Source organism: Telopea speciosissima, chromosome 3, assembly GCF_018873765.1.
Source record: "Telopea speciosissima isolate NSW1024214 ecotype Mountain lineage chromosome 3, Tspe_v1, whole genome shotgun sequence".
Taxonomy (NCBI): Eukaryota; Viridiplantae; Streptophyta; class Magnoliopsida; order Proteales; family Proteaceae; genus Telopea; species Telopea speciosissima.
The window spans coordinates 36,371,960-36,424,819 of NC_057918.1; the positions used below are offsets into that span (position 1 = coordinate 36,371,960).

Below are 52,860 nucleotides of genomic sequence, written 5' to 3' on the forward strand. Positions count from 1 at the left end.
ACGGCGGTGGTGGTGATGCTTGGGCAACAACAACAACCTTGCCAACCTCAATCTATCCAACCGGAATCGACCTCGACCTAGATCCAAACTCAGGCCCATTCCCTAGAAATAGATCAGAATAACTTCCTTATTCCAAGTTACAACACTTCTTGAACCCAAAGCGAGAAAGGAGACACTGACAGGGAAAGATTAAAAATTAAGATTAACAAAGCAAAAGCTATAATTTTCGAGGAGAATAGGGAACTTAATCAATGCTTCATTCTTATTTTGGGAACTTCAAATTTATTATCGGTCACAGGTGCTCTACACCATCCTTTCTATAAGTTTCTTCACTTGGATTACTTGGATTTTGCGATTCTCGTGTTGTGGATAGCTCTAGGGTTCTCTGTATTCTCAATCACTCCGTCTCTTCTCCCGCCACCACTAGAGCATCCTTCCTCTGCCACTTCACCGGCGGAGGCTTCCAATCCTTCACCCTCTAGTGATCGAACCACATCTGCAACTGCCTCTCCGTCAAGCCCAGTTTTACAGATAGCTTAGTTCGCATAGTATCCGACATCTCCACTGTTTAACCAATTCAAATAAAAAAACCACCGATTCTCATTAACCTAAACCATGCAAACTCTATGAAGAAAAAAAAAAAACTGAAAATAAAGAAATTAATGTTTTTTTACAAACCAGCATAAGTCTTCTCGAGAAGCTCCAACTGAGATATAGTCTTCCATTGAGTTGCCGGTCATATGAGGAAGAAATTGGTGTGAGAAGAAGATCAATTTGAGGGTTTTTAGCTTCCAAGGGGAAAATAGTAACTATACACGGGTCAAGGGTAGTTCAGGGTTTTAAAAAATTTAATCAACTGACTTCATAAGTGACCAGTGTAAAACTAACGGCAGAGACTAATCTGTAATATAGGGCTCTAAAGCAGGGGGTGTTCTGAGTGTTTTCGGATAAGATGGGGTGACTTGAGATTCGTTCCGTTTTCAGGAGGTGTTTCGTAATTTACCCAAAAAAAAACACAAACCCATTTGTTCACATCTTTACAAAAGACACCAATTTGAGTAAAATAAGAAATTCGTGAGAGAATATGAGTGGAGTTCTAAGTCCATGGATTTGTGGAAGGTGCCAGAATCATCTCCTGCAATGTTTGTGAAAAATTCCAAATATGAATGTTAGTCCATTCAACACTATACTTTAGCTTCAGTCTCAATAAAATTGTTTATCAAAATATTATCCAACTCAATATAAATGGCGTGTAGATTTCTCTCTAACTTATATGAAAGCCACTATAAGTAACGTGTAGATTTCTCTCCCTATTTTATATATTCGAAGCCAAAACTGATCACACACCTTTAGAGGGAGAGCCTGGAGAGGGGATTCATGCACGACACCCGCCCCATCCACGGTTTGGTCATTTCAACCCACGTTTGTCTCCATGGCCTATGTGCTTGCGTATAACCTTTGGCGTTTTTTTGGTTTTTAAAAGATAATTGATGGAGAGTCGTTTCTCCACACCCATGTGGAGAGGATTTCGATTCACTTTAAATATTCTAAAAGGGCACACTGACTCTTTATTGACTCATCCACGGATTCTTGCCGGAGTCATGGCTTTGCTTATTTATATGTTTTTTAGATTAAGGTCGGTAGATGGGTCGGCATGGGTTGGGCCTTTGGACATTTCTAATAAAATACTTAACCCCTAAATTCTACTGGCCCACCCTTCATAAACTTAATGGAAAATGTGTCATGTTGGTCTGAGATTCTTAGGTACCGTGTTGATGGAAGACATTATGGTTTATGTGTGGGCAGGGATGAGTGGTTACTGGGTGGAGTCTGGTTCAGGCATGATTTTAGTGCACGGTATCGAAATGGGTATCGATAACTTGTAAAATTGATACGATACCGATATATTATCGGTCTGGATTAGCTGCATCGGTCAAAATTACCTTTGAATCTCCTTAAAAAAATGAGCTTTCTGATCATTTTACACCTTGTCCGTACCGTGCTATTGATGCGGTATTAGTACAGTATCGATAACTAGCAAAACCAATACGTATCAGACGATATGATACCGATACTTAGAACCATGGGTTCAGGTTGGGGATTTACTTTTTGGGTCATTAGATTAGTAGATGTGAAACTGAACCCACTAAATGGTTAGGTATTACCTTTTACCCCCCCCCCCCCCCAACAAAAAAAAAGTTTAGGCATTGCAAACCATTGTCGAGAGTGTAGAATCGGGGATCGGAATCTGTTGTCATTGATTCCGATTGTGTTCTAAATCTGTTAGAATTGGGAAAAAAACCTTAGAGTTGACAACAAAACCCTAATAGTACTGGAACAGATCGAGAGGATTTGGGATCAATCACTCCTGTTATGGTCTTACTTATGATCACAATTCCTCAAACCCCTGCCTATGAGATGAAATGGAGGAAATGGAGGGTCAGATAAATGGAGATGATAAAGATCCGATGTCCCCACCTAGGGGTGCAAGTTTGGTCTTGTCGGCCCGAACTCGCACTAGCCCGCCCTGAGCCCGAACACAAAACCCTAATAGTACTGGAACAGATCGAGAGGATTTTGGGTCAATCACTCCTGTTATGGTCTTATTGATCTGATCACAATTCCTCAAACCCCTGCCTATGAGATGAAATGGAGGAAATGGAGGGTCAGATAAATGGAGACGATAAAGATCCGATGTCCCCACCTAGAGGTGCAAGTTTGGTCTTGTCGGCCCGAACTCACCCTAGCCCGCCCTGAGCCCGAACAGGGCCTGGGCTGAGATATTTGGCCCTGAGGGTGGGTTAGGGCAGGAAATTTCTGACCCTGAGTCAGGGTCGGGTTGGGTCAAGGTTGAGGCCTCGGGCTAGGCCCGGCCCGACCTTAATTTAAATTATGCTATAAAATATATATAGGAGAAAGTTTTCATACACAGTCGTATAAACCGTGTATGTTAGAGGGTGGGAGTTTCAAGGCATTAATTAATGGGTGGGGATTTATGGCTTTTCCAACTTTTTGAGAGAGACCATTTCACATACAGGGTTTACACGAACGTGTATGAAATTTTTCTCCATATATATATTATAAACTTTAAACGTCACCCACTTTTTGTTATATAATATATTATATATGATAACAATAAATGATATAATACATTTTATTACAATGCTATTTTACGTAAAATTGATAATTTTCTCTTTGGTCCATTCCAAGTTTTCAACCATGCATTTCCTTCTCCCTCCCCATTATCAAGGCCAATTAGAGTCAGCCCGGCCCGACCCTAAGGGTGGGTGGGTCAGGGTTGAATTTTTCTGGCCCTGACTTAGGATCTGATCGGGCTTGGGCTCAGTTAAGGGGACTTAGGGTTGGACTAGGATTCTATAAAGCCCAACCCAACCCGACCTTGTTGTAGCCCTACCGCCCCCTACCCCCACCTTCACCTTGCCACCACCCTCTCCCATAGAAATATAAAAAATTTATTCTCGAAAATTGAACTATCAAATGAATTACTTATTTTTGAAATAATTTAAAAGAAGGTAGCTTTTGATCCAAGAGTATAGCCTACGCTAGCATTTATTGGTCTATCTCTCTACCCCTCTAAACAAAGAGGCAAGTTTGTTTTTTCATATGGAGAGGAGTGAGATAGACTCATGGGAGTAGGCCACGCCTGGACAATAGAGATATTTTTTCTATTTTAAATTGATTCAATCAAGTGAATCAACACAAATTTTAATTTCTTAATAAAAAAACTATTTATTGACTTATTTCATGAAATCGATTCGAAATTGAAATAAAAAGCATAGTAAATCTGGCCTTAATGGTCAAACTGAATCCAGAATAAATTCAAAACAAATCAAATCTTCGCAAGTAGGATTCGAACCTACGACCACCTAGTTAACACTTGACCACTCTACTACCAACTGCCAAGGAAAAGCTGAAGATTAGATCTCACAAAATTCAATTCCCAGCATTAATTGGCAGATTAGTGGTCCCTAAATCTGCCAATTATCATGCTATAACCTCCTTTAATTAACTTCTTAATAGCATTATTTAATGGCTCGTCATGAGTCGTGACTCGTGATAGCGACATCTTTCTTTGTCCCCTCAGAACCTCGTATTTCGAAGGAAATTCTTCCGTTGGGGCATGAAACACGGAAAGACAATCTTCCGACCATTCCTCTCGCAAACCAATTTATAAAGAATCATAGTTCATCAAAAAAAAAAAAAACAAAAAAGAAAGAAAAGGATCATGGTGGTCCCACGTATATTGAAAGCAAAATCAACCGCCAAGATCACATATCGTCGCCCGGGAACGGTATTTTCGTAGACTACCTCAATTTCATACTTAAAAGGACGGTAACTTTGGCGTTTAGTCAATACTTATCGACGCCGAAGTTGCTCGATTTTTAACTGGATGAAAAGTGTATATAATCTGTGATGTGACCATTCTCGAATTTCTCGTTTTCAAGTAATCTTTGCATCGTTATCTTTTTAGAATTTAGGTAGGCGTCTCGACTCCCGAACTCGATCTTCGATAGAGGCCAGAGGGTTTCGTTTCATCAGTCTCTTCCGGTGGAGGCGAACATTTCTCATCAATTTGTTTTTAATCCATTAATCGGATTTGAAGTTCGTTTGGTTAATCCTTCTGAAAGCTTTGGGTCCTGCAGTGGGAGTTTGATCGGTTTTATTTTGAAGGTGAGTTATTGCATGTTCTAATCTCGATTCATATCGTTATTAAGGGGCTGGTATCGAATGATTCGATGTTTTAAAGTTTTAGATTTAGGTAAGAGATTGTTTATTTTGTTTGGCATTCTCAATAGTATTCAGGATTTTAACATTTGGGTCTTGAAGTGAATCTGACACGATATTTCTTAATAGTTAAGATTCCAACTATGATGATTTTTATCTTTTGATTTGAAGTAAGATTCTCTATCATTAATTTCTTTTCCTTCACACTTACCAACAAAAAAATTTCTTTTCCTTCACTCTTCCATTTTGGGAGGGATTCTGATGCTCTTATGGTAGATAGCTGGTTTAGTGGTCTGAAAGCCCTAGTTTGGTTCTACTCCGGCTGTGTAGTTATTTAGACTACTCTTTAGCAGTGAGTCTACCATTAATATTTTCTTTGCTGGTTGTCATCTTGGAATAGTTTTCTTGGACGCTTGGGAGTTCAGATACAAGACTAACAACTATCTGCATTCACTTGAAATTAGGCACTTTTTATCTGATATTTATAGAAATATTTAATGTTAATGTTGCACCAGAAAACAAAATCCGGGATGTGATCATAGATGTAGCATAGCTATTTTTGTTTTTTTTTTGTTCTCTTTATATATGGCATCTCCTAATAACTTCAGAGCTGGTATCTGAGATTCTCAAAACAGTTTCTGAACTGAAGTCACTTAGAAGTATGTGTTCTCTGCAGGTCAAAATCTCACCCACTTTTTCTTGTGTGTGATTAGAGATAGTGCCTTTGCTCGTTTGGAGATGTCTTGTGAAGACTTGTGCAGTTGAAAAGTCTCGCGAGGCACATACCTACTTCATTGTCCAAGGGGATTACATCTTTCTGTTTGTTGAAGCAATGACAATATGTGATTGAATAATATATAAAACATGATTACATATGAGCAAGATCCTGATGTTGTTCGGTGGGGTCTCCATTTTCTTGATGGTGATCCCTTTTCATATTCTGGGTATTGTGGAACTCTTACCCAACATGATACTGGCTACTATGATGAACAGTATGTCAGAGAAGATCATTATGCCGTAGAACGTAGCAATGTAGAGAATGATGAAATTATTGCACATGCTCTTCAGGAAGAATTATCACAACTTGCAGTTGCTGAAGCCTCTGGATCTTCCAGTGTTGGGGAAGATCATTTGCAAGCTTCCATTCTTGCGCAAGATTGGCTTGGTCCATCTATGGGAAATTATCATTCGGGTACTACGAAATTTTAAGAGCCATTTTGGTTTTTGCTTAGTTTGGTAGAGATTTTTTTTAATCAGTTTTTCTACATCATGTAGGACATGAGAGTGGACAGGAAGAGAATAATTTGGTGGAACCCTCTAGTTCATGTTCTAGCCCTGAACAGAAGTCATACAGTGGGGATGACTGGTATTACTCACTAGAGCTAACAGATGAATCTGTGCTTGATGGAGAAGTTGGAAAGAGGTTGAATCAGATGGTTCCAGTTCCTGTAAGTGCCGTTTATTTTGAGTTCGATTCATGTCTCGCAGAATTCTAAATTATCCTTGGAAAGTTATCCTCTGAAACTGATTCAGCACCGGCCTTCTGGGTTGCCTCCACCCCATTAAATTGGCTCAAAATCCTGCATTTGCAGTTTTTATGTATTTTATTTTCTCCCGACAAGTTTTACTTCTAGGTGCCAAATTATTCTTTGTTGATTAATTTAGAATGAGGTTCCAATCATTTTTATTTTTAGTGATGAGATGACAATGTTATTTAAAAGGCACTCCTTGCATTTATGGTGATAAAACATATTAGGAGCTTTCATTATGTCTTATATATGGCGATTTTCTAGTAAGCACTTGAATACCATGCAATCTTATATCAGACCTTCATAACTCTTTTTTTTTCCCAAATCTCGACAATAGTAATATGCATTGTTACATCTGTAGGATTAATTGTTGTTCTTGGTGCCGCATAGCTATTGTCAGCCTCTGCTTTGGTAGGAATTGTGAGGTACTTTTATCTAGCAAGAATTGGGGGATCAAATTCCCTTATGTCATTAAAGGATGTAAAGGAAGAGGGGGGGGGGGTGGTCTCTCTTTTGTAGTTGCTCCCCCCCCCCCCCCCACTAGAAAAAAAACCTTTGGTGTCATTAATTGGTGAGGAATAGTACATCCATTTTGCTGCACTGAACAAGTGTTTAGAAATTCTGTTGCTTGTCCATCACGAATAGGTATTAAATGTTTCTCCTAGAGGGGAATCTGGATTACTGATTGGTGAAGGAATAATGGTACATCCATACTTTTGCACCAAATTAGCATTTAGAAATTTTGCTACTTGTCGTTTTGAATTGGTAGTTGATGTTATCTCATTCTTAGATTTGGAGATTCCTTCTGACTGTTTAATCTTGACATGTGTATATAATCATTTTAATTTCATCTGTGTTCCTGATTGTAAATCAACTTCTAATTCTTAAGAATTATCATTGGTTTTTTTGCAGCATGTTCCTAGAATTAATGGAGAAATCCCATCTATTGACGAAGCTACTTCAGATCATCAAAGGCTACTAGACAGGTTTTTCCTTTTATTACTATGATTCATGCTGTTCATGAAATGCTTGTATTACCAAGAAGTGTGGCCTATTTAGGGAGCAGCTTTTGTTTTTTGGTTTCTAATGGATTGTTAGCTCAATGTCCTTGATAATGTATCAGACGGTTTCAGTTCTGGTCTAATTGGGGGATTCTAAAAGGATTGCCTCCTAAAAGATGTATTTTTTGGCAACGAAAATTTAACGATAAAACTAGCAAAAATAGAATTTCATATCTAAGTACAAATATTTTTATTAAAGAAACTACTCAATGTAAAGAAAATACTTATTTGAAACTTAGAAGTTAGAGCACGAGCTCTTCCTTTAAAAAAAAAAGGCAACTGGAACTTTTTCAGATGATTTATATGGTTGGTTAGCAATTTAAAAATTTATCGGAAATACAGAAGTATGCATTCTGTGGTTTCTTGGGATACATGTTGATAAATGTTGATTTGCCAATCTATAATGGTGTTGGAAATCTTTATTGCGAATGATTTGGTTGGATTCTCTTATGGAAGTTATTCTGATCATGGTTATTAGCTGGCTCCAAGCTAGTTCTGAGGTATCTGTATCTCATACGGAAGGCTAGCCATTTGTGTTATTCGTCGAGATCTTCAGTTTCATTGTGCCTACATTGCATGCTTAAGTTTCAATCAATTCCTGTCAATATCCATGCCAGGAAATTAAGAACATAAATCCAGTAGCTCAAATCCAGTAGCTCAAACAAGATATCCGAATAGGAACACCGAGCTATAGAACGTACTAGAGGGATTACTAGACATATAATGCAAGATTGCTTGCAGATAGGAGACATTTGTCGAATCCCCATGAATGAATGCCGTGAGTTCTCCCCATGTTTGTCCTTCCGGAATGGGAGTATCCCAGTTGAGCAGTCTCTCTGAAGACCCTTCCCCCAAATTTTCTCCAGGTCCGGAGAAAGATGAGAAATAAATTCTTTAACTCCTAACAATATTCTTCAAGGGGCCTTTCTAAAGTTCTGGCCTCTGAGGACCGAGGCTGAATAAAAGAGAGCACCCTCGAATAAAGGGAGTGCAAGAATTGTTCATTTTATTTTCTACATCCATAGCCAGACCTATAATCTATTCATCTGCTAATTCTATAGCTTATAAGCTTACTAGGTGAGGGGTAAATTGAAATTTTTTGCATTTGGAGCCATACCTGTTTGGTTAGTCCCTTGAAGGGGTTTTCTTCTTGGTCTTGGATTCAGCCTTTTGCCGTTCATGTTGTTGAAAATTATCATTTGTGCATTTTTTTTGAAATAAAATTCTGTTATTATCTCCCCCCCCCCCTCAAAAAAAAAAAAAGAGTTCGCATGCCATTTGAGGTAGAAGATCTCAGATAAGATTCTGTTTTACAGATGGAAAGTCTTGAAAATAGAAGGCTAGAAATTTCTCCGCACATATGTTCTACCCTAAAAATTCTACCAATAAGATATTCATTGAACTTAAGAACACATTGCTAACCATATAGTATCCAAATTATTGAGAGTAGGGATCAAACTTCAGAGAACTAGTGTTTGGCTGAGCATGGTCATATCATTTTGGGATGAGGACTCAATATTTTAGGGGGAGATTCTGGTACAATCATTGAATGATTGACTGCAGGTTCGGGCCCCTTGTTTATAAAGGCTAAGGTCAACATTAGGACCATGTTTCAAAATTTCGCGATATATTGCCAAAATTTTGGTAATTTTGACACTACCGAGACGAGATGGGCTTCCAAAATGAAAAAAGTTCAAATTTCGGAAAATTTTGGTATATTTCAGTAAATTTCGTGGAAATTTCGTGAAATTTTGGTATACTTTGTTAAACAATGTGTATTTAACTGTTTATACATTAGGGTCTGACCGTATACTATCAATCAAGGGTGCAAACCTGAAACACCACTTTGAGTTCAATTTTTTTGCAATATGAAAGTTTAAATGTGTTTATTTAGCTTAAATAAGGGTGTACAGGAAGTATCAGGCGTTAATATGACCAAAAACCCACTGAGATGGAGTGCCGAAATATGGCTGAAAAAATACCATGTTTTAGCAAAATTTCGGTATATTTCGGAAATCTCGACCAGCCTGAAATGGCGAGACGAGACGAGATTTTAAACCTTGATTTGGACATAGCTGTTAACAAAGAGCTATTAAGAAAGTTGATATTATGCTTTGGGAGTAAGGAAATCTGCTCTTAACAAGGCTCGGCTGTTTAAATGGCTTTGGAGATAAGTGAGAAATCTTGGAGTATAATACGGTTAACCTCGAGACTTGCTGGTTGGGTTTGGGTTTGCCCAAACCTGAGTGGTCAGTTTATCCAAGGTTAGCATCTTGGACGCCCCCTTATACTCAACAATTGGCCCCTAAAAAGGTCGCAATAGGGTGAGTTGAACGTACGAGGGTTATAGGTGCCAAATATGGCTTGGTAAATGAATAGAGGAATCTTGAGGTTAAGAGGCTGGGTACGAGCCTATGGAAGGGTATTATTGTGGCCAACTTCTTTAACGAGCACATCAAAACCAGTTTGGGTGAGATGGAGATCTGACATTTTTTGAAATGATAGGTGGTGCCTCGTGCCTTTGAAGGTGGCCTTCCCTCTGTTTTTTGAAACTGCTGTGGACAAGACTTGTGGTGGCAGATTCTGTTCCCTCAACTATTTGAGCTATTGGAAATTTTGGCTCGAGTTAAAATCTGGTACACTCGCCTACATGTTACGTTTGACCATTTCAGTGTTCAAATTGCTGTATTTTGATTCAAAACTTCAGGGAAACCCTAACTAAGCATCTTTAAACATATTGGAACCTTTAGATTGTAAAAAACACACCTAAAATAGTAGTTTGCTTTTAGACCATAGGTTGCTAGGTCATTGTTCCGGATTTTGGCTGCATAATTCGTTTGACCATTTCGAGGAAAAAATTGTTTGACCATTTCAGTTGTCAAATGGCCATATTTTGGCCTGAAACTTTAGAAAAACCTTAATTAAGCATCTCTAAGCCTATTGGAATCTTTCGATTATAATAAAAACACACCCAAAATGGTAGTTTGGTTTTGGACCCTAGGTTGCTAGTGTACGCCGTACCTTGCTGTGTACTTTCTTTGGTATAGCCTATTCTACGCATAATTTAGTCCCAAGGTTCAAGATCTCGGGTGTCGACCAGCCAGAAACTGAGATATGGTCGAACTTGGTTCAAACCAGTGATATTTTCTAGCCAACTCGAGTTGGTGGTTTCGAGGCCCAAAAATGCTTTTTTTTTATCTGATTTTTTGTATACAGCCTATTTTTGACATTTGAAACACAATGCATGAACTATTTTCGCACAAAAAAAAACACTCAAAATGGTACTTGTGGTTTTTGACCCAAGTTTGATAGTGTATTGTTCTTGGACATTGGCTGGAAACTAGGACAAACACTATTGATAATGCTTTGTTTTGAAAGCTTTCCAACAAATCCAAGATTGCTTAAATCTTATTTATATTGAAGGAGTTATATTCCGGTCAAAGTTAGTTTGATGTGCGCAAATGCTTACCAAAATGGTTCTGAATGAAAATAAATTTTAAGACACCAAAACAAATGAATTTTTTACTGCACTTTTGGTTTTTAGCAATGTTTTACCATATTAAGATTTATGGAATTTATAGATTTAAGAAAAACCCCAGCCTTGGAAAGTTGAAAATTGCACCTATCGTCGAAAATCCAATTTTTGTTCTTGAAATGGGGGGGGGGGGTTGATTTTTTATCCTTAAGGAATTTTATTTTTTAATTATTTTTATTGGATTCAAACAGGGGGTATTTGCTTATTTATGAATAATATCTTAAGTAAATGAAATACCAACTATAAAAACATTTACTTAAGTGATATTAGGCATAAATACGTGTCTGTCCTGGTTTATGGCATAAATATGTCTGTACTGGTTTCGAGTCAGGTTTCCCCATGTTTCGAGGGGCATTAGTGTCGAAACTTGCGAAATTACCATCATCTCGAATTTTATTTTTTAACTATTTTTATTGGATTCAAATAGGAGGGTATTTGCTTATTTATGAATAATATCTTAAGTAAATGAAATACCAAATATAAAAACATTTACTTAAGTGATATTAGGCAGAAATACGTGTCTGTCCTGGTTTATGGCATAAATATGTCTGCACTGGTTTTGAGTCAGGAATCCCCATGTTTCGATGGGCATAAGTGTCGAAACTTGCGAAATTACCATGATCTCGACCGAAACCAGTCGAAACTTTGAACTTTTTAAAATAAATGCCGGTTTCGTCCTGGTTTTCCATGAAATCGAGATATCTTGGAAATCTTGGTCAGTTTCGACCGAGATCTTGTTCCATGTTTAGTTCTAGAAGAAACAACATTTAATTAAAACAACTAAAACATGCATTATAAATGAAGAAACCATTTAGTAGTATGCTTGTAAGTCAAGTACAATTGTTGACACCCCTATGAAACCGTTCTTCCAACTCTATGTTAGTGCCACATAAAGTTCTAGGGAGCCTCAAAACCTCTAGAAATTTTTTGTCACTGATGAAACCGCTCCTCCGACTGTATCACAACAAATAGCCATGTCATGTTATGCGGCTTATGCCTGAAGAAACGCCCAAATCTAAAAATCTTCGTTGTAATAGTTCCCAACACTTGTTCCATCAAGAAATGTAGGTCATTTGGTAAAAAACACCAAATATCTATATTTTTTTGGGACTTCCACCTTGTATTGTCGAAAACTCTTGAAACGCCAAAATGCGTTTTGGCCCATTTCGATTCTGTTTTGTATCATTTCGACTGAATCCGAAGCTTAACCGAAATGTCTATCGAAATTTCAATCAGAACTCTGCATACCTAGTGAGTTGCCTTGCATTTCATTTCAACTTAAGTCAAAACCGAAATAATTTGCGACATTTTGGCCGTTTTGACCAAAATCTTGAAGCGTGGCTAGTAGACGTCGTACCTTGTATATTTTTTCTTATATAGCCTATTCTACACCATTTAGTACTAGAACACTTAATATTCAATTAAAACAACTGAAATATGCATTCAGAACGGGAAAAAAAAACCATTTAATAGTCGCCAAGAACTGTAGGTGTTTTAGACAAAAAATTTCAATTCTAGGGTTTTTTGTACTTTTCTCCTCTGTCGAAAACCAGTGCGAAATTTCGACCCATTTCGATTGAAATTGTGCTTTTATAGGCACTGTTTTGTATATACCATTTCGATTGTATGTAGCATTTTGATCAAAACAATACTGAAACCAAAACTAGATTGAACTTCCAGGCAAAATACCGAAATTTCGGTCAAAATTTCGCATACGTAGTGAGTTGACCTATGTTTTGTTTCGACGCATATCAAGACTGAAATAATTCACAAGGTTTCGACGGTTTCGACCGAAATCTTGAACCATGCTCGAAGTGAAGTGATCCAGTGGCTCTAGAGTGGTTTGATTGATACGACTAGGTTTGGAAAACCAAGCCTAAACAGAACTGAACCAAATCTAGGTGTCTTTTGGACTTTTCTCCTCAGTTGAAAACCAACAAAATGTGTGAAATGTGGACCATAACACAAACCCGTCACACTTACCCAAGATCGAACACCTGACCTCCTGGCTTTGATACCATTTTACAACTGCTTATCCCAAAAGCTTGAGTTATTAAGTAAGGGCCACAATAATGTTTATCAACACACAACAATAATACTTAAATTTTAGTATTATTATATTAAAAATTTCTAAATAATTAAATAATGGACATAAATAATCTTAGCTAACCATATGTCTTGGTTAATAATAAATTTATTGAAGATTACGTGACAATGATTTGGTTGTTATAAAAAACGATTCACAGTATTTTTGGCTTTATGAACTTAATGATGGTGATAGTAATCATTTTGATACTTTGCTTCAATGATCACATCTTAACTTTATATTATGTGATAATTCTGACGTCAAACAAACTTTGAAGGGTTAACAGGGATTATAGGTTGATGTAACAGAAATGATTTTAATTATCTTTATTGCTTAGCAGAGAAAAACTGTAAATAGGTAAGGTTTATCTTATATTGTTATTCATATCTATACCTCTATCTGTATCTATGCTATCATGTAATTATATCAATAACTGCACCCTTATTTGAAATGGGAAAAAGTTTGAACTTCGTACGTGTTAAGATATGTAACACGATAGGGGGAGTCCCCCTATCGTGGTTGGTTTCCTTTATTGTTTTATGTCTTTAGTTAGTTTCCTAGTCTAAGTAAGTTTCCTGTTTAGGCTTTAGGCATAATTTGGTAAGAGTTATATTCCTTTTGTAATTCTGTTTTGGTTTTAATATAAATATATGTTGGCGGGTACGGTAAAACATACATTCTATCACACAGCCCTTTTCCCCCATAGATCTCTCTTCTCCCTTAAATCTCTTTTTATCTTCTCTCTTTTCTTTGCCAAGCGCTGGGAAAGAAACCAGTACCTGATTCTCTCTGTAATAGCTGTTTTGAGAGTTGTTTAGGGTTTTTGGTTTGAAGAAAGAAACCCTAGTTCATAGGAAAAGAAGAACTAGGGTTTCGCATACTGAGTTGCTGATTTGCTACATTCGATTGATGAAGACAACTGGTACTGATGCTTTGTTTCGTAAATTATTGCTGATCGAAGGAACTGTTGCGAGGTTTGAGGGTTCTCCTTGATTGTCTGCTGCCTCTGTTTGAGAGTTGTGGCCCGCTGGACTCTCGTTGTTCACCATACGGTTGCGGATTTGTGGTCTCGCTCCCTCTGATTTGCTTCCTGATTTTGCTGATGTTGAATCGATTTGCTAAAGGGTTTTTGTTGGGTCTGAGAAGAAGACCTGCCGCACCACCATACTTACTGGTTGGCTTTATTTGATTCCCATTTTCTAGCGGAGTCTACACAACCACTATCATCTGCTACTGCCATCATATATTGCTGCTGCTGTATTTTGACTGTGACATGGTTCATCGATTGCTGGTGTTGAATAACTGTTGATGTTTGCTATCATCTGCAACCATTCTTTATAATTCTACTGGTTGCTACATGCATGGTTTGAAGTATCGACCGATACGATATGATGCAGACCGATACGTATCGGTATCGGTCGATATTGATACGATACATACCAATACGTCTCCTTTTTTTTTTTTTTAAATGAACTATCTTGAATTGTATCGAAATGTATCGACCGATACGGGCCGATATGGTATGACCGATATGTATCGATACCATCGATATGTCCAGTAAAGGGTTCAGTGGGTGGTTTAATACGTATCGGCCGATACGGCTCGATACATACCGATACATCGCCGATACATACCGATACATACTGATACACACCGATACATACCGATATGTACCGATACCATCGATACATTCCATAAAAAAGTCATTTTCACTCACAGACTCTATACAATTCCCAATCTAACGAAAAAATGAAGGAAAACTCTCAACCAAGAGTCTAAAATCTTACATTTAACGTTGGTTTTTTACACTTTTAAACCTAAAAACGAATCAAGGAGTGCTACAACATCATCCTTTGCATCATCCAATACTCTTCTTGGCTATAGACGATTACAACATGTGAGAAACTTATTTTATAACAACTTCAATTTAATGCACTTGTTTGGTTATACATTATACACCATTTTAGGTTTTATGCATGACACTTATTATATATTGCTTATTTATATTGTTTTTTGTTCCAAAAGTGTATTTCCATGTGTATCTTGACCATTTATATGCATATTTATATTGTTCGATACGTATCTCCGAAACGATGCAATACGATATGATACGTCTCTTAAAATCACTCGACCAATACGATACCCAATACCGATACTTTAAACCTTGGCTACATGGTTCTGCAACTGTCTTCTGACTGCTGGCCACTATTGCTGATGTTACTAGTTATCGATTTGCTGCCTCTGTTTCATGAGGACGAAGACTTCCTCTTCATCGTGGCCATTTACTGCTATCTATTTGATGCTGCCACTTCCATGGTTCTTCTTGAGAGTCGATGGGTTGAAGATACAATTCCTATTCTGGTTTCTCAGTTGCTGGTTACGTGACTGTGAGGAAGACAGTCGTGATTCCTATTCGAAGGTTACCGTCTTGATTTCCGTCGGATTTTCTCCTCTTGATCGAAGGATTGAAGAAGGTTTACCCCTTGGTTTCCATTTGTTTCTGCTGGCTCAAAGCCGCAACTGTCAAGAGGTAGCAGACAGTCAGGACTCTTAATTTTGGGATCAATTTCTATGAGTTTCATATTTATCTTTTCCCATATTATCCCTATCCTTGCCTTTTATCCCCATGTCCCTTACCTCAAGTTTGCTTCCAAGTATACCCATGGTCAATAATTATTAAGCCCCTTTCATAATCTTAGCTCTTTGTCTTACCTGGTAACCCTTGAAAAATCTGGTGTATTACAATGTTGCCATGGGTTCTTAAACTTGAGCCAATTTGTTGATTTGGTGAGCCCATATGTGATCCAAAATGGGTTTTGGAACCCGGAATTGCATTGTTTGGTATATTTTCTTGGGTGCTCCCATTAGCGTGGTCAGAATTTACCGAGTTTGTCCTATTATTGCTTTGGTGATCCCTAGTTCACATCAGTTGAGGATTTGCATTTTATATCTAGGATTTTCTTGGCTACTGTGAGGGGGGCGATTGGAAATTATTATTGGGATTTTTTTTGTTACTATGTGGGGGTGATTGAAGATTAATTTATTGGGATCTTATTTGCTGGTGCTCTTGCTTATGAGATTTGTTGCGATGCCCATCCTTTGAGATGCTGATCATTGGTCGTTATTTGTTCACATGTAATGCTACACGTGCGGGGAAGATTCAAGATGCTTACTGCAAGCAATTTTATCTGAGACTTTTTTACATGTTTGGGACTCAGGAGTGAGTCTGATTGTTGTTGGAGTGCCTTCCTCGAGATGGACTTTTGTATAGCCATTGGAGATGCACTTTTGTGGACTTTTGTGTAGCCACTGGAGCTGCACTTTTATGGACTTTTGTGTAGCCACTAGAGCTGCACTTTTATTGATTTTTATGTAGCCATTGGAATTGCACTTTTATTTGTGTTTGTTTGAGCAGGTTGCTACTTGCATTTTGTTGCCTTCATTGGGAAGGACGTTTGATGTAGCCATTGGGTGCTGCATTTTGTTGTCTTCCTTGGGAAGAGATTTTGGTGTTGGCGTGTTGCTGATTGGATTTGTTTGGGCTGCTATTGATGATGGATTTATGATAATTGATTGGAGTGCTGCTTTGAGCTCACTGGCATCTATGACTACTACATGTGTTCAAGACTGGTGCTGCCTTTCATATCTGTATTCGTTTGTTCAAGCTGGAGCTTTCCTTTGATATATATATACCACTCCAGCTTGAGGGGAAGTGTTAAGATATGTATGTTATATATCTTAACAGTACTGGATATGAAGAAGGCTTTTCAGCTCTCCAAACCAAAGGCACTCTCATAGAATTCCCTGTTTATATTGTAGGTGAAGCTCAAGTCAAATATATATTTTTTAACTTTGTGGGGATACTAAAGCGATTATTTTTCTTGTTGATCATGGAAAACCTTGGCATGTCCATCTTTGCCGTCTGTTCTCTCTTTATCGTCTGTAGTTTTAGAAATACTACATTTGATACTTTAGATATTTTTTATTTTTCAGATTGCAATTATATGATCTGGTTGAGCTTAAGGTTCAGGGAGATGGTAACTGTCAGGTAACTTGGCCTCTCATTCCCTAGATTTAGTACTATTGTTATCCCTTTTTTTTTTATGACTTAGCTTTGCATGGTGCTAACATTCCTAGGCATCTGTTAATTTCTGCAGTTTTCTAATGGGCTTTGACCTGGACTTCTTTGTCTTCCTATATAGTTTATCTGTGACTGGATATTTTAGAGTGGTCTATAATTTGATTTCATTTATCACATAGTGTGAGCCATTTGCATGTGTCAGATGTTGCTAAACCTTTTCGTCGCATTTTTTTGAGACTTCAACAATTGACCTTTTCCCATTTTTTGAGTTTTCAAGTTAGAAAACGTCTTGTTGGAACTAAAGCTACTTTCATATTGTGTGGCTGAAATGGTGTGCAGCTGAAGTCTACATGGTTTAGCTGCTGTGGCCCCAAAAACATGGCACTAGATAACATACGATGAATATTTTGATGAATTGAATTGGTTGATAAATAATGCCATAACTACATTATGGTATCAGTTTACAAATTCTAATTGTTAGGGTGCCATAGGTGCCAGGTACAGTCTATGATATGCCTTGTGAGCCATGAACTAGCAATTGGAAAAGTTCTTTGCTGTTCTTCAAATTAATCAGCGGAGGCCTTTACCTTATATTAGATTTTCTTTAGGATATAAACCTTCTATATAAGTTGTTTATATTGATCAAAGAAGGATGAAGGAAAGCCCCCTTCATGAGATAATTTTGTTGTTGCCCTTTCTTAAAATTGTAGTGATTTTCATCTCAGTTCATTTTAATTGTCAATGGCATACTGAGAACACGTGAACATTGACCATCGGCATGAACATCAAAATCAAGATTCAAAATTTCAACTGCTTTCGTCATTGACAACAGTGAGTGTGCCATTGGAAGTTCTGTGATACATGTCTAACCCTTCGTTTTCCTGCTGTAAAAACAAGTTGCTGCATTTTGTACTTTTCCTCCCCCCCCCCCTCCCACCCCAATTTTGTTTTCACTTGATAAGATTTTTTGAAAAAGCTAAAACTCCAAAACCTTGCAATGATTATGTGCTACACTGTCCAGCTTGGTACATTGGTTCTGACAGGTACGTTGGTTGCAGCACTTATTTGTCTGCTGAGTTCTAAATCTTTCCAATATCTTTTATTGTGCTAATTTGTGTGATTTCAATCATTGCTTAGATCTTCATCTTTTTTCTTCCTATTCTTTTTTCCCCTCGTGTCCTGGAAGACCATATTATATATACGAAAAATTAGGGTGTTTGAAGTAAAAGAAGCTTTAAGGAGGATAAAAGTAGGCAAGATATTAGGCCCAGATGAGGTCCCAATAGAAATGTCGAAGAGCGTAGGAATCTGGGGTTTATCTTGGCTAACCATGTTGTTTAATAAGATTATGAGCACAAAGAAATGCCAGATGAATGGAGGTAATATTCAGAGTAATCAAGGTTTAAAGTATCAGTATCAGGTACCACATCGGAAGGTTGATTTGAAGAGACGTATCTTATCGTATCGTATTGTATCGGGGATATGTATCGTATGCTACAGATACGCATGGAAATGGTCAAGATACACATGGAAATTCACTTTTGGAGGCAAAAGCAATTTAAATAAACAATATATAACATGTATAATGCATAAACACTAAAATGGAGAACAATGTATAATGAAACAAGAGACTTTCATTGATTTGAGTAGAAATCCTTGCAATGATCAAGTTTGATGTATCAACAAACTTAGTTTTATCTAAATTTATCGATTTATAGCAACAAAAAAAAGGATTAAAAACCATGATTTAAACACTAAGATTAAGTTTTTCTAAAACCTACCTTTTTCTGTGAAATCTCTTTTTTTTATGAAATCTTTAGCAATCTCTGATCTCAAAAACAAAATCATATTTTGATAGTCACATGGGTCTTTAATGGCCGTATCAACGTGTATCGGTTGGTATCGACCGTGGTGGTATGTATTGAGTTGTATCGGTCTGTATCAATCTGTATCGAGCCGTATCGGCCGATAGATACCGGCACGTATCGATATTCTCACAGAACATTTAATGTATAGTAAGTATCGGTACGTATTGGGTTGTATCGTATCGGTCCATATTGGCCGATACAATATGATACCAATCGAGACATACTAGTTTGATAAAAAAAAAGATACATATCGGTATTATCGTATCGGTATCGACCGATACCAATACGTATTGGTCCGTATCGTGTTGTATCGTCGATACTTTAAACCATGGTTGCAATAACTATAGAGACATAAAACTACTGAGTCATACTATGAAATTATGGGGGAGGGTTATTGAAACCCACTTGAGATAAGAAACTACTATTACAGAGTACCAATTTGGTTTTATGCCAAGAAGCAAAAACTGTTTACTTAGGAGACCAATAGAAAGATTTAGAGATTGCAAGAAGGATCTCCATATGATCTATATTGACCTAGAAAAAGCTTATGACAGAGTCCCTAGAGAGTTAATCTGGCAAGTACTAGAGAAGGGAGGTGTTTCAATTAAATATATGGACATAATTAAAGATATGTATGAGAGTGTGGTGACTAGTGTAAGAACTAGTGGGTGGTCGAGGTACTGAATTCCCAATTAGAATTTGGTTACATTAAGGATCAGCTTTTAAGCCCTTATTTGTTTGCGCTTATAATGGATGATTGAACCAGAGACATTTATGAGGTTCCTTGGTGCATGCTTTTTGTTGATACTATTTTAGTGGATGAGACAAAAGCATGGGAATACCACGTTGGAGTTATGGAGATCGACCTTGGAATCAAAAGTTTTTAAGACAAGTCAAATGAAGACGGAGTATATGGTGTGTAACTTTGATTACACTAGGACGGATAATGAGGTCGAAAATTGATGAGAGGGAGATTCCACAGAGTGATTATTTTAGGTATCTGGACTCAATCATAAATAAAGAAGATGATATAGAGGATCATGGTTCACAAAGAAGTAAAATAGGATGGGTGAAGTGGAGAGGTGCGTCCAGAGTGTTGTGTGATTGACGTATTCCTTCAAAACTAAGGAAAATTTTATTAGACAATCATACAACCGGCTATGATGTAGGGTGTGTAATGTTGGGCAGTTAAGAAGCACCATGTAGATAATCTAAAGTGGAGATGAGGATGTTAGATGGGTGTGTGGCAAATCTAGTAAGGATAAAGTAAGAAATGATCATATTAGAGTGATGCAAGAGCGCTTCCATGGGTTGGCTTGAACCCGTTTTGAGAACCCAGATTGAGAACCGGGTCCAATTGGTTTTTGGAGTCTAGTAGTATATTAGAGTTTACTTAATTATTTAGATTTATTTTACTGGATTTATCTTGTAGTCTTTTATTATTTTGATTAGGCTAACTGGTGGTAGAGTTCCATTATATTTCAGTCTTAGAGTTAGAAACTCAGAATAGGAATCTTTGATTTTTATTTATTTATACCATGTAACCATCGTAGATGGGCAGATCAGATTAGAGAATGAATTGAAAAAACATTGAGTTGCGTGTCAAGCCTGTGTGGCATGCGATCTCCCTTCCCCTCTCTCTCTTATCTTCTTCTCCTCGCGATAACCCCCCTCTGTGCAATCTCTCTCCCTCTTCTTCTTCTTCTTCTTCTTCTTCTACCCCTTTCTATCCTTGCGTTAACAACAACCCACAAAAGGCTTATGTCAATCCCTCTCTCCCATCTTCTTTTCAATCTCAGATCTGGGTCGAAGAAAACCTATCTATAAGCGATTCAAAGCCTTGAATCCCTTGCCCAAAACCCCTTCCTACTCGAGTTGCCTTGCTGCACCTGAACCTAGACTGCCAGATCTCACCTGCAGATATTTTATGTACTCAAGTATTTGATCTTCAGACATACTGTTTTCTGGAATCAAGAGGAGTATGAGGGACAATTCTTCCTCCAAAGTTTCAGATCCTTCGGATTTCTATAGTGTGAGTTTTCTCATCTGGTAAGAGATTGGGATTCCACTGTTTTGCTGCCTATCGAGAGGTTAGGGATGAATAACCTTCTTATTTGTAAGAAAGGACAGAGATCTTTCTACTTACATAAAAGCCCCTTCTTTCTTAACTTATTGTACCTTTATTCTACTCCTATTTTAAAATTCCAGAAAACTCCATCTCTTCAATTTCTGTCTGTGGTTTAGTCCCTTACTGATTACTTGCGTATAATGTGTTGAACTGCCTTTTAATAATGGAATTGCCACTATCTTCATTATTTGAATTTTGTAATATTTGGGTGGGCCCATAGAGAACCACTAGGGTAATTTGTGAGCCGGGTTCCGCATCATAGAGCTGATTTGGGAGTAGCTCCGATACATGATAAGCTACAAAAAAGTCATTTGAGGTGGCATGGCCATGTTCAACGGAGGCTTTTGGGTGCTCCAATACGGAGGAGTGATTTGATTCAGATTGAAGGAACTATAAGAGCCAAGTGCAAACCTAAAATGACCCTAGGAGAAGTGGTGAGGAAAGACGTGCATAGTTTAGGCCTTGTATCAAGTATGACCTCGAATAGAGCTGATTGGAGGGAAAGGATCCATGTAGCCGACCCTATTTAGTTGGGATAAGGCTGAGTTGTTGTAGTTGTAGTTGTCTTTACCCCCTCGTGAAACCTAGGCAAGGTTTGAGGTTTTGGTTTCGGTAACCGAGATTTTGGCGAAACTTGGTGTTTTGTTTTTGAAATTTCGAACTTGGGTTTTGGTGGCCGTATGACTTAATTAGGTCATGAAACTTGTAAGACAACCTATTTTAGGCCCTATAAACATAGCGGAACCCTTAGATTTTTTAAAATCACCCCTAAAAGTGGTAGGTAGACTTCAGAAGGTTGGTAGTTTACGCAGTATATATACACTAATATGGCCTATTCCACACCATCTTTAGTATTAGAATACATATAATTTAAGTAAAACAACTTAAATAAGAAATAGGAATTAGTAATGAAAAGATGTCAAATTATAAACCATTTTATAAATCATACATCTAACATTGTTTGTTACATAAAGTCAAATTTATTGGAGTCAACATCCAACAATACGAGCAATAAGTCACCCCAATGCTCATCCTATAGTCCTAAACTCCTAGTATTGAAACAGGTGCTGGGCCAGATCAAAAGCAGTAGAATGTTATTGAAGCGGAATCAAGTTTTCCTCCGACTGAATCACAAAAGCTGGTCATGTCGTAGTATGGTGGAAGAAACACTCGAAGTCGTCCATAGTTGTCTTATAAATGGAATCGTCAACGTACTTGAGGTACCCTAACCTAGAGTATATTTCCCTGAACCTTAAGGAACTCGATCGAGAGCCACTGCTACTGGATGGAGCGTGTGGAACTGGAACCGGCGCCAGTATTTATGGCTAAGAGGCCGGGAACCCGAAGATGCTATCCACAAAACCTAACCTAGTGCATGACTGACTTTAATACTCAAAGGCTAATGGTAATGATGATGAAGAGCTAACCTGCCCAAACTGACTTTACCTAGTGAAGTGACTATAGTCGGGACCGTTGCTCCCGGTGCCATATCCATGTGACAGTGCGCACTACTGCTTTCCATTCATACCACTCTCCTCCATTCGCATCCCTTCGAGAGTGTTTATCAAGCTCTTGACTGGAACATCAATGGATTCCATGCTATCATGCTCCTCCTCAGCTGGAGGTATGAATCAGTGACGTAAGCCCCTCGAGTAGCCTGCACGTATGAGGGCACATGTACCATGGTCCTCATCTTGTGTGGCATGAGTGTATAACCTGAGTCTCCCTTGTGAAGCACACCAGCTCTGGCACCGTGGTCCTCATCTTGTGGGCATAAGTATACTGAGTCTTGCCTACCCAAACACTTTACCAAGCATGTATGGGAGAGATTTGGTAAAAATATGAAGAAAATGGGACTTTTAGAGCTTTCAGGGCAAAACAGCATGAAACAGGCGAGAAAGTTCGAAATTTCGACCGAACTCGTCAAAACAGGGTATATATTAAGCATGGAATGTACCTATATTTCGGCAAAACCAAAAACACAAACAAAATATTGTATGTTTTCTATATCGCATTGGGTTTCGACTCGGAGACTTGTAAAACCGCGAGATCTCGGCGAGACCTCGTACTTTGAATCTAGGTACCTTTATGTCTGTTCTGTATGTTTGAAAATGCGTACTCTCCATATGAAACTTTATTGAGAAAATCCCGGTCCCCTGTGCTTTTCCTTTCTTTGAAATGCACTAGCTGTAACCTGTTATATATGGAGTGTATAAGAGATTTTTACTACGTACTCCAGTTTTGCTCATGTGGATATTATATGTATGTGGTTTGCTAGATTGCCTTATTTAATAGTGCTAGCATAATGATTTACCCTTGTCTTCATTGTGCTTAGCACAGTAGATCTTTACAGTCATGCCATTGTTTTATCTTTTGTTTTTTCATGATTACTTTAAAAAATATGAACTACACAGTTCTGTTCTTTTAATGCAAAGGCGACCTCGAACCAGGGAAACCAGCGAGAGATCGATTGCACCAGGATCAATACAATAAAAAGAACAAAAATTAAATAACTAAAACTCTTTTATTTCTATTTTCTCTTAACATATGAAGGAGAATATAAAAGGATAAGAAAAAGAAGAAGAAAGGGGTGTAGAAGGGGGGGGGGGGGTTAGGATCAGCTATCTCAACTAGGCTATCTCAGCCCATCATCCTCTGACCCAGGGCTTCTCACCCACGGTATCTCATCATAGCCGCATCTCACAGCTTCATCAATAGCTCTTTTCTCTTCAATCTCGGTCTCTTTTCTGTTCAGCCACATACATGTATTTATAATAAAACCTAAGACAACTTCTTGGAATAAAATAAAAATCCTAAAATTAGAAACTCGACTCTAACTAGGATTCCCAATTAGGATTAGAAGTCAAATAGGAAACTAAACAAGTGTCTAATAATAAAAATAACACCAAAAATCAACTCCCTAAGCCAGCAATCCATATCAGCCCCCAAATCACTGTTCACGTGAACAGTACCGCGAGGTAGCAGTAACCTTTTTCTTATGGTCTTCTTCATGCTTCGATCTACATCATCTTTCCTTTGTTTGATTGGTTTTGAATTAATAATTTGGTTCAGATTTCCCTTGGGTCTGTCCAGAAATCAACTTATGTTCTTTTTTAAAAAAGAAAAAAATTAATCTCTCTCATCGGTTCAAATGGTGATCACTGCACTTGAAAAAAATATTTGTACCACTTCAGTTCTAAATATCATCAAATCATCCAATTTTGTCTAGCAAGTTAGTTTTAGCTTGGTCCATTCATTTTTGTATTGCGGTTACTGCTGGATGTGGTCATGAAACTTTCTTTCTTTTTCTTTGGTCGTCATCCCTATCTTTAACTTAAGGAAGATATTAATCTCATTATTTTCATATTTTTCTTAGTTTCGTGCCTTATCAGATCAGTTCTATCGTACTCTGGAGCACCACGAGTTTGTGAGACGACAAATTGTTAATCAGGTTGGTTGTATTTGTTGTTATGTTTTCGCAATGTTCAGTTGTATTCATAATGAATATGGGTGATGTTTTTGTTATAAGTATTTCTCAGTTCAGAATTGGCATGATTTGGATTTTTCTGGATGTTGCCATTTTTTATATATCAGCTTAAGTCCCACCCAGAGATTTACGAGGGATACGTTCCTATGGAATATAGTGACTACTTGAAAAAAATGTCCAAGTAATACCCTATTCCTTACTCTTTGAATCTGTTTTTAAATCATTGTTGCTTTCAGCTGAGACTTAACCTTGTCTATGCTTTTTAATGTGGACAAAAATAGGACTGGTGAATGGGGCGATCATGTCACGTTACAGGCGGCTGCAGATTCAGTGTGTATAAGCAATTACCAGTCTTTAATTTCTTTGAATGCTGTACCCCTTCTTTTGATTGTGTGATTATGTTGAGAGATTCAATTCTGTCACATGGTCTATCCTGCAAGCAAATTCTGCAAATCAGGTTATAGTTCTAAAAAACTAGGAAGTTGTTCAGCGTTTCACCTATGGAGAACAGAAGATCCTAATATCTTCCTTGAGAGAGGAACTGTAAATAGTTGACCTGTACATAGTCTAAAGGCGCCACCGCCTAGGCGTCCAGGCGGATTTTTGGGCTCTAGGTGGTTGTCACCTTAGTGATATTGAATGCCTTGGCCCTTATTTATGCCAAATATCATTTAAGTTTGTTATGTCATTTACTTAAGATTTTATTCATAAATAAACAAATACTCCCTATTTGAATCCAATAAAAATATTTAAAAAATCAAATTCCAAAAGGATGAAAAGATAACCGCCTAGTTCAAGAACAAAAACTGGATTTTAAGCAATAGGTGAAATTTTCAATTGTCTAATGTTGGGGTTTTTCTCAAATCAAAAAATTCCATAAATCTTAATATGGTAAAACATTGCTAAAACCAAAAGAGCGGGAAAATATTCATTTGTTTTAATATCTAAAATAATATTTTCATTCAAAGCGATTTTGACAGCATTTCCGCACACAAAATAAGGTTTGACCGGAACATAACTCCTTCAATATAAATCAGATTTAAGTAATTTTTGATTTGTTGGAAAGCAGGGTTTGTGCTCTACCTAATACAAAAATTCTCATGTAAAAATAAAATCATTTGACCAGTCAAACTTCTTTGAGAACAAGAACATTCTCTAAATCGAGAGCAGTTTAATTACTTATAGATAAGATCATATTTTCTAAAAACAATATAAACCAAATGTGAGACTAGGTATACCATGACAATGACCAATTCCAATAACAATATAAACCAATTGTATGTTTTGATTGTTTCAAACTTTCAGTAGCTTTTTTCTTCAGTTCTACAGTCTTCTACTTCTATGTTGTTTTTTGAGGACTTGATGCAGGTTAATATTGATTTTTGATGACTTGATGTGACTTAATATTGATTTTTGATGATTTGATGTGGCTTGATATTGATTTTTTATGATATAAGGTATATATTGTAACATACTAAATAATGTTAGAAAAGAGGGGAAATAAAAAATAACACTTGGGTTGTTGGGCGGTTTGGTGGCCCAAGCGCTTAGGCACCTCTCCACCGTCTTGGGTCGCCTGGATACCTTGACAACTATGGACCTGTAATCCTGTAGAATATTGATGATTGAAAAAAGGAATTATTTTCTATTAGTATTTCTCTGATAATGGGTAGGTGTTTGAAGAGTGAGGAGTGTGAGAACAATTCTTCCTTTGATATTACTTGAGGCCAGCTATTCATTTCGTCATAGTTAGATTGCAACCTTCTCCTGCTTCCTTAGAATGTTTATATTTGATGTTTTTTCTTTAACTTCCTACAATCCACACACCTTATTTTCAAAGCTGCACGGATTGTTTATTTATTTCCTTGAGTGTGGACCATTTACCACTTCAGTCTTTGTGGAAAGAGTGTACTTCCCTGATGACTAATTTATTTTACTGTTTTGTTGCAGTATGGTGTTAAAATATTTGTCATAACGTCCTTCAAGGATACCTGTTACATTGAGATTCTTCCCAACATTCAGAAGTCAAAACGAGGCAAGGTTTTAAGCACTTCAATTTTCTGTCATGCACAAAGTCTTCCATTAGAGAATATAGGTTGCAATGTTCCAAAACATAGTTTGGGCTGGGCATTAGTGAGACCAAACGACATGGGAACTGAACCCCTTTGAGAGCTGGTTTAACGTTAATTGAGTAGCATGATGATAAGGGTGGGATGACCTATGGAAGGCGGTAGTAATAGAGGGAGGGGGAAGAATAGCAAAGAAGAAGAAACATTACAAACTAAAAGAAGACTTTCCTAACCATTCGATATCACAGATTCAGGGTTTTCTGCACAGATCTGGGATATTACAATCCTAACCTCCTTCCTCTGGGTACCTATGAAAGAAAGGGTGTGTTTATATGAAAGCATCTATATTTGTTTGCCCCTTTTTGAGGAGTGTTGCTTAAATTAAGACAGAAGTGGATGTGGGATGAAAGGGCGATTAAGCGACCTAGATTTAGAACCTAATAGGACTGAAGTATTGCAGACATGCTGTTGTCCTCAGTTCACTTGTCCAACCCCACTATTCAAACCGGTTCATTGACTAAGCAACTTGCTTGGTTGGTTTTATTAACTTCCATGTTAGTTCAGTTATAAACAAAACAGGTAGTGATGCTGATATCTTTGCTTTAGTTTCTTTGCAAGATGCAGCTTGTATGATACTCGTCTCCCATTAAGATCTATTTCCTTGAAAAAATTCTAAAAATTTCCAAATCATGTATATTGATGCTTAAGTTGCGAGAGTTCTTCAACTGCATACTATGCAGAGATTCTGTGTCACACTAAGCAGGTTTTTGTCTCCCCTTGTGGGAGATGATTCCTTAGAGACTACCCTCCCTCCAAAAAAAAATTTGTAAAATTAATGGAAGAATAGGGAACTAACCCAGATACTATTGTTCATCATCTTTACAAAAAAAGAGGAGGGGGGGGGGGGGAGGGGGAGGGGAGGAAGTATGGTTTTCAGGGAAAGATCCAGGACAAAGATTATGCAGTAAATACACCCCAAAAAGAATCCCCTCCCCCACCACTCCCAAAAGTAAAATAAAATATTCAGTAAAAACTGATGAATTTGAGGACCAAACATATACAACTAAAACAAGGTGAAAGTTTTTCTTGTTGACTTTGAAACTGATGCTGTACTTGCCTGGAAAACTCTGTTATGACTTCCACTCATGGTCCGATGGTGCCAACGTGCATTTTTCTCCAGCTGCATGACAAATACATGCCATGTCATAGTGTGCGAGAAGAAATGAGAGTAGTCCTCCGCAGTTGCCTTGTAAACGGCCTCATCTACATACTGCGGGTAACCTATCCTAGGGTATAGGTCACCGTAATGTGAAGAACCATCCAATATGACTTGATGGTGTTGGCAACATGTACGGCTGTTAGGCTGGGTAGGAGAAGAAGTTGTTGACAAAGGGCGATCCAATATGTCCTTTTGAGTGGGCGTCATACTCAAAGCTGGGAACGGATGAGATGCATGCCTCCCCCACACCAGTGAAATGGTCATATATGCATTGAATTCCGACCAGCTGCTCTCTCATCAGTAAAGTATGGGGCATGCCAGTGCTCACTTCCTCTGTTGTCACCTATACTAATGCCTCCAGGAGTGCTAGACAAGCTATCCACGCCCATACAATCAGCCTGCTCATCTTTTAAAAATTTAAGGGTTCTGCAATCATTATGGGGCCTAAAATAGGTTGTCGTACAAGTTTCATGACCTAATTAGGTTATATGGCCCCCCAAACCCAAGTTCAAATTTTCAAATACATAACACCAAGTTTCGGATGAAATCTTGGTTTCAACCTAAACCAAGCCCGGAACCGAAACGTCGAACCTTGCCTAGGTTTCATAAGGGAGGTAAAGACAACTACAACAAAAACAAATCAGCCTTATCCCAACTAAATGGGGTCCTTGGTGCAATCCCAGGGGTTGGAATCCCAAGTGGGTTCACTTTGGGCCCACCAAGTGTTAGATAACTCAAAGCACAAGCACTAATGGCAAAACTGTAAATAGCTTAAGGTTTTATACGGACAGTGGCAGAATGGTAAAGAACTGGAAGTTTTAATGAAATGGCTGTATCATAATTAAATGGGAAAAGGGTAAATAAGGTAAACTAGAAGATAGGACAGAAGTGAAATTACTATCTAAAAGATGAGGGCAATCTAGGAATTAAAATAAACTGAGGACAAGTTAGAATAGTGAAGAAAGGAAGGGGCAATACTGGAAATTAAAGAGTAAAATAATAAAAAGTAAAAGGAATCGTGGAAGAGGGTTTTGAGGCTAGTTGTTTTCAACCTCCAGAATAAACCAGAGGTGGAAAAAACCAAACACGATGGGGTTGGATCTTCCTCCACAGCACTCTGATTTGGCCCAGATTTTGGGAGGATGTCACTCTACTCTATAGTTATTGCAGCTCTGAATCTCACTTTTATTTTTGTAAATCAGAACCATGATGCTTCTCCTCTTTTCATCTGGCATTTTCCTGGGGCTCATAATTTTATTAAACCGCTTAGTCAGCCAAGATAAACCACAGATTCCTATCTTCCCTACAAAGCGGTTCATTTGTTAGGACACATATAGTAACTTCCATCTTTAGTATTAGTATATTAATAATGATTTATGGTAAAGTAATGAAGGCATTGTTTGGATATGTTTCCATTTGTTTGTGTCTATAACTAGGAAAGCCGAAACATTGTTTTGCTTTTTTTATTTTGTTTTAACATAGAGCATATTCTTATAGAAATATTTTTTTGAAGAACATAATAAGAGTGCTTGTCAAACTATGAGGATCAAGTGAAATAAGAGATTCCAAACCAAGGGTTCTCCTTTTACATAAATCTTTGGTCTATGATCTATTCTTATTCACATCGTGGTAAAAAGTTTCTAAATTGATGGCGATTAGTGAAAATCCTAAAATGACAACTGTTTCCATTTTAATCAACATTGTTTCTAGGGCTGCAACAGGGTCGGGTTGGGCCGGGCTTTATAGAACCCTAGCCCTACCCTAAGTCTCCTTAGCTGGGCCCAGGCCCGACCTGACCCTGACTCTGCCAGAAAAATCCAACCCTGACCCGCCCTCAGGGTCGAGTCGGGCTGACCCTGATTGGCCCTAATCATGGGGAGGGAAAGGAAATGCATGGGCTGGAATGGACTGGGGAGAAAATTATCAATTTTACGTAAAATAACACTGTAATAAAATGTATTGTCACTTATTGCCTTCATATATAATATATTATATAACCAAATGTGGGTGACGTTTAAAGTTTATAATATATATAGTATATCAATATATATTTTATAGTATTACTTAAAAGAGGGTCGGACCTGGCCAGGCCAGGCTTAGCCCGAGGTCTCAACCCTAGCCCGACCCGACCCGACCCTGACTAAGGGCCAGAAATTTCCAGCCCTGACCCGCCCTCTAGGCCAAATATCTCAGTCCAGGCCCTGTTTGTGTTCAGGGTGGGTTCGGCCCGACGGGGCCAAACATGCAACCCTAATTGTTTCCATGACAGACTGACAACCTCTGTGTTGATCTGTGCCTGTGGTTGCTTGTGGTAGGGCGAGGACGACCCTAACAGCAATTGCAGCTTTGCGCCTCTCTATGAATTGGGTGTTCTTTAGACAAATGGGAGGGGGGAAATGGGTGAGAGAAGAGAGGGAAAGAGAGTGGCAAGAAAAGAAGAGTATTGGAGAGGGAGTGCTACCTCTTGGTTGCCTGATTTGAGCATTCAGCTGCAAGTTTGTATGGAGAATGGGTAAGAAAGACAAGGAGGGAAATGAGAAAAAGGTAGAAAAGGGAGGAGTGGAGTGTCTGTTTTTTTTTTGAGGGGGGGAGGGGGAGGGGGAGGGGGGTTTACGTGGGAACTAGATGGGCTCATGAACCCACAAAAACAAAAGCACTAGTTATTCATGAAAAACGAAAAACCATCTTTTTGTTTCTTGTTTCTTAAAGCAAGGTCAAAACAAATGAACAGTGGGAAAAGAAAAGACTGTCAGAAATTCTGTTAAAAAAAAGTATCCAAATGATACCTAAAACTCCACCTTATTGTTATTTACAGAAAAGTTTGAAGAGTAGCCTTAGTACAATTTCACTCCATTCATTTGCCTTGTCAGTTTAGTTGAACTTGATTTGGGCCAGATATCATTTTTAGCTGATCCATTGGATGATGAGAAGTTCTGAATCTAAATTAGCTTGACTACCTAATCTAGCTTCTTATTAGATTATCAGTTTTGAGGTTTAATGTCTGTTGAAGCCTAGCTTGTCTCTGTTAGCTTGCTGTTTTAATTTGCAAATAATTACTGTTTCAGTTTTAACAGGATATTCCTCTGTTATTCAACAAGGACAAGGCAATTTCTCATTTCTAGCCATACTCCCAAATTTCAGGACACCTTCATGCATTTCCATAATACCGAACAGTTCTTGTTCTTTTTTTCTCTTTGGAGAGAAACACTATTATAATCACATTCAGTGATTGCCTACAAGAACACAATAATTTACACATGTCAATGTCCTCTGTCAAGTGTCTGCATAATGCTAGTATTGGTTTCATCTGGATGATCAGTTTTGGCTTGTGTTCTTCCTTAGTTTTGTCATTCTTGTTGTCTGGCATCTCATGTTGCTTTCCTGTTTTTTTTTCCTCCAGCAATTCCTAGTTATTGATTTCTGGGGAAAGTTTTCATACACGGCCCACACAGCCATGTATGTGAGAGGTTCTCTCACAAAGAGTTGGAAAAGTCATAAATCCTCACCTATTAATAATGCCTTGAAACTCCCACCCTCTCACATACACGACTTACACGACCGTGTATATAAAACTTTCCCTTGATTTCTCAGAAAGGATTGTTCTATAAACTTTATTTTTGTTCTGCAGTTATTTTCTTGAGCTTTTGGGCAGAGGTTCATTACAACTCAATTTATCCGGAAGGAGGTAAAGTCCATAATTTCTCAATATCCTAAAACCATATTTCATTTATTTCTGGAAAAAAGCAATGAGAAGGAATGGTATGCTAATGCAACATGATCTACCATCTGAAACTTCATTGTGCCATAAATGGCATGCCGTGTGGAGGCTGATTAAATGAGCACATCGATACACTCAGTTTCTGAATTTTAGTGCTTGTTTCATGCTTTGGTTGGAATCCAGATCTGCCTGCATTCGAGGCTAAAAAGAAGAAAAGGTGGTGGATCTTTGGGAATAAGCATTAGGGATGGCTAAATGAATATTAATGGTGAATGCTGGTTGTGGGTTACATATAGTTCCTCCTCTTCCTGCTTGGAGCTGCTTTTGCGTGTCACCTTTAGAAGAAGCTTCTACTGAGTTGACATTTGCTGCTTGGGGTTTCTCTCGGGGTGAATTTTCTGAAGCAGATGTCCTTCCATTGTTTGGTAATGTGATGGATATGATAAGGGCCTGCATCTCACTTATCTTCCTTGCCAGTATTGCTGCACATCAGCTCTTAGGCCTTGTACATGCCTTTTCCTTGTTGCAGTACTATATTCTTTCTTTATGTATTTTTTATATGTAAAACATCTGTTCTTGCTAGCTACCCATTTAGTGCTCTAGTTTTTTGCCCGTTGTGGTCTTGTTGCTCTGAGCTTTTGATTGCATGCTTATGACTTACACTATCATCTTTGAGGGAATCTAATTATTGTAATTCTAATCTCTTTGAAAAGGTATGCCTATTTATATATTTATTTTCTTTTGTATATATATTTATTTTTTCGTGTAGTTTTATTTATGCATTTTGTGTATGTGGGTGTGTTGGAAGGGGGTAAGTAATTCCTTCAGAACATTAATCATCACATCATGTGGTACGACTTCAGGTTCATCAATCTGCCTGGTCATTGTTTTTTAACTGGCAATAATCTTTTGTGGAGTGTCAATAAACCATTCAGCAATTCAGTTCAAATATATGAATATGGTCTGAATACAATAAACAGATTTGGGGAAGAGATTTATGCGACTTCTCTCTGATGGTGTTTTTTTATGCAAGCAAATTACAAAAACGGGCTTGTTCTATTGGAAATAAGCCTTGTGTTGGCTTACATGTGTATTGAATCTTTGATCCAAGGGTCTTTTTGTTTAATCAGCCACTTTAATAGAGTTAGGAGTAAGGGATTGTACTAGGTAGTTGGAAAAATACTTGCCCTATAAATAATCTCATTGAATGATAGGGTCATTGCCACCTAATATAAATCAATCTATTCATTTCCATAAATCCATTTAGAATTTTTAGGATACCAGTCTTTGCCACAAGATGATTTATACCAATTTAAAATTATTCCATCCTCTGAAGGCACTCTCAGCTTCTGCCTTGTCAGTATGAAGTGGATTCTGAGTTTTTGTTTTAGCTGCTGTGAGGTGCCAACAGGCAAAGTGGTGCGCGGAGAGATCTATAGATCCATCCATCCCGGGTGAAGTGCTAGTCTTGGTGTTGCTTTTAGCAGGATACGAACCTTGCTTTTGGCATTTTGTATCATCGTGCAATACATCAAATTTGGCGAGGAAAGGGAACAACACAAAATTGTTCCTTGAATTCCATATATTCCAACACAAGACAGACCTTTCTTGAGAGCCACTTCAATTCTTTTAGCAACTAGAAGCTGTTCTTAATGACAAAGTTATAAATAGAACGGTATAGATTACAAATGGGAAAATTGCCTTTGTAAGGAAGGCAATTTTGTCTCCCATTTTGTCACTGCCCAGTAAGGAATGCATACCAAACGCAGCCTAAACCTTATTATTCATGGACCACCACCCCGTCATTGCTCTTTTACATGTTAGCATCGCAGTCAGGCAAGTACAGTACAGTACAGACTAGGGTGTTTCAAAGCTCTATTTCCCTGCAACTTTGAACATGATTTCTTACCATGTGGCTAGGGGTGTCAATGGGTCGGGTTGGGTCGGGCCTGCCCTAAACCCTAATCCAACCCTAGAGGCCTTAACCTAACCCCTGACCCGACCCGACCCGACCTTATCAGGGTTTTTCCTGACCCGACCCGGCCCTGATTGACCCTGATAGGGTCGGGTAGAGGGTCAGGTTGGCCCTGATTGATCCTGACTGTGACCCTGATTTTGTCTGTAATCTCATGTGCCTTTAGGGCTTTTTTTGTCTTTTGTTTTTTAATTTTTTTATTAGGCTATATAGATAAATAAATATTAGACCAAAAATATATATATATATAGCGCTTTTTTTGTCTTTTGTTTTTTAATTTTTTTATTAGGCTATATAGATAAATAAATATTAGACCAAAAATATATATATATGTGTAATATTATATACTCATAATTAATATAGGGTCGGGTTGGGTCAGGTCGGGCTAAGCCCAAGATCTAAACCCTGACCCGATCCGACCCGACCCTACCAGGGCCAGATTATAACTAAACCCAAACCCACCCTCAGGGTTGAAAAATCAGGGTCGGATCCGGGCTGGGCTTAGGGCAGGTTCGGGCCAGCCGGATTTTATTGACACCCCTACTGATGTGGCAGATTGATTGGGGTTCGAATTTCATAGGGGGTTGTCCAACCCGCTGACCCTAGTTTCTATATTAACTTTTGCCCCAAATGAGTACCCATTAGCTGTCAATATCAAGTGTACACAAGTGGTGGTCAGAAACCATTAATGGTTTAAGAGTAAGTCAGCTCATCAAGAATGTGGGCAAAGGCTGACCCTCGTAAAATCCTTTCCTTCTTTCCTTCTCTCCTTCTCTCCTTCTCTGTGGGGGTGTGGCAATCAGCTGGGGTAGTGGTAAAGGGTGAAAGGGTTGAATGTGATCGCGGTTCTGGCCTGAGAGTTTAAGACATCAATGTTGCTTTAGTGTCTAGTACGTACACACATTTGGGACCTCATTAGTTAGAAAGAAAGTTCTCTGTGGGGAGTGTATCACCCATGTCTAGATAGATGAGGATGAAATGATCACTCTGCCCTCCATGAAAAGTAAAAATCTCACCCCCAAGATATCAATGTGCATATTTTCACTGGCTCCGTGCCCATGCAAAGGCTACACTCCACCAGAGAACACCGACCCATTAGTTATTATTATTATTTTTTTTTGGGGTAAGAATCCACTAGTTATTACTCTGACCATTATTTCAAAGAATCAGAATTGGATTGATCCCGATTATTACCAATTCAATGAGATTGGTTATGGATTCGGCTCCTCTCCAGCACAACATGGTGTGCAACGCACATCGTGCGACTGGGGAGGCCTCGATACACATGCCAACATGTCAGAATGTGTGTTGGTATGAGGATTGGAGCTCCTCAGTCGCACGATGTGCGCTGCAAGTCATGCGGCACAAGAGAGCTGCCAAATCCATTGGTTATAGGGTTTTGGTCATCGGATCATTGAGTTTTTAGATTTCATGATTAATTCTAGGGTTTTTGGGACTGATTCTGATAAGATATCAAAATCAACGAGACCGCTTGAACACCAATTTTGATTTCAATAACCTTCACTAAGACTTATTATCATTAATCTTCAATTTTCTATTAAGGTGTATCCCGTAGTAGTACTCAAGTTGGATCAATGATTGATTTCTAGGTTTTGTCATAAACCTAATTGATTACTTCCACTTAGGTAAATCAATGTTTCACACTGATAAATAGATCCTCATGAGAGATCTAAAAAGAGAGACAGTATGGCCCTTACCCCTTGTCCCTTCCTGTCGATGCTCATTGACTTCCGTGAGATTTTGGGATTTAGACTCTCAAGCGGTGGCTATGAATGCACTCGGTATCTCCTCCTCCCACCCCACCCCAAAACCCCTAAGAAGTATTTTTTTTTTATAAAATCAAAACCCCTAAGAAGTCCTTTCTGATCCTCACTAGCTGGCTGACGATCAGGTGCCCTCCTCTAAGAGTGTCAAAACTATTTACCAAAGCCGGACCGAGCTGTTTATAACGAATTGTGAAACTGTTGAAGAAATTGTTCGTGTTTAAACCGATGGTAAACTGTTCACGTATATATATATTAACTCATTCATGGTTAAGAGATCTTTTAAATAAAAAATTGGGACAAAAATTCTCTATGAGGGAACGCAACCCTTGCGTGGAGGCCAATGAGATAGCATGTGGAAGCATCAACAGCGTTGTCATTACTGCCATTCATAGGGGGTGGGCAGTCATTTTACCCCTTCATTGTCTATGTGCAGGGCACACACACTCTCCCATAGTTTAATTTTTCCAAAAAAATTAGAACATATAAACAATTAGGGAAAAAGAACACTACTTGGTCATGTGCACGCTGCCCTAGCGCCCAAACATAGGGTTGCGCAAAATGACCACTGCACCCCATGGAAAGGTGGAAATCCTTGTTACGCAATGGTTGTTTCACGTGGCCATGTGTCTGGGCGCAAAGGCCGTGCACCGCACAAGACCAAGTAGCGTTCTCTTGCCCTAACAATTATTAAAAGATAACATATACTAATAACCAATTCGATTCAATGTTAAGTTTACATATATCCAATAAAAAATCAGGGAGAGAGCAACACTGCTTGATCCCGTGGCCCTTGCACCAGCATGGGGGCCAATGGGAGCATGCATCAAGGATATGGATATAACTACGTGGTCATTTTGCCAATCCTGTGTCTAGGTGTAGGGGTACGCAATCAAGCAGCATTTCCCACAAAAACAACAAAAAACTAATAAAACCATTTAAAGCCATTTAAAACCATAATTGGAAAACCAAGTTTTAGAAAGTCGAGTCACGTTTTTTATTTTTTTAATACAATAATATGTATAAATTAATTAAAAAACACAAAAATACAGAAAAAAATAAATATGAAAAAATTAGATAAAATAAGGAATCACATATGAATGCATTTTGAGTTTATACCATTGAACAAGGGAAGGGAATGGCAGAGTTGAGGGTTTCTTATTGTTTTAAAATACAAATTTAGTATTTTACTCAACTCAATTTTTTACTGTTTTAAAATACAAATTTAGTATTTTATTCGACTCAATTTCTAAGTGAAAAAGCTTTATAGTTTTTTAAAAAATTGACTGAACTCGTCAAGTTTATCATGATTCAAGGTAAAAATACTAAGTCTTATTTGACTCGGACAATTAACGACCCAGTCTCGTCATTTTTTACCCTGACCTAGTCTACACGACTCTTGACAAGGTTTTCCAAAATTTTAACTCGACTCGGATGACTCGTCCTAATCAAAACCCGATTTTCCAACTATGTTTAAAACCAAAACCGTTGAAACTGAAATGGTTTACTGAATGAAATGATTTTGATTTTACCTAAAAATTCTTGCACCAAACCAAACCATTTAACATCTCCTCTTTAGGGCAGGTACAAGTGGAGCCCCACCTCCTCTCCCTCTATCCAGAATGGAGGGTGGTTTGAGACGCCTCCCTCTAATTTGGTCATCCATGCCTTATGGAGCCAACATCAAAGCCACTAAAACAAATCCCACAGTCCCCCCTTAGATAAGGAAGTCTGGAGTCTGGACGGTCACTCTAAGGGGCCGGTTCTCCCTTCGCTTGGCCTGGCTTGCCTCTGCAAACCCCCTCCCCAAATGGTGCCACAGGCGGGTTCTCAGTTTTTCTGTATAGTGCACACGTTTTCGTAACTTTTTATATGGTGGGTCCTGGTAACTCTGGGCGGTTGGGGGTTGGGACCCCACCTTAACAACGCATCTCCTTGCCTCCTTAGCTCCTCGCAAGCAAACAAAACCACCCAGCAGAAAAGAGAAAAAATTCCGCTTTCCATGGTAAAGCACATTGGCCCCCCTCAACAAGGAAACAAAATAGTTCCGGAAAAAAAAAAAATTTCCAATCCCACCATGTAACAAGAAAAGATGATTTAGATTTCCATTGTGTAATGTCATGTAACTACTATGGTATCTTTACTATTTAACATCCTTAATGGTAATCCAAATCCTTAAGAAACCTAACCTGCCTAACGATCCTCTTCTTTCCTCTTCATCCATTTAATCCATCAACACCATTAGAGGAATTCCAAGGAGAGACTTTAAAAATACCAAAAACACTTCAACCTAATAAATGGAAAAGTATCTATTTATAAATAGAAATGTTACTCCTCAACTTACCTGAGCCTGAGGCATTGGCTGTGGCGGTTCTTGTTGATGCTCTTCTCCGTCTCCATCTCCCTCTCCCTCCTCTTCGGTGGATGGCTGAAACAACATTGCCGTGAAAGGCATATGTCGAAACCCATTATTGGGGAACTCCAATCCAACGGGCTGACACAAATCGAGCCGGCAGATCGGTTGAGACTGTTCAAACCTCAAGAAACTCGTTGGAACTCGATTATCGGGAGCCACCGAGACCGGCACAAGCTTACAAGGAGATGAGGAAGAAGAAGGGGCCGAACAAGCAGACGGTGAAGGAGAAGAAGCAGGGATCTGCCCTACACTAGTGGAGATAGGAGAAGCCGGAATAGTGCCGGTGCCAGTGGCTGCTATAATCGAGGGTTCCGCTTGGCGGAGCAACCACTCAATAGTCTCACCATCCGATCGGTGGCCTAGTTCCCTAGTCAGTTGAAAGATACGCGCAGCACAGAGTGCTGGCATCCGGACTCGACGGCCTCGCCCATTAATCTTGGTGTGACGATCCTTGGATGATGAAGATTTCCGAGGAAAAGCCAGTTGGATTTGAGATGAATCGGCGGCTGCAACCATCGCCGACGACGAACTATGGAGGATGAGCTCTGATCCCATATCTGTTGCCGATTCCATGTCCGTTGGCGGAGTTATCGAGAGGAAGATTTAAGGGTTTTTAGGGTTTATATTATCAAAAAAAAAAAAAGAAAAGGGAAAGAGAGATGATGAGAAAGGAACCTAAGTACGAGAGAGAAAGAGAAAGTGATAAACCGAAATGAACCAAAAGCAGTTTAGGGTTTTTATAGTGGGGGTGAGATAGAACTAGTTTTGTGGATTCTTTTGACCCCACATCTATCTAAAAGGTAGACTCAGTTAGGGACAGTTCACAGATACCAGACCACAAAGATGATGGCAGACAAAGCGGTTTTTTGATGTGAGAAAGAGAGAGAAAGTTTTGTGATTGTGGTTTATGCCGTTTAATGTTTTCAGGGTCAAGTGGCCTTGTGGGGCCCATATACGTACGAAATTATACAAAAAAAAACAAATTTTGTGTAACTTTTTATAGGGTACCTTACTTTTCGGTTGTATCGGCGGTATGTACCGATATGGATCGAAGGCAAAATTGTTAAAAATTGATGGTATCGGTATTTTTTTGGGTAAAATGGATTGAACTTGATACGGCCGATTTGTATTGATGATATCAATATTGACATTGGTTTGTGTTTTTTTGGGTAGTAACACACACATTTATTAAGATTAATGTGTATTACACATGGATGGAAAAGAAATTAACTCTATAATTCATGGATCGAAAGTAGGTCATACTATCGTCCACGTAATCGATAGAACCTTCCTTGTCAGGAAATCATCAAAGCTATTTTACTCCCTTGAAATAAAAGAGAAATTTAGACAATAAAACACGATTATGATCTAATAAATCCTTCATCCATGTCATATTATCATGATCAATAAAATCAGCAACAAGAGATAAATAAGAATTTAATAGTCGAGAAGTGGCAGATTTCATTCCCACATTGGTAGGTAACCACTTATTCAACCACGGGTTAATAGAAAACCCATTATCAATACACCAACTTAGACCACCAATAAGGACTTCCATCCCAATCATAGTACTCCTCCAACCCCAACTAGGATCATGTCCAATATTAGAATAAAAAAATCAAACCTTGGATAATATATTGCCTTCATGAAACGTGTTAGTAAACAGTCCGGATCAAATCAAAGTCTAAAAACAAATTTAGATAATAAAACACGATTATGAAGAGTAGAGTCACGAAAACCCATATCTCCTTTTTTCTTCGATTGATATAGGCGATCCCATGATATCCAATGTATCTTTAACTATTCATTATTGTCTCCCTAGAAAAAAGGGAGGGTATTCATACATGGAAGATTCTCTCATCAACTCCATCAAATAAGAGATGTAAAGCTTTTATGTCATTTTAGATTAACGTTTATGCTAATCTAACTGCATTTAATGCAGATCGTGCACATGTACGACCGTGCATGAAAACTTTTGCCCCAGAAAAATTTGAAGCAACTTTTCTAACATGTTAGTGATGTGATATAGGCATTTTAAAATATATAGAAATAAAATTTCTCATAGGAAAAACAACAGATTTTAAGAGAGCCTCTTTTCCTTGTATATGACAAATCCATTTGATTACAAATTTAGTTCACGGTATAAGTGATGGTAATGGTCATTGGGATAAAAAATCCTTTTAATAAAAAAAAATTACCAAATCCGTAATGTATCTGTCCTGGATTTAGAAATCAGTATCAGTCATCGATTGATCAATATCATGGGGGATAAAATTGTCTCCCTAAAAATGGCTGCTGATCCTTATCAATATCAGTATCAACTGCGACCGATACCAATGCGAACTTTTTTTTGTTTTTTTGATAAGAAGGCCCAAGACTGATACAATCGCCGACAATCCTATGTTTTTTTTTTAAACACCATATCGTAAGGACTTCTTAGTTGTTGTTACATGTGGGGCCCTTGTAGTGAGAATCCTATGCGAACCTACCAAATTTATTAAACGGTTTCACAGTTCGTATTGACGTGTAACACGTGTCATTATGAATTTATTGATAATTGTTTTCTATCTTCGGATTTTAATTGGATCTACTGTACGTCAGTAGCAATAGGGTTTTTTTTTTTTTTTAATGAGTCAACTACTCGGCAGCAATAGTTTCTCTTTCAAAGCATGTCACGAAGAGAATCTTTAGTTGATGTACCTATTTGTGAACTTATTTCCTTTTGGATTCATCCTTAGTTTTTAAGTAAAAGCCCTTTTTACAAGGTGATATTAAGCATGATTTGGTATGATTTTTATTTCAATTTTTAAGAATAATAACTAAACCTTATCCCAATTAAATGGGTCGACTATACTTATCCTTAATAAGATAAAAAGAATTAATAATAAACATAAAAGAACAAGAACACAACAATGACAACAACTACAAATTAATCTTAAACAAACTAATTGGGGTCGGCTACATGGATCCTAACTTTCAATCAGTTCTATTCAACGTCATATTAGGAAGAAAAAAAAACCTATATTATGCATGTTTTTCCTCATTACTTCTTTTAGAGTCATTTTAGGTCTGCCCCTATTCTTATAGTACCTTCAATCTGAATCAAGTCACTCCTTGGAACTAGAGCATCCGACGGTTTTCATTGAATATGGCCATGACACCTTAGGCAACTTTATCTTGGATCGGGGCTACTCCCAAATCAGCTCTAATGTGGTCATTCCTAATTTTATCCTTCTTGATTTTACCATTCATCTATCTCAACATCCTCATCTCCGCTACACTTGGCTTATTTATATAACGCTTCTTAATTGTCCAACACTCTATGTCATGCATCATATATGACTGTCTTGTATAATTTTCTTTTAAACTTTAAAGGATCCGTCGATCACATAACACTCCCGATGCACATCTCCGCTTCATCCATCCTATTTTAATCCTCTGTGGGATATCATCTTTTATATCACCTTCCTTACTGATGATTGATTCTAGATACCTAAAATGGTCACTTTGCGGAATCTCCATCTCATTAACTTTCACCCCCTCATTATCCGTCTAGGAGTTGCTAAAGTTACATACCATATACTTCCTCTTCGTTTTGCTTAACTTAAACCCTTTTGATTCCAATGTTGATTTTCATAACTCCAGTTTGGCATTAAGTCTAGCTTTTGTCTCATCCACCAAAACAATGTCATCAGCTAAAAGCATACACCAAGGAACCTCATCTTAGATGTATTTGGTTAACTCATCCATGATAATCGCAAAACGGATAAGGGTTTCATGTTGATCCTTGATGTAACTCAACTGTAATTTAAAATTCACTACCTTGACCCTTCACAGTTGTTAGACTAGTCATCACACCATCATACATATCTTTAATTATGTCTACATATTTACTTGAAACATTATAACGCATGCCAGATTAAATCTCTAGGAACTTTGCCATAAGTTTTTTTTAGGTCAATAAAGACCATATGGGATGCCAGATTAAATCTCTAGGAACTCTACCATAAGTTTTTTTTTAGATCAATAAAGACCATATGGGAGATCCTTCATGCTCTCTCTAAATCTTTCCATGAGTCTCCTAAGTAGGTAGATAACTTCTATTGTGGATCTTCCTGTCATCAAACCAAATTGGTTCTTCGAAATAGTAGTATCTTTTTCTCAGGTGTGTTTCACTAATCCTCTCCCATAATTTCATAGTGTGACTCATTAGTTTTATGCCTCTATAGTTGTTGTAATTTTTATTTCAATTTTATGGGATGATTTCTATTTCTAAAATTGTTTGATTTGATTTTTGCACTTTTATTCAGTAAAATAGAAATCAAATGAAATGGAGATTCTGAAATAGTTGAGAAGTTGTTTCAATTTTGAAATTGAATTTGATTCCACTTTTGCTCTTTAATGACCACATGGTTAATTTGATGGGCAAAGTAATTTCACGTACCTCCCTTGAGGTTTATCTTAATTACACTTTCACCCGTGAGGTTTGAAAATTTTCACGAACCTCCCCTGCTTCCCAAACTAAGTAACAAAAACACCCAGTCCGTTAATGGTAGACGTTAAATGTTAAAATTGTGTTTTAATTGACCAAAATGCCCTCATCTTCCCCAAATCTTTTAAGGTTTGGAAAAAAAATTCAAATGGATCTTACCATTAAACCCAACAAAATCCACTTCAATGAATTCAAATTCAGGAAATCTTCCCAATTCAATCCAAAATCCCCAGGTTCTTGCTTAGATCTTCTGATCATATCGTGTTCTTCTTGAAAATTAGTGTTGGGCATTTGGTATGTCTACAACTAATTGTGCAGAAACTTGGTAGAGAAGTAGGAGTATGGGAGAATGGAGAATGATTCCATACGAAAAGTTTGAATTTCTTTCTATTTGATTGGGACAAGCTCAAATTGTTTGATTGGAATTTACAGGAGAGACATCCAACCAATTTTACAAGAGATAGAGATTACATTCGAGGCAATGAACTCATTGACAATGGAGAGAGAAAAGAAGAAGAACCGCCTGAAGATTTAGAGACAGAGAGAGAGAGAGAAAATAAGAAGAAGAAGAAAACCGGAGGGAGAGAGATAAATGAAATAGAACCCAATTTTAGTCGTTCCATCTTCCTAGCAAAGGAGGAAACACTCGGAAAAACAGAGAAAATTAAAAAAAAAAAATGAAAAGAAAATTTCAATCTCATCTGCAACTAATGGGTTTCATCTCATCATCTCTACCAAAAGACCAAAAAAATTGTTTCATAAACAAAGTCTTTTACTCCCAATCGAAAGCTTAGAAATAAAGTTGTGGAAAAACTCAAACCAACCTCTTGTGGTGGAAATTCGTCCCGCACTAATCGGCATGTATGAAGCCAAAACGTATAATAAAGAATCGCAGAAAAGTATAAAGTGCGAAGACAAAGGATTTACGTGGTTCGGCATGGTGGCCTACGTCCACGGGACAATAACACAGAGCTCACTTCACTAATACGGGGAAAATTACAACACACACCCTCACTCACAACACTGTATGTGGGCCCCACTCAATAAAGAAACTCAGTCACAGTATAACTCTCACAAAGTCCCCAAAGGAATTATACCCAAAAGTAATACCCAAAGTACTCTACAAGTGAAACCTAACCCAATAACCCAATCCCCAACTCAAGAACACCACCTTGTTACCCAAAGCACAATTTGAGTACTCTCTTGTGTTGTTGTTCCGTTGCTTGTTTTGAACACCTCTCCTTACCCTCTATTTATAGGCGATGAAGAGCAAGAGAAACTCATGCATGCCACTTCCGTAGCCACCTAGGTTTCCCCATTTTCAAATTCAGCCAGAAAGTTGGTGGAGGGCTGTGCCGACCATGGCAGGTGCCCCCTGCAACACTGTCCCATGCACAACATATGGAGAGGTGAGTGAGTCTTCAACATTTATGAATATTACTATTCATTTTGATTTCACATCCCGACAACTTCTATCACATTCTCCCACTTGAAGACTAGTTTTGAAAATAGTCTTCACAGCTCTGAATTGCCCAAATGTCACCTCTCAGGTAATTACAATCCCAAGAGAAGTTCTGCACCATATGAATTTCTCCCTCACAATAGGCTTCGTCAAATATCTACAACATTGTCGTTGGTGTGAATCTTCTGCAGAGAGATTACTCCATCTTCCACCACATCTTGAACAAAATGACATTTTACATCAATGTGTTTGGTCCGAGAATGAAGCATTGGATTTAGGCCAAATGTAATGCACTTTGACTGTCACAATGAACAATTATCACCTTCTGCTTGATTCTTAGTTCATCAAGCAACCTCTTCAACCAGATATAGACTGTAACCTGGACATCCAACTAATTGCACCACTGGCTAAAGAGAAACAAAATCCAGTGGTAGATCTCCATCTATCACAGTCTCAGATGCAAAATCTGCATCTACAAAACCAACCAACTGTAAATTTTGGCCATTATAACAAATAGTCATATCAGAAATACCCTTCAAGTAACGAAAGATCCACTTCACAACAGTCCAATGATCGCGACTCGGCTTTGCCGTGTATTTAATAACTGCTCCCACTGCTTGTGCAATGTCTGGTTTGGTGCACACCATGACAAACATAAGACTTCCCACTACTGATGCATATGGTACTCGAGACATCTCTGTCTTCTCTGCTTCTGTGCAAGGACTCTGTTCTGAAGACAGTTTGCAGCCAATAGGAAGTGAGGTGTTAACTGGTTTAGTGTTTTGCAAATTGAAGCGACGCATAACCTTTACAACATAACTCTTCTAAGTTATCCAGATTTTTCTATTTTCACGATCTCTAAGTGCAATCATCCCAAGAATATGATTTACAGCACCCAGTCTTTCATATCAAATTCACTTACTAAACGAGCTTTTAGGTCTACAATACCATCCTTATTGGTACCTGCAACCAGCATGTCATCAACATACAACAATAAGATAATAAAACCACCATTACCATGATTGTGAACATAGGCACAATGGTCTACTTCACATCTCTTGAACCCCAAGCTCACAATGAAAGAATCAAATCTCTTGTACCAGTATCTTGGCGCATGCTTCAAGCCATAAAGTGTTTTGTACAGCTGACAAAGGAAATCCTTTTTATTTTCTTCAACAAATCCTTCGGGTTGAGTCATATAAATCTCTTCATCGAGATTCTCATGCAAAAAGGCAGTTTTAACGTCCAACTGCTCAAGCTTTAAATCAATTACAACTGCCATACTTGTCATAATACGAATAGTCGTCAGACGAACAATTAGAGAAAAGATTTCGTTGAAATCAATACTTGACTTTTGTGCGAATCCTTTCACCACTAATCAGGATTTGTATTCAACATCCCCATTAGTATCTTTTTTCAGCTTGTAAACCCATTTGCAACCAATAGCTTTACATCCCTTGGGTAACTTAACAAGATTCCAAGTTTTGTTTTTATATAGGGCCTCCATTTCCTCTTCCATAGATGCTCTCCATAGGAGAGCATCGCCAGACTCACAGGCCTCTTGATATGTACAAGGCTCATGCTCTTCAGTGATACATGCGTAAGCCGTGATATAATCATTAAGCCAACTGGGAGGTTTTGAAGCTCTCCTAGACCGTCCTTGGTCACCCTAAGTTTCAGCACTTGGTTCTTCTATATACTCTTCATCAGCTTCATCAGTATCGGTCATCTGTTCTTCAACATATTGATTTTGATTTTCTTTAAGAGATTCAAGTTCAAATATCTGTGGTAGGTCGGACCCTAGCTGTTCTTTGTCTTTCTGCAATGAGTCTTCATTGAAGACAACATCTCGGCTAACGACCAGTTTGTGGGAAGTAGGATCCCACAACCTGTACCCCTTTACTCCTTTTGCATAGTCAAGAAAAATACACTTTTTGGACCTCGCATTAAGCTTAGTCCTTAACTCTTCCGAAATCCACATGTAAGCATCGTAACCAAAGGTATGGAGAAACGAATAATCAATAGGTTTGTCAGACGATACTTCTTCAGGAATTTTGCCATTGAGAGCAGTTGTTGGGGAACGATTCACAAAGTAATAAGCAGTACATATAGCTTCAGCCCAAAAACACTACTCCAATCCTGCACAACTCAACATATTTCTAGAAAGATCTATAAGCGTACGGTTCATACGCTCAGCCACTCTGTTTTGTTGTGGAGTTCTCAGAACCGTGTAGTGTCTTTGAATGTCGTGCTCAGTGCAAAAATATATGAATTCTTACAAGGCGTATTCTCCACCATTATCGGTTCTCAGACACTTAATCTTTGTTTCCTTCTGATTTTCCACCAATGCTTTAAATTTCTTAAACGAAACAAAAACATTACTCTTCCTTCTAATGATATAAATCCAAACTTTTCTAGAATAATCATCAATAAAAGAAATAAAGTACTTTGAGCCACCCAAAGACTCAATATCTACCTCCAAGAGTCCGAATGTATCAAATCAAGAATATTCTTACTTCTAGCAATGGAACGGGAAAAGGAAGCTCTATGGAACTTTTCAAAAAGGCAATCCTCAGAAAAATCTAAATTAATAGATTTTAAACCAGATAGAAGACCACGATCAATAAGTACCTGTAGTCCTTGCTTGCTCATGTGTCCCAAGCGCTTATGCCAGATTGTTGTAGAGTTTGTCATAGCATTGGCGCCAATAGCTTCACCAACCATGGTATCTCCGATCAACCTATGTAAGCCGCCTATCAAATCTCCTTTCGCCACGATGAGTGCTCCTTTAACAATCTTCAATTGATCATTTTTCAGTGTAATTTTGTAGCTATCATCATCGAACTTTCCCAAGGACAGTAGACTCTTTCGTTGGTCTGGTACATGCCCGTACACAAAAAATTGTACGAGTTATGCCGTTAAACATCGTAACTCGAACATCTCCAATCCCTACAATTCTACATGAGTTATCATTACCCATGTATATTGTACCACCACCACATGACCGATATATATAGAACCAGTCTCTATGCGACATCATATGGAAAGAAACCCCTAAGTCTAGAATCCATTGATGGTTCACACTCTCAACTGGAACCGTAGACATCACCATGCCATCATTGGATGAATCCTCCATCTCAATGATATTTCCTTTAGAACTTGTTGAAGTAAATACAACATGAGAATCAGATTTGGAGTACTGCTGATTCTTCTTGGATTTACAATCCTTACGCAAATGACCCTTTTGTCCACATTTCCAACAAGGACCACTTTTATGCCATTTCGATTTGGATCTTGATGATCTACTCCCACTAAAACTTCTGTCTGTGGATCTCCCTCTGGCTATGTTGCATTACCAGAAGAGCTCTCAAGTGCTTTTCTACGAGACTCTTCCATAAGCAACATAGCCACGACCGACTCTATATTAAGATCAGCTCCAGTATTGAGATTCATGATTAAAGAATCCCACGAATCCGACATAGAACATAGAAGAAGTGTTACCTTTTCATTGCCATCGATTTTAACCCCGATGGCGGTTAATTTTCTCAACAGGGTATTATATCCATTTAAGTGTTCTTGGAAAGATGCGCCTACCTTCATCTTCAGACTGTATAACTATCGAAAAAGGAAAATTTTGTTGGACATTGATTTCCCTTCATGGAGATTCTTCATCTTGTCCCACAAACCTTTGGCAGTAGTTTGATCAGAGACATTAAAAAGTACAGAATCATCGAAGGCAAGAAGTAAGTCTGCCATTGCCGTCTGATCTTTCATTGCTAAATCAGCATCCTGCATATCTTTCGACTTCTTATCTTTTCTGTCAATGGCAACTACACATCCATCTTTCACTAACACCGCTTGTATTTTCAGCTTCCACAACGGATAAGTTGATTCATTGAATTTTGGCACCTCGAACTTTGATGTAGTCATACCGCAAAAGCCAAAACACCTCTACTGACACTGATCACGTGCTAACAAGGCTTCTCAACCTTGTGCTTTGATACCAATTGTGGTAGAAATTTGTCCCGCACTAATCGGCACGTACGATGCCAAAAAGTATAATAAGACTCACAAAAAAGTATAAAATGCGAAGACACGAGATTTATGTGGTTTGGCACGATGGCTTATGTTCACGGGACAATAACACAGAGCTCACCTCAGTAATACAGGGAAAATTACAACACACACACCCCTCACTCACAACACTGTATGTGGGACTCACTCAACAAGTAAACTCACTCATAGTATCACTCTCACAAAATCCCCAAAGGAATTATACCCAAAAATAATACCAAGAGTACCCTATAAGTGAAACCCAACTCAACAACCGAATCCCCAACTCAAGAGCACCACCTTATTACCCAAAGCACAACTTGAGTACTCTCGTGTTGTTGCTCCATTGCTTGTTTTGAACACCTCTCCTTACCCTCTATTTATAGGCGATGAAGAGCAGGAGAAACTCATGCATGCCACTTTCGTAGCCGCCTAGGTTTCCCCATTTTCAAATTCAGCCAACAAGTTGGTGGAGGACTGTTCCGACCATGGAAGGTGCCCCCGTCCTCTTCTCCATTTATTTCTTCTTATTTTTCTTCATTTATTGCATTCAATGCAAATGCAACACCGTCCTATGCACAACATATAGAGCAGTGAGTGAGTCTTCAACATTTATGAATATTACTATTCATTTTGACTTCACATGCCGACAGCTTCAATCACACCTCTTTCTTCTCATCAGACCCATAAAAAATGGTTTAATCTTTGGAGTATCTCCACTTGCAATATAAGGAAGACGACGATAATTTCTTCAAAGAATCGATCAAGAATTTTATCTCTCTTACCACAGGCATCATACTCTGGTTCAAGTTTGACCAAGATACCTAGCTCCAGATTTCTTTTGGAATTACTTACATTCCTCAACCCTCTCCAGCCTTTGCAGAGGTTTGTCTTAGACCTTTCGTTCACGCTTCTTCGCATCCTTATGCATGTTCTGATGGGGGTTCTTCTTGGTCTTCTTGAGCTCATGGCGAGAGAACAGTACTGATTCAGAGGATTTGGGTCAAAGGTGAAATGGGCATGGAAAAGAGTGGTCAGGAGGAAGCAGAGGAGATGGGTTCGTGGGATCCATTTGATTTTTTTTTTCCAAACCCTAAAAGATTTGGAGAAGATGAGGGCATTTTGACCAATTAAAATACAATTTTAATGTTTAATGTCTAAATTTAACTGACTGGGTGTTTTTGTTACTTAGTTTGGAAAGCAAGGGAGGTATGTGAAATTTTCCAAACCTCATGGGTGAAAGTGTAATTAAGGCAAACATCAGGGGAGGTACGTGAAATTTTTCCAAAATAATATACCACCCTTCTTCTTCTCTTAATGGTCACACCACCACCACCATCGTCGCCCTCACTGCCACCGCCACTGCCACTGCTACTGCCACCACCATCCCTTCCCGACCCTACCCCTACCTCTGCCACCGCCACCCTTTCATAAAGAAATATTGAGAATCTATTCTTAGAATTTGAACTACCAAATGGATTTATTATTTTTGAAATATTTTAGATTGATGCAACAAGAACAATTTCAATTCTTGACAAAAATCTATTTGTTGACTATTTCATGAAATCAACAAATTGAAATAGAATCATACCAAATCCGGCCTAGTAAAATGGGAGAAATGCCATCACATTTTAGGAAAGATTAAGCTTTTAGGAGAGGGATCTATACATTGATCTATTAAATTGGCATCATATACGTTAGAGGGGAACCATGCTTTTCAATGGGCGTCGGAGCATATAAAGAGAGCCCACATTATCAATGATGATAGACGATAAAGATTATATGAGAGGGCATATATATAAGGGGCTGCATAATGACCTTTTCCCCAAGTTTTTCCTAAGAGCCCAGCGGGATGCCTGGCATGTTGGTAGTCGACCAGATAAACCCATCGGCGTGGCATTTACGCAAGGACCCGAGTTCTTTTGCTTCTTCCTCCTTTAGTAGGCTTCGATTTTGACAACCTTAGTTGGGTCGCTGTCGTTGATTGGGACTTCGACTAAGTCTTCAACTCGCTCTCCTCGTAGTCACTTCTACTCATCCCGATTGTCGCTGACTTCGGTCGTAAAGGCCGTTCCCCGACAATTGCCTTTTGTATGCTTTAAGAACATGGCATAGCATTCTCTGGCCTTCTTCTGTTCGGTTTGGCTTTCTCCCATGCCATTCTTAGTGATGAGTTTCATCTTAAGGTGCTTGGTGGAGACTACCGCCCCTATTTCGTTCAGGCTCGGCCAACGTAGTATGACGTTGTAGGCCATCGTGACCCGAACCACCATAAATTTGACCTTTACAGTCTTTTGGTATGGGGCCGTGCCGACTATCATAAACAGCTCTATCAACCCTTCAATTGGGACTAGGGATCCAGAGAAACTGTATAGTGGCGCACTTTCTTGCTTTAGCATTCCTGGCTCAAACTCGAACTGCAGGTATGCATCGTAGGATAGCAGGTCTACAGAGGCCCCGGTATCCACGAGGATGCGATGGACGGGCCTGTTGCTATAACTGCCTGGACCACGACTGCATCGTCGTGTGGCCATCTTAGCCCTTCTAGGTCTTCTTCTGAAATGGAGATGGATGCTTTTCTCTATCGTCTCTGCTAAACCCATGAATCTTGCCTTTTGCTTTAGCCTTTCTGGCGGATTCCTACCCGGGTCCTCTGATGATCGTGAGGATGGCCGGTGCTATTGATGTGTTAGCCTCAATTCCTGCTCTACAATCATCCTGCCAAACCTCTCGACGATCGTCGCACCGATCTCGTTCATTTCTCTTTCAGGCTCGGTCATCCCTCACTGGCTCGGTACTCGCGCCCCTCCGACCACACGAGTTGTCTCTTTGCTCTTTTTGTTAAATCCGTGCCCAAAACCTGGTTTAAAGCCTGGTCTGACCGGTCCGATTTAAACTTATGTAGAGTCATCGACGGAGTACTATAGGGAGTTGTGGGCGATGATGCTCAAGCCATCTCATAAGGTCATCGACCGAACGACAGGTGAAGTCATCGAGGATAGGTTCATCGACAGAGACAGGGGAAATTTGTTGAAAATGGAGCATTCTGGGCATTCCCTCCGCAGGTGGACCCGCAAGGCCCGTATCGGTTCCCTGTACCACTTTTCGACGACTAGGGGTAAGTCATTACCCACATGTTCTATTATTATACAAACATCAAGTGGGCTTAGGACTGCAAGATCACCCTACCTAGAAATAAAATCTAGCCCATGGGCCTAATTGAACTCTAAAGCCAATAACCCAAAGGGCCCTAAGAGTAAGACCTATCCAAATAAGCCCTAGGTAAATAGACCTAAGTACTTAGACCTACCCCAAACACACCCTAAGGCACAAATGGATAAAGTAAATAGGAATCCAAGGATTTACTATTCACTTCACCAAGAGGAACCCTAAAATGAATTTGAGAGGAAGAGAAGGAGAGAAGAAGAAGAAAGAGGAGAAGAAGAGGAAGAAGGAGAAGAAGAAGGTGGGAGGAGCACCCTTTCACCTCACCTCACCATTGAAGGTACACTCTCCTCCATCTCAATTTCTCCCTCTCTTTGTTGTCCTTGGAAGGGATCATGGAAGAGTAATGTCCTCCCAATGGAGCTCTACCTACCAATGGGGAGTGCCATCAATAGAGGACATTAATGCTTCCATTCTAATACTAAATGAACTATAATGGCCTCTTTGCTTCCATCATGTTAACCTAAGACCATTTAGGTAAACCCAAACCTAAGAACTTATGATTTAAGGTTTTCCTTTGGGACCTTGAGCTATACCTACATGGCTGTGTGTCAAACAGCTCATGGAGGTTTGATTTAACATATCTTCCCCTCCTGTGCACCTCCATGTACCAAAACCCCCTATTATATATGATGATCCATCAAACCCTTGGGCTTGTAGATCCATGTGATTGGAACCTATGAAACCCTAACTTGTGGTGTCCCTCTTGACCAATAGATCATAAAGCGCCATTGGTATAAACCATTTTGGATTAAGAGGCAAAAATCACAAAACTAAAATGGCATTTAAGACTCAGATAGACACCAGAAGATGCCATCGGGCACATAGGAAGATGGAGCCTAGGTGACCATCTTCCGGTCTGGAGGCCTCCATCTGCCATTTCCTCTCGGGAAAATACCGAAAGATGACACAGGAAGATGGGTGCAGGAAGTCCATCTTCCTGTGTCCTGTTTTGGGTTTTTTAAACCTTATCAACCCCCCTCCTCTTTTGAACACCTATGTGCGGGCAATTCATGCATTTTAGTGTAATCTTAGGGCACCCATGCACGGAGGCCGTACCATGTTCTAGGACGCCAGACCCCTCTTAACGCATATTCGGCCCAAATCTCAAGGTGAGGAAATCGGATACCCAAACCTACTTGCATTCATTATATGATTGTCATACACGTACATGTATGTTTACTTATCAAAAAATCTATTATTTAATGATGGAAACTCTTCCATGTTGAGTGTAGACACTAGGTTGCACTTTACTTTCAATTACTGTTATGATGTGATATTTGACTGAGAATATGGTGATGTATATTGTGAATGACAATGTTATGCGATTTGACAATGATGGAATCCATATGTTATAGTGTATGTACACCACTAGACAGTAGATGTTGTGGCTAGGCATTGCGTACCCAGTGCTACGACCCTTGCCAACAGGGGTTTACATGTTAGATGATCCCCCACGGGGAAACTAGCTATTCCGATTGAGGACTGGGATCGGCAATTCCAATAGAGGACCGGAACCGTGGCAATGGGGTTAACCTTGGGGGTTTACTGGGTAAACCAGTGATTCTGATTGAGGTACTGGGACCGGCGAGTCCGATCGAGGACCGGGACCGACAGGCTCCCCGCGCAACTCGGGTTTCACATCGCCGGATAGGCCATCCAGGTGAGAGTGATGGAGGGCCAGGGATGCTACCTAGGGTGTTGTAGTAGCACTATACCTGGCTTAGTATCAGAGTTAGGTGCACATTATTTATTGTTTATTTCATCATGAATATTGTCATCCATGCATGTAGTAACCAATTGCATGATTCAATTTGCTCATTGGGCTCAAGGGAGCTCATTCCTCGTGGAAAACCTTTTTTTTAGATTATGATGCAGGTGTGGAGGAGTCGATTGGCTCAGAGTGCATGGCCCCTCAAGGTGGCA

The 52,860-nt window shown here is 38.7% G+C and overlaps 2 protein-coding genes across 3 annotated transcripts; one reads left to right on the plus strand and one right to left on the minus strand.

Annotated features, from left to right (window-relative positions):
- The first annotated feature begins 5,461 nt into the window (after nucleotides 1-5,461).
- LOC122654662 (OVARIAN TUMOR DOMAIN-containing deubiquitinating enzyme 12-like) lies at nucleotides 5,462-32,127 on the plus strand. 2 transcript variants are annotated; one of them, XM_043848867.1, is made up of 10 exons: nucleotides 5,462-5,938; nucleotides 6,022-6,194; nucleotides 7,188-7,261; nucleotides 16,951-17,005; nucleotides 24,411-24,485; nucleotides 24,629-24,702; nucleotides 24,803-24,851; nucleotides 26,472-26,561; nucleotides 31,438-31,494; nucleotides 31,711-32,127. In XM_043848867.1, exons 1-9 carry the CDS (start codon nucleotides 5,611-5,613, stop codon nucleotides 31,447-31,449), a joined length of 930 nt encoding a protein of 309 aa, XP_043704802.1. In that variant the 5' UTR covers nucleotides 5,462-5,610; the 3' UTR covers nucleotides 31,450-31,494; nucleotides 31,711-32,127. The 2 variants fall into 2 exon arrangements, with proteins under 2 accessions (XP_043704802.1, XP_043704801.1); XM_043848866.1 differs by having other exon boundaries at nucleotides 26,472-26,556.
- A 5,265-nt stretch (nucleotides 32,128-37,392) lies between these two features.
- Nucleotides 37,393-38,327, minus strand: LOC122656226 (transcription factor TCP11). Its single transcript, XM_043850704.1, has one exon. It carries the CDS (start codon nucleotides 38,273-38,275, stop codon nucleotides 37,622-37,624), a length of 654 nt encoding a protein of 217 aa, XP_043706639.1. The 5' UTR covers nucleotides 38,276-38,327; the 3' UTR covers nucleotides 37,393-37,621.
- Between the last annotated feature and the right edge of the window lie 14,533 nt (nucleotides 38,328-52,860).

What these genes read in the sequence shown, in the direction of transcription:
- LOC122654662 (XM_043848866.1), top strand. Translation starts at nt 5,611, where the DNA reads ATGATTACATATGAGCAAGATCCTGATGTTGTTCGGTGGGGTCTCCAT. An exon ending in ATCAGATGGTTCCAGTTCCT is followed by an intron (nt 6,195 to 7,187) that starts GTAAGTGCCGTT and finishes GTTTTTTTGCAG; the next exon opens with CATGTTCCTAGAATTAATGG. An exon ending in GACGACAAATTGTTAATCAG is followed by an intron (nt 24,486 to 24,628) that starts GTTGGTTGTATT and finishes TTTATATATCAG; the next exon opens with CTTAAGTCCCACCCAGAGAT.
- LOC122656226 (XM_043850704.1), bottom strand. Translation starts at nt 38,275, where the DNA reads ATGGAATCGGCAACAGATATGGGATCAGAGCTCATCCTCCATAGTTCG.